Source organism: Tamandua tetradactyla, chromosome 9 (genome assembly GCF_023851605.1).
Source record: "Tamandua tetradactyla isolate mTamTet1 chromosome 9, mTamTet1.pri, whole genome shotgun sequence".
NCBI classification, from domain to species: domain Eukaryota; kingdom Metazoa; phylum Chordata; class Mammalia; order Pilosa; family Myrmecophagidae; genus Tamandua; species Tamandua tetradactyla.
In genome coordinates this window covers 69,830,005-69,902,093 of record NC_135335.1, presented here as the reverse complement: position 1 = coordinate 69,902,093, position 72,089 = coordinate 69,830,005, and the positions used below count along the sequence as shown (strand labels likewise).

Here is a 72,089-nt window from a genome sequence, read left to right as displayed (position 1 = left end):
CTACATAAAAATGAGCTTGACTTTATTTTCAATCACTAAAAAAAAAAATGTGAAAACCATAAAAAATTGAAATTGGCCAATAAGAACATCATAATATTCTCAAGGTAATTACTTGTCAAATGGCTAAAATAAAAAATGAGTGGCATAACCACATGTTAGCAAGGATGTGAAATGACTGAAACTCTCCTAAATTGCTAGTGGGAAGTTAATTAATAAGTCCATTTTGCAAAATTCTTTAGCAGTTTCTTGAAAAAAAAATCACACATACCCTACATAATTCAATCATTTCTTGCCTGAATATATACACAAGATAAATGGAAGCGCATGTCCATGCAAAATGTGCATGCAAATATTCATAATTAGAATACAAAAAATTACCCAAACTCATCTCTATGAGTTTCCTACCCAGGAAGTTGCAAACTTTTGGTATCATATACACACGATTGATAAAAAGGTGTATACAAGCAGGAAAAATATTTTTACATGGAGTCAGAGATAAGAGAAATTGGGGAATGTAGAGCTAAACAAAAAAGTACCTCTGAGAAAATAACAGTAAACAAATTATGAAATTTAATAGAAAAGTGTTTCCATTTCTGTTGGAACCATTTTATGATACATTTTATCACAGAACTGTATACTAAACTGCTCTTTTGAGCATATGAAAATTTTAATATTTGGAACCAGCACAAGACTACATAGTGCTGAAAATGTGTTCTTTGGGGTTATTAGAGATGGTAAACACTGGAGTGCAGTGAACATGTCACTGTGGAAATACCATATTGGACCACTGGACAACCGGCAGGTAGAAAGGGATGTGGGAAGCTCCACTGAGTGAAAAAAATGCCTCATTAATGAGGGGTCAAGAAAGCACCTTGGAGCCTGCTATAAATAAAGGGATAAATGGCTTGATCCAATCTCTTTTTCATTCCATGAAATGAAGAAAACAAACAAGGTATATGTCCAAGTACGTTATTTACCTCGTTTGTAATAGTAATCTTGGAAACCAAAACTGTCATCAAAAGAGGAGCAGGTAAGATAATGCAAACAATAAAAGAAATATTTTGCTATGTTTTATTGAAAGACATGCACCCCAATATGAACCTCTCTCTAATATGTATTTGCAAGTAAAAAAATGTACAAATCTATCTATCTATCTATCTACCTACCTATGCATGTTTATATATATATATGTATATATTTTATATGAACGGGATATGTAGCATATATAAACAATATTTTATAAGGTTTAAAATGCATATATATGTATATATATTTGTATGTATATGCATGCATACACATATATATATAATATCATTTTTAAAGATAACCCAATTAAAATTGGCCAAGACTTGAAAAAAATATTCTCTGAAGAAGATATACACATGGTCAAAAAACATGTAAAAAGATAATCAACATCCTTAGTCTTTAGGTAAATGCAAATGAAAACCTAATGGGATAATGCTAAAATGCAAAAAATCAACAAAGCCAAATGTTGGCAAGAATGTGGAAGTAATCTGTATTACCATATATTTCCTGTAAAACGAAAATTTATAGAATCTATTTGAGAAATAATTCATTTAGTTCTTACAAATTTACTTTTAAAAGTACCTTATGATCCAGAAATCCCACTCATGAGTATTTGCCTTAAAAAAATTATTTATATATATATAATAATTATATATATAACATTATATATATATATTATATAATATATATATCCACGGGCAGGAAAAAAATGTGCAAGAATATTCAAATTAATCTGATTCATAGTTTTACATATTGCAAAAAGTCTAAGGTTGTCCATCACAGTTGATTTAACAAATGGTAGTATATTCATATATTAGAATATTACTCAGCAATAAAAAGGGACAAACTTTACAAAAAAATATATAGTGAAAGATCCTGTATGCAAAAAGTCCATACTCCATTAATTTAAAGTTCTAGTACATGCAAGCATTTTATTTTGTTTGAAAAATCAAGAAAATACTTGACTGGTTGGGCAGAAGGAAGTGGGGATTGAGTTAAAAATGCATTAAAAATTTTCTGGTGAATAGAAATGAAATATCTCTCAACAGTTGTTTTGGGTTACATGGTGTTTAGATTTGACAAAACATATCAAATTCTAAATTTAATATTGCATATTTCAATGCATGTATATCATATCTGATATATTTGTGTGATGCTGTGTGTATATGAACTCATACATGCATGGTTTCATAACTATTATATATATATACATCTGCATAGCTATGTATCTAATTATCTATATCTATATTTCCAAGGGCATGGTAAATTCTTCTCTAAGGAAAATATTTAAGGATTCCAAACATGAAAAGGTGCCCTTACTATTAGCACATTTCCTTGTATATGCAAAAGGAAAAATAACTAACAAATTTGAACCCCAATTAATAATGTGCATTTACCAGGAAGTATATTGATGTCTCCAATTACTTTTACTTTCTATAGCAACAAAAACAAAAGGTGGATCGATGGAGTGATATATGATAAAGTATATGCTGGTGGTAGATCTACATGGCGAGAATATTAGTGTTCACTGTACAATTGTTTCAATTTTCCCTTATGCTTCAAAAATTTCATAATAAAATGTTTTGGAAATTAAAATATTTGGGGAACAAAAGCTTACCTTTAGCAGCGCTTAGACAGTGTGTTTCAGTTTTCCTGCCTTTCCCCCAGTGGCAGACAGCCATTCACTAGTACTCAGGGTAAGGCTTAGCATATCTGGCCGTTTTCTTTAATTTGTTCTCCCCTCTTTAGCAGTGAGCAGGACTCACCCATCTTCCCCTCAGGAAGTGTCATCATCCTCAGCTCCCCTTGCCACTCTCACTCAGAATCTGCCACTGGGATGCACTGGTGGCTCAGAGGTAAGACGCTCCCCTTCCATGTGGGAACCTGGGTCCGATTCCCTGGCCATGCACCCCCCCCCAAAAAAAAAAAAACAAACAAAAAAAACAACTCACCTGCCACTGCCTTGTGCTCATTGAGGACTTCTGTATCTGAGGATCTCTCTGAGCTTTCAGCAATAGAAAGAGAGGGTGTAGTGGAAATAAGCACCATAATAATTTATATCGGGCATGAGCCCCAGTCAAGATGAAGATGTGGGGAAGAGACAAAAATTATGGTTGAATTCTAACTTGTAACAAGGAGGTTAGAATTGAGAGTCATTGTAAGTTCTCTCTCTTTCTCCTTCTTTTTTCCCCTCTGGATAACCTTTTAAATAGTCCTTTCATGCCTCCTTTTCAAACACATGTTTTTTAAAGAAAGAATGCATTTGAAAGATGCCATTTAATTATATAAGCTTGAAATGGATTCTGTATTACTAACAAGAGAATTGAATTTCACTCCATATTTTCTCTTCGAATAAATAACTTAGAACTAAATTTTCCTTTTCTTTTTATTTTTTTTAATTGCATGCTGTATGGTGGGGTCACATTTCATTATTTTTCCCATGTGAGTATCCCATTAGTGCAGCATGTTTGCTGAATTTTTGTTTATTTTGTGGTTTTTTGTTTGTTTGTTTTGAATCTTTGTTGTTTTTTGGGAAGTGCATGGACCAGGAATTGAACCCAGGCCTTCCGCATGGCAGACAAGAACTACCCTTGCACCCCCTCCTTTTCTTTTGTTTTTGGAAAATGCATATATAAATAAAAGAGTTTGACATATTTTAAACTATAGACAGCTTTTAATTTATATGACAATGGTTTATTTATTTTTTCTTTGCAAATAATGTGACTCTTGAGAAAACGGATATTTTAATTATAATAACCAGTCCCTAATTATATTTCCCTTCCACTTCCTAAAAACAACTAAAATTTCCTTCAGGAGAAATGTATCTTTACTTCTCAAAACCATGGAATTTTCTCATTTTTAGCTATAATAAAATGGCTTTGTTAAATTGCTTTGAGCTTTATAAATTTCAAGAAAATATTGTTATTCATGTTGTACTCTTTCTCTTAAAATAATTCAAAATTGACTGAGTATTTTAGCAATCTATTCATTATATTGGACAATAAAGTGCATGGGTTAACATTTTAAAATGTCAAACACTATTGTTTAATTGAGCTGGTTTCTTCCAAGGTGTTATTATGCAGTATTAATAAATGGAAAATGCAATTTTGACCTTCCAAATGGTCGAATTAACATTTAAATAAATTTTTACATATTGAGACATGACTTTTTTAAGAAACATATTACTTATCAATTGATGGAAGATTAAATAATAATACTGAAAGGACAAAGTGAAATTAATACAAAGTACTCATTTTTGTTTTAATATTGAAATGTAAATTTATACATAACTTTTAACCATGCAATCATATTCTTCCAATGCAGTGAAAAATTTTTTGAGAAATATGTTATTTAAAATATCGGTGAGCCACAGTGGCTCAGTGGCAGAGTCCTCATCTGCCATGCCAGAGAGCTGGGTTCGATTCCCACTGCCTGCCCATGCAAAAAATAAATAAATAGAATAGTGACCTTTTTAAAATAATAACGGTCATATGACATTTATGACTGTCACTAAATGCTTTAGAAATACTAATTAATTTTCTTCTCGCAACAATTCTGACAGAATTGCTCTTTATTATTACTTTACTTTTAGATGAGGAAACTGAGGCAACCAAAATTTAAACAATGCATCCAAAAAGGTAGATAATGGTAAAGTTGAGTTTATGCTTAAGTATTAGCAATATATAATTGCTGCAAGTATATGCATTTTTAAAGAATTTATTTAATGCTCTCTAATCTCTAGCAGTGCAAATATTCTGTTTGTGACTCATTGCGCTCCTTCAGTGTATTCAGTAAGGTAATCCAAGTTACTTTTCTTCTTTGTCACTATCCTTGTTTCTCCTATGCAGAGTTAAGGCATCCTTTGGGTATTTGTGTATTTATTTTCACAATGCACAAAAAAAATCAAAGAATACATAAGAATTATGTATTACACATCCTAATTATACATTTGGCTATATTTTACTCTTTTATTTATGTTTTGCTTCTTCCCTTTTTTTACCTTTCCACAACTCTTTGCTTCTCTCTTTCCTAAAATTGCAGATATGAGGAATGAAGAAAAATTGGTTTGGGTCATATTGTTTGAGTCAATACATTGGGACTTATTTGAAGTCAGGGCTACTTCTGGATTTTTCAATCACATAAAAAAATCACATATAACTGTATTGTTGAATACAGGTATAATAGAATTTTCTGTTCTTTAAGCATGCACTTGTGAACTGAAATGTCTCCTTTATTACCATATGCAATCTATCATAGTGGGTGAAACCAGTGTACAATATGTTTTTCTATCCCCAATCCCTGAGACATCACAGTCCTTATAATATTTTGGTTACATAGATACAATTTACTAATATAAATTTGAAAAGTTTGTTTTATAAAACATGTTTTAAGAACCCATCAGAAGTGTGGTGCATCGTTGGCTCAGTGGCAGAATTCTCACCTGCTGAGCTGGTGACCCAGGTTCGATTCCCGGAGCTTGCCCACTTTAAAAAAAAAACAAACAAAAAACGCATCAGAATTAAGGAAAACACAATTCCATCACTTATGAAAAAAAGCTAATTGAGCTATATAACTATACTACTCTTTGTAATTTTGCCTCACATATTTGTCCTGAATCTATATAAAAATGTAATTTTCTACATTTTTTTTTTGTTTAACTAAACTAAAGTACAGTGAATTGGTTAGCTTAACGTGACAATGCAGCTAGACTATACCACTCAGTTATTTGATAAAACACTAATCGAGATGTAGCTGTGAGGTATTTTGCAGATGTGGTTAACATCTACAATCAGTTGAATGTAAAGGAGGTTAATCTCACAAAGTAGCTGGGCCTTAGCCAATCAACTGAAAGGTTTTAAGAGCAAAACCTGAGACTTGCCTGGAGAAGAATTCCACCTGTGCACTGCAGCATCCACTCTGGTTTCCACCATACTTGCCTGCCATATAAATGCTGGACATGCCAGCTTCCCTACTGAGCTAATTCTTTAAAATAAATCTGTTTGGATACCTTTATCTCTACCCATATCCATTCTGTCCATATCCATATACATGTTCATGTCGCTGTATCTGCATCTATTCAAATATCTATATCATCTGAGAACCCCGACTAATACGGCATCAACATATTTTTAAAAATTCATTGAAATGAAAAGTTTGTTATGTACCTAAACATTTCATAAAGCTTTTGGGATGGGGAGAGAGTAGAGGAATGTTCGAATATCTACACTTGGGTGAATACTCTCTCCTGTTCCATGGCTAGATCTTCCTGCTTCTCCCCACGGGGAAGCTGCTTTTGTTTATGTAAAGGGATTTAGTGCCCTGTCTCTTTTCTATGTCACATTTCTCTCAAGCAAATATAAGCATATTGGGCCCAAGTATAAGAAGAGTTTCAAAACAGCTATAAATAACTTGGCTCTCCTCTCTCTGCTCAGTAATATATACCACCCACGGTCAGGGTCGGAAGTCATAAAAATTAACAGCAATATGGACAAGGAGAAATAGAAAAATACTTATATAGCATTAATCATATTACAGAATCAGTTATAAAACACTAATAAAATACCTATGGTTGGAGCTGTCTCAAAGTCCAAGGATATAGCTTTGCTAGACATAAGTCTTTTGATTTTAATGAGAAATATTTACTCATATTTTATTCACAAGTGAAATCTAGCCATAGAGTCAGGATAATTTAGAGTTGTGTGGACACTGAGGAAAAATTTTTTTAAAAATGTATCTTTCTGATTCTATGAGGTCCATGTCATTTCTTGCATAAAGAATTGATAAATATTCTTTCACTATCATTGTAATCAAATATCCTTTCAACGACCTTCAACTAAATTGCATGCATAATTAAATATTACTTTTACAAAGGTTCCATTGAATATCATGTAAGGAAAAATAGATTTCCAATATCCACATATTTTAACATAATTTCTAATATTTTTAGAAATATTTTCTTAGCAACAATTCATATTTTCAAAGTGAAATATAATATTGACAGTTGGTATATCAGGCATACCAATTTATATGACTCTGATCATTATTTAGTATTTAGTTGCCTATGATTTGATTCTAAAACTGAACAGAAGTACTGATTTTGTAAAGTCTAAGATGTTTGGATATTTAATTCACCAAGATTACATTACAAAATAGCTAGTTACCTAAAATTACATAGTAACTCATCATACATTATCTATTTTGATCTCTAAATCATGCAGTAAATGTTGACAATGGTGCTAGGAAGTGTACCATAAGAAATCACAAACGAGAATTTGACAAGTAAATTCTCATTTCATACAAAGTGATCTGACATTCAAGTAAACAGACTTGTATGTGTTATGACAATGACATTGTTTAGAGAAAACATGTCATTTATAAACATTGAAAAAATTACTGTATCTTTTTAAGAATATTTTGACCTCTTCCCTGTTTCTAAAATTTTGCTGAATGGGTGTGTGCTAGATGCAGTGCAGCATTCACCATATAGAGGCAAGTTTATCCAGTTTATCTTCAACTCTGTATTTCCCAGACAGATAAAACAAGCTCATGTTAACTTCATGGGTTAGGAAATGGAATTACTCTATAAATATAGGCACAGTACTGTTTTAGAATGTTAAAAGTTCCATCTTAAAACCACAGAATATTAGCTAAAAGTTTAATGCTGCAGACAATAAAGGGAATTAATACCAGTTTTTAATGATTATGCAGGGCATTTTTATAGATGCCAAAACCTGCCCCAGAGTCCATAACTGCTATGCAACAATGACATAACATTTGAAAGCATGTTAATTGAAGGAATTTGTAGCAATAACAAGTTCTGTGGAATTTCCTTCCTTGCCAAATGTATGTCTTTTCTCTAGCAAACTAAAAGAGAGGTGGAAAGAGAAATACTAACAGAAATCGGGGTTGACCATAGAGAGGGAAGTGACATATCACTCTCCCGCTAGATAATTGCCAATCTGAAAAGGCTCAGAAGATGCCCTGTACTGATATTGTAATGGAAACCTGGATAATGATTTTGTTTGTTTTGTTTTTATGTTTATTCATGAGCTGCCCTGACTGACATATAAGACACGTTAGAAAGAAAAAAAGAAAAAAAAAAAAACTTCCAGTGTTAGTTGGAACGGTTCTAATATATTAACTGTAAAAGGCAGACTCTTAAGAAATTCTGTAAAATACCCATCCAGGGAACTGTTAAGACCTAGAAAAAAAAATACTTGATTTCTTTGAATTGGAATACTAAACAAGCATATCCTCTGAGATGCCATCTCAAACCTGCATAGGACGGGGAGGAAAAAAGAAACATCTTTTGTCATCCATAGTGGTTCTTCTAGCTCCAGGAATGTTTAAGATTTTAATCTTTGGTGCAATCCTTCTTGTTACACTAACTGGAGTGACTAAGGTTAGTGTACTGTTTACAAGATAAATCAAGGACCTTAAGAAATGGAAAGTCATTCCATATTAATCCATCTGAGACTTAATATTTTTAAGATGGTCAAACTCTTCAAACTTTTCTACAGATTCAATGAACTATCTATCAAAATTCCAGTTGACTTCTTTGCGGATCATAAAATCATAAAAGTTATAATGAAATTCAACAGAACCAGAATAACTGAAACAATTTTGGAAAACAAAACCAAAGTTGGAGACATGCACTTCCTGTTTTCAAAATGTACCACAAGCCCATAAAGGCCTTGTGATACCGGCATAAGGATGATGTATATATAGCTCAGTACAATAGAATTGAGAGTTCAAAAATAAACTCACACATGTGTGATCAATTGATTTTCCACAAGAATATCTAGATAATTCAATGGAGTAAGGATAGTATTTTAACAAATTATGCTGAGACAGTGTATATATTCACATGCACTTAATGAAGTTGGAAACTTTTAGCCTCATCCTATACAAAATTAATAGTGATCAGAGACCTTAATATATGGATTAAAGTTATAAAGCTATTAGAAAATACATAGGCATAAACTCATGGGTTTCATCAACATTAAAGACCTTTGTTTTTCAAAGGATACTCCTAAGAAAGTTAAAAGACAAGGTACAGAATAGGAAGACAATATTTGCAAATGATATAGCTGATAAGAAACTTGTTTCTAAACGTATAATGAACTCTAACAACTGAATAATAAAAGATAAATAATCCGATTAAAATTGGGAAGATAGTCTGAATAGACACTTCTCCAAAAATCATATACTAATAGCACATGAAAAAATATTCAACATATCTCATCCTCATGAAAATGCAAATCAAAATGCAATGTGATAGAATTTCAAACCTAGTGGGATTACTACAATCAAATGACAGAAAATAGCATGTGTTGGTGTTTTGGTTTGCTCAGGTTGATGAAATGCAACATACCAGAACTTTTACGAAGGAGATTTATTTACTTACAAGTTTATAATTCTAAGGTAGTGAAAATGTTCAAATCAAGGTATCAATAGGATGATACCTTCTTCCTGAAGGAAGGCTGCTGGCAATCCAGGACCCTTTCATGTGGGAAGGCACGTGATCCGTCTGCTCGTCTTTCCCTTCTCTCTTAGTTTTTGTAGCTTCCAGATTCTGGCTTCAGTGGCTTCCTCTCTGATCTCCTGCACGTTTCTCTTTCAGCTTCTGTCTCTCTTAGCTTCTGCATGTCCTTTTCTCTAAGCTTCTCTGGGATATTTTTCTGTGTACTTCTTTGAATTTCATCTCTTTACAAGGACTGTAGTAAGAGGATTAAGACCCACCAAAAACATGCCTCAACTGAAATAACCTCATCAGAAGATTTCACCCACAATAGCTCTGTACATGCAGGAACAGATAAAGGAATGTGATCTTTTCTGGAGTACATACAGCTTTAAACCTCTACAGAGTGGAGAAATTGGAACCCTTCTATATTTCTGATAGAACTGTAAAATTGCACAGCTACTTTTAACAACAGTCTGAAAGTTCTAAAATGGTTAAACGTAGTATTACCCTATGACCCAACAATTACACTCCTAGGCATATACCAAAGAAAAATGTAAATATATGAACCCAAAAACTTGTACATAAATGTTCATAGTAGCATTATTCGTCACAGTCAAAAAGTGGAAACAATCCAAGTGTCCATCAGTGTATAAGTAGATAAATAAAATATGGTGATCTAATAATAGAATATTATTTGTTCATAAAAAGGAATATTCATAAAATTCATAAAAGTTCATAAAAATACTGATATGGGTAAACTACTGGGAAAATGTTGCTAGTTGAAACAATCCAGTCACAAAAGAACACATATTGTATGATTCCGCTTATAATAAATGTGGAGCTTAATAAATCAATAGCTATGAAAAATAGATCAGTGTTTGCTTAGGACTAGGGAGCTTGGAGTAATTGGGGAGTGACTGCTAATTAGTATGAGATTTCTTTTTGTAGTGACGAAAGTATTATAAAATTGTATTAATATTTGCTTGCCTTTGTGAATATAATGAAAGCCATTTTACTGTACACTTAAAATGGGTGATTTCTATAGTATGCATTAATGATATCTCCATAAATGTATGGAATGATTTATGCTCAATAAAGCTGTTACATATTTAAATATTCACAATAACCATTTTTCACTAAGGACATAAACTCCTGCCTCCATTTGCCTTCTCTTGCTTATTTTATGATCTACATTTCACATGTACATGATGCTCTGATCTTACAGTTTCTTTATGCTATCATGTACAATGGTTTTAATTTCTTTATAATTCCGCCCCCCCCCCCCCCGGAAAACAACTGGTCTAGTGGCAACAATGACTTCCTCATCAATTCTATTGTCTAGATCTCAAAATTGATCCCTTCAAGACCTCAGTTTTTAAAATACATTCCAATATATATATATATATATATTATTCTGGAAGTACTTTTAACTTGAAACAGAGAAGAAGAGGGCTGGTATCTGAATAGGCTAAAAGAGGATATGATTTCCCATAATGGGAAAAGGTAGAAGGGGTGAAAAAAGAAGAGGAAATTGTAATCCTTTTAGATTTGAGAAAGGAGAAGAGAGACTGAAAAGGAAAATTTCTAAGATGTTGGAAATGTTGGTTCTGGTTTTCACCTGAAGTCAAAACATCTCAATTGAGGGAATAAGGAGTAGTTAATATACTGTTATTCGTAAGGCCTTCTGTCAATGGAAACAGAACATTGGGTTATTGCATACTCATTAATAACAGTCCTTAGTGGAGTTCTACGATGCTACGTAGCTGGTATTGGGAGATGATTGACCAAATTAATCTGGTCAACACCTTGACAGAAAAAAGATGAGACACATAAGGGGTATTTTATGGATGGGCTATATAAAGTTCAAGAAAGTGATAAAGAATGGTGGAGCACCAGAGACTAACCACAAAAGGGACCCCTTCCCAGCAATGAGCTTTATGGAAAAGAAAGAGAAACCTGGAATAGAAACCAGAAGATAGCTGGAACTCTAAAAATGGAGCCTCCCAAGAGGGGCTATTACTATAAAAGAATGTAGCCACTGTCCAAACTGGTGAGGCAAGGAGGGAGGGGTGGTGTAGTGGGAAATGAAATCCTTTACTTTATGTACTCTTTTTGATGGAAAATCTCACTGGCTAATTACAATTTGAATACAGAGGAAAGAAGAGCCTAAAAGATACAATTTCTAGAAGTCAGCCTCTACAAAAGTAGAACAAGGCAGATAGGTCAACAATCTAAAGATGGGTGAAATGGATATTAGCACAGCTAATGGACTGAAAGTAGTGTCTCAGATGGCCTATGAAATGTGTGCCTCGATGTGGAGATGTAGCAATATGGAAATGGACAGTTAACTAGAGAAGTCCTGTAGTAAAAATAAGGAAACCACAGTCAACTATTACATACAGATATAGATGTCAGACATCAACCAAAGGTATAGATAAAGGAAAATAAAAGGCAAGCTAGAACAGTAGCATATCAATGGACACTGACACTGGGTATTCAGGGACTATATCATAATATTGTAACAAGTGAAGCACCAGAGAGCAGCAGAGAATCCAAGGTCTTTCTTCCTATGTTAATGCAGTTAGTCAAGCCTGGGTCTGGACACTTTCTTGGGTAGGTGAATGAATGAGAAGAGCTAAGCTTGAATAAATGTTTACCCATCCAGAATTAAATGAGAAATGGCTTTAAATCAGACCAGATTACTGTCTAAAATATATGTTTATATTTCTCCTTCCTTCAAGGAAATAAGACCTAAAAGCAAGAAAAAGTCAGTTACAGACAATTAAGAACATTTTTGAAAATCTGAGTTTCTAAATTCAAATAACTTTATACTTAATATTCTCGACCCCCAATAACTGCCAGTTTATTTGCCCTTACAGAAACTTCTATTTCAGCAGCCTAGTACCATTTTCTAATTAATTACTCCAGACCTGTTTTCACTTAGTCTTGCTATCAAGTCCTATGTCACCACTGTACCCTCATTAACATTATCTAAAATTTCTTCATTTTTTTAGAGTCTTGCCTTCCCTCCCTCCCTTCTTTCCTCTTCACCCTTCCCTCCTTCTCCCTACCTTCATTTCTCTTCTTCTCTCAAAGAGCAGTCTAAATGACCTGTTTAACTCACACCCTGTTATGGGGCATTGCCAGCAATCCCCTCTGACCTGTACATGCCTGAGACAAGGCAAGTGTTCTATTAGGCAACCGATATATTTTTTTTGGTCAGGAGCAGAAACATTACGCATGTTACATATACATTTCAACTCGGTTATGTTCCTAATTAACTTTCTTCTTTTAGAAATAAAGATTATATCTTCTACTGTCTTCCATAATTTTCAATGCTGCATTTAAATGACATATATAATGATGTTCTATGGATCTATTACTCAAAATATTTTTATTGTCAGCAATATCTCATTTCCTTTTAATTTTAGAGAAAGACACATTACCGATGTTAAGCTTTTTATAAATCTAAGAATATAATGCGACTCTTAAATTTCTTTATTAATTAATGAGGTTGCTGAATATGTACTTTGTTTCTCAAACTGTTAATATTGTACTCTTTGAAATCAATGTGTTGATACAGATTGAATTTCTCTCTATAACAAAGAGTTTGATGTATTTTTTCTTTGGCATTGTATACCAATGGTTCTGAAAATATATTTGGCATCAGAAATACCAGATTGCTGGGCTCTAACTACAATTTCTGATTTAGTAGATTGGTTTGAAATTAAAAAAAAAAATTGCACTCCTAACAATTTCCAATTATATCTAACATCACGTAGATCAGCCAGCATCATGCTAGCACAGGACCATAATGACTGTTGCAGGGGGAGTCATAAATGGCAGGGTCATTCTCATAGGTAAAAATGCAAGTATACTAATTATGTCCATTCACTGCGCAACAGAGCAACTTCCTGTACTGATTCAAACAACTTTGGGAAATACTAGTTTGCAATTTTCCAGATTTTATTCTTGAATCAAATTTTCTCTGTAGATTAATTCATGATTAAAACTAAAAATATAGTTACATACATGGATAATATCCATATACATAAACTCATACAGACACATGTGCATTTGTGTATATGTGTAATACCCTTTAAAGAGCATCCTAGACACTTTCCAGGAATATTTTTTAATGCAATGATATAATTACAGGCAAAACACATAAATTAAAGAGAGATGCCTTGTATATGGTACCATATATCAGATTGATCGTGACCTTGGCCTCAGAGATGATACCTCTTTTGCTTCTTTTAATATCTAAGGGCTCAGCTTGTTGTTCTTATAGGAACAAGTTCCTTCATTCTTGTTATGGGACCGGTATCTCCTGTTTTCCTTTGGAACTTCATATCTCTCACTACGTTCAGACTTGTTGATACTGTGAATATGTGGAGTGAACAAAATAGATATGATTCCTTCAGTCAAATTCCTTATTTTCTAGACATATTGAGCAGTAAGATACATCATTGAGGCTGATATCTTTCACCAAAAACTCCCATTGAGTAACTTTACTTGTTGTACTATCCTTAAAAAAAAAGATTTGGAATGATGTGGTACAATAATGACAGCTCAGACATGGTTCCAATTCACAAACTCATTCTGTAGTACAAAATCATCTTTGCTCTCACAGGGCTTTATCTGGAACATGAAAAATGATTTTGCGAAGGACTCAATTATCTCTGCAGGATATGATCCCAAATAATTAACATGCCCTCTATCCAAAGATATTTGATCATTTTCCATAAAAATAATCAGATGCTTTTGGCAGGGAATGCAGCTCACAGTGCCCTTTAATATTCTTCTTACTTTATGGCTAAACTTTCATGTTGCCAGGAAGATTTATAGCCAAAACTTTGTAGTGAAAATTTCATAATAATCTTCATGTAGTGTGGCAAAAAAAAGGGACAACTTTCTTAGTATATCAATCTTTTTGTTCCACAAAACAATTCCATTTAAGAAAGCTCTGAGTACTGATAATTTACGAATAGTTTAAATGCATCAGAAGGTTTTTCTCCTGACAATAACCCCAAATAACCAGTTTGGGAACAAGTGTTTATCTGGATTATCTTTACTTAGTCATGGCATTGTATAATTGTGAGAAACAGGGCAAACATTTTTTGAGTCTGTTTTGCAGTGTGTCAGCACCAACATAACATTTTGTAGATCTTTTGGATTTTTGACAAAAAAAGTAACTAACAGCGTCATAAATCATAAGATATATATCATTCCCTTAACTTGATGTCAGGAGACTGGTTGCATTTTTAGTTCAGTCTCTCAACAATGGCAGGACACAATCACATCTCTGTGATTCATTTGACCCTTTCCTCAGAAGGGCTTAAGTCTTCAATTCAGTGTATACGTTTGTCATGAAAGGCAGAGCATGAAGACTGCTACTTTCAAAGCTCAGCTTTGCAAAGTATTTTTAAATAGTGATAAAGTTTCTACATCCGATTTCTCCTCATGACTTATTGCCTACCACTGAATTATAAGTAAGATTTTAGACTAAGTGCTGACAAAGTGCAAAGGGATTACTGCTACTGGCTTCAACTAAATATGATTCATCTCCTGGAACTCTGGTAGAAGTTTTTCTAAGCATATGTGGAATAGAATTCCATTTCCTGGGATAAAGGGAAGGGTGATAATGGATAATAGTTCAGTAATAATATTGAAGATCATCTTACACAAACATAAAACATAGGTCCTACTATAGCTTTGAATATTTCTCTCCAGATTAAGGAACATTAAGGATGTTCATAATGAAAGAAAAAAATCAAGACTTCTTAAGATAGGATATAATTCAGAGTACAGCTTCTTTTCTGATAAAGATGAATGAAATTTCTATAAATATTCAAATCACAAACTTAAAGACAGATGTGGGCATTTATTAATGCTAGAGAAAAATACCACTATGCAAACCTTTTCTTTATAGATTGTATAGTTCAACAATAGTAAACCGATGGCTTCTATTAGCACTTGGTATTTTGTGCCTCAGCACAGCTACAATGCTATAAGGAGAGGTATTACTTTTAATATGTAATGTTATGTGTTTCTTTTCATCTAACATCATTGATTCAATAGTTAGGGTGTTTACAATTTCAATCACCTACTTACTCCTGAGTTTTATACCTCCTTGAAATAATTTTCTTAAAGGTAATGAATGTGATATGTCCACATTTGAAGAAACGCTAAATAAGAATTTAGTTACTCTGTGAAATTGCTTGTTCTTAAGAAAAATATGCCTTATTTTGCTGGAATATTTTTCATTGCATTATGACATAGCCTGAGTATCACGAATTTTAATGTGCAAACTTAAATGGAAAGATGATAGAATTGCAATATCAGAGCATTCACATCAGAAATTATGATTCAGGAGATCCAGGATGAGGTTGTGGAATTTGAATTTTTAGGAAATGCTCCAGGTGATTCATGTCCTCCATGGAACTTTATATAAGAAAACTTGCAGCAGGCTTATTTGGTATTTTTAATCAACTGTACAATCAAAGCTGTGTAAGATCTTGTAAGCTCTTTCAGAGTTATTCTCTGTTACTCCTATTTACAGTATATCATTGAAATAGAACAGTAATTATTATGATTAGAGTTGCCACACATAGTTGGCTATCTAGCTAGTGCTGACACTCCTTCCCCTCGCCTACACAGGTTGACCCCTCACTGATAGAACCCATGCAAGACAAGAGGATGTTTCATATTATGGGCTCCACCATCTCCCTTGCCTATGTGAGCATTTTAAGATGATAGATAAACAAATCTGCAAAAGTTATATCACAGGGAGAAAGGGTTGATGCAAGAAAGGGTTGAAAATCTTCATTTAGATAGCAGAGAAAATTTCAGAGTGTCTTGGGTTGACAAGTGTGTCAACCTGAAAGGACTATGTGCCCTAGAAAAGCCATGCTTTAATCCTGATCCATTTTGGTGAGGCAGCCATTTCTTTTAATCCCCAATCAGCACTGTAGTTTGAAAACTTTATCACATTGTCTCCACAGACATGTGATACACCCAGTTGTGGATAGTAATCTTCCATTAGAGGGAGATGTGACTCCACCCATTCCAGATGGGTCTTGATTAGTTTACCGGAATCCTTTAAAAAGAGAGCAATGAGAGCCAGGAGAACCACGAGAGCCCATGCAGCCACAGACCTTTGGAGATGAAGAAGGAAAACACCCCGCGGAGCTTCATGAAACAAGAAGCTTGGAGAAAAAGCTAGTAGACATCGCCATGTTCACCATGTGCCTTTCCAGTTGAGAGAGAAACCCTGAATGCCATCAGCCTTTCTTGAGTGAAGGCAACCTCTTCTTGGTGCCTTAATTCGGACATTTCTATAGTCTTGCTTTAATTTGGACATTTGCACAGGTTATAACTGTAAACTTGCAACTTAATAAGTTCTCTTTTTTTAAAAACCATCCCATTTCTTATATATTGAATTCTGGCAGCTTGCAAACTATAGCAATACGTTTCTTCAATTTCTTAACAGAGAAATAAAAAACGATAGCTGGTCCATCTCATTTCCAGCCTAAGGATAAAGGAAGACAGACAGTACAGGATCACAGAACAGAGCTAAAACCCAAATTGAAGGACGCTAGATGCCATTGCAGCTCTGCACTTTTTCAATTACATGAGCTAATAAATGCCCTTAATGTTCAAATCATTTTGAATCAGGCCTTTGGTATATGCAGTTAAAAAATCTTCCTGATAGAAGATCTACAAGATGGTACACAGTGCACTCTGCAATTGCTCTTTTATGAGTTCAGACTTAGATGTCTAACTTGCTGCAAAGCGTATACATGCTGCACAGTTCCTAGGTACTTCAGAAAGAATAGGGCCAAAATGGTTCTTACCTTCCAAGACTACCCCGCCCCCCCCCATTCAATCTCTCTGTTAGCAAATGAGGCAAGAATCAATTTAGGATTCTTGATTATTCTGGTAAATGTTTAAGTTCTGCAGAAAAAAAAGAGAAGTCCTGATTTAGACCATTTTTCCAATTTCCATAATATAAATACTCCCACAATTGCAGATTGAAAGCTACTAAGATTGTAAATTTTCTCTCCATTTAAAACATTTGGAGCCTTAGGGCAGGGCTTCAAAGTAGGGTTCCTGGATCAGCAAAATCAGTATCACCTGTGAACTTGTTGTAACTGCAAATTCTTCATCCTCACCTCATCCACCAAATCACTCTGTTTTTCAGGTTTTGCAATCTGTGCTTTAAGAAGTCCTCGTGATTCTGCTTTATGAACCACTGCATAGGGGAAGGTAGAATCCCAAGTTTGACCTGTTATCTAAGAAATTTCTTTTTGTGTTTATCCACGGATGGTTTTGTTTGTTAAACCAGTTAACATTATTTAACTAATAACATAATTTTATTTTGTCACTCCTCAACATCCCATTCGGTCACAGAATAGTTAGAATGATATAAGATCTAAAATGGATGATTTCTTCTCTCTGCTTAAAAATCGCCAATGGCTTTACTTGCATTAAAATAAGTTCGTAACTCAGAGTTTCAAGTCCCAGGATCATCTGGCCCTTGTCTACTTTCCAGCATCATCCTACAGCATTATTTCCATGACTCTAAGTTTAGTTAGGCATTATGTTGTTTTAATGAATAGTACTTTAATTATGTATGTATATGGAACATAAATATATATGTGTGTGTGTGGTTTCTGTTACAACTACTCTCAAGGCTCAATGAGTACAGGAAATATTTTTCTTTTTACATATAACACTTATTATCATATTGAAATTATATACCCCTTATGCCTAACAAGAAGATATCATCCTCATATTCTAAATGAGGAAACTGATTTTCCTAGGGTTACACAGCCAAGAAATACAAATAGGTATTCATAAATGCTGCTTGTAACTGGCAATTTAGATGTGTCATTGATGATATGCATTTCATTGGGAAGAAGCCAGAATGACCTAACCAGATCCTCAAAGTTTTCTGGAACTTAAATTAAATCTAAGAATACAGACTAGAATGCCTCTCCATTTGCTAATCTATCAATTATATCAGTAAAATTTGAAGGCAATTATTCTTTACAAAAAAAAAAAAAAAACAAAACAGATTTAAATTGTGCTACATATTTTTTGTTCTTTTACTCAAAGGCATATTTCTAGTTTTCTACTGGAAAATTCAGGTGAAATTGCACAAGTCTTTCTTGTCTCCAGAGATTTTTCAGCTATGTGTTGCTATTTGCATGCAGTTTTGCTCCTTTTGAATATCATCTTTAATTATGATAAATAGCTTTATTTTTCCATTTTGGAGACTTTTTCAACAAAAATGTACAGATCAAGGGGGGTAGTTAGGCATAGAGATCTTCTGATGCCATTTCCTATCACTAAAATAAAAAGAGTGTCATTGCATGGGTGGCCATGAGTATTTATAGGGATATTATGCCTATAACGCCAAATACCTTGGTATCTCATGGCCTCGAAGAAATTTCATTCTAATTGTCCCTATCTCAGGAACTCTATCCTGCTGAGAAATATACCACTCTCACTAGAACTGGAGATACCTGTCTCTTTGGATGAACTATTTTAGAATACTGATGCCATGCCAGTAGCTATTATCTTCTCCTCATACTCAGACAAACTTGGAAATAAAATAGAACCTGACAGAGAATAATCTTAGTCAAACACATGTTTGGCTCCATGCATGGCTGATACCCATTATATTTCATTTCAGACACTGCTTTTGCATGTTCCAAGATAAGATGAGAAAGCCAACTGGCATACAGATTTCAAGAAGTACTTGACCATATTCAAATTTCCTTTTTGCAAAATGTTCCCAAATCATAAATAGCACCTTCTCAATCTTTAGGTAACAATAAAATTTAATAATCTAAAGAGCTTTTTTTTTTTTATTTCATGGTTGCTGTCCAGTTTTTCAAACTCAACTCATTGTTAGGGAATTTGCATTGCTGCAAGAGGTAACATTAAAGATTTAACAGGTAATGGGTTAGTCCTGATTCTGCTTTTGCATTTGTGTCATCCAGTCATTCTTCCATGCCAACCACAGGAGATAATCTCAACACTGCCTTCTCCTTCATTATCTCGAATCCATTCATCCTCTTCATTCATGCATGCACTACCTAGATTCAAATTATTACGAACAGCAGCTAACTCCCTACCATGTCTTGGTTCATGCCTACCCTCTCTAATCCATTCTCCAAATAAACTTGGTAAAAATGTGCTATGCCATACTTCTGTTAAAAACCCTATAATTGTTCATATTTTTCATGATGAGGTCAGTACATCTTAGCGTGGATTTCTTATAAATTCTTCATTTGTCCAACTACCCCCAATTAACATTTGTTCTAGATATATAACATAACATATTTTCCAAATGCCCTGCCATCTCCTAATACCATGACTTTATACTTAATGCTTTCTGCAACTTTTAATCCTACCTTCCTTTACCTTCTAAGTTTCATTCCCTATGTAAAGTTTTTTGAAATTTACCAGGTTGTGAATTTTATCTTTTTGTGTGTTTCTATAGCAACTTGTTTAAATTTTCATTTTACATACCCCTTTCTCCCATTAGATAGCTAACAGTGTCCATGCTCTAATCTACAATGTACCTACAAAATCTATCAAAGTTACTGGTATAAAAGTATAAAGCTCAACAAATGATTTATGAATGAAGTAAATGTGATAGCTTTCAGAGTAAACCAAGCATTTAATACAGATTATGATTATACTGTCTTTGTATTTAAATCATTTAGCTCAAACATCTATCAATCTAATAGCTAGAAAAGAGTTGCTTGCAAAATTTGATTGTGTATTTCTGAATGTTTCCCAAGATCTGCCTCAAGTACACTCCAGACAAAGTTTCAAGTTTGGTTTCTGTAAGCCACCTTCATCATGTTTTTTGCCCTCTCTGCTTCATCTGCTGATGGTCCTCCCAAGATCACTGATTTCCTTAGGTAATCTTATTAGCAACAGTGACCACCAGTCACAAATACTCTAGCTCTGAAAAAAGACATACCTCTTTGCCCATGGGAAAACAGGATATTCTTAAAAAGCCTCAGGCTCCAACTAGGCTTCCTGTACCTTTTTCCATAATTTGCTGAATAGCTCATACTTGATCCCCATAGAACTGGGCCCATTCCATTTGGCCCTGACCAACTTCTTCTGTATCAGAAACAAGGAGTTTATTTTCCCCTAAGAACCACCTCATCTCCCATTTCATTGGAGCCAATGCTCATAAAATTCCCTTCAGCTTAATATATACTTCACACAACAATAAGGACACCCAATGGTGATTCATAAAGCACATCTCCGGTGTATGCTCCATTTAAATTAAATGACAATTACATATAGGTAGTACTTTTCCAAGGTCAATATATAGCATGCCTTCATCATGATTTAAAAAGAATGAGACCAGTACATCCTTCAGCCATAATATGTTCTTGATTCTCTATGTCATGAAAATAAACATAAGAAAGAACTAACTCATATACTCACACAGTCTGATTTGTTTCCAGTTTACAAAATAATAATTTCCATGTACAGAGTGTTTGAAGTTTAGGTTTAGGGGGAAAATATCTAAATCTGCGTAATTAGAGTGTGGGTGAGTAGAATCCAATTCAGAGCCAATTATAGTATTGTCCATGGAAGTTAAGCATGTTGGTGAATCACTGATTTTAGAATATGTTTTTTAAATGTAATATAAAAGCTGCATAGGCAATTTATTAAAAGTACAAGACTGAGGGGGGTGCAAGGGTAGTTCAGCAGTAGAATTCTCGCCTGCCTTGCGGGAGACTTGGTTTTGATTCCTGGCTGATGCACTTCCCAAACAAACAAGCAAGCAAACAACAAACGAAAACAAAATAAACAAAAATTCAGGAAATGGTGCAGTAATAAGGGGATACTCATATGGAAAAAGAGTGAAATATGACCACTACTATACAGCATGCAAAAAAGTACAAGGGTGGGAAAAGAATGAAAGTGGAAGAGAAACAGATCAGTTTTATTTCTACATATCTAGTGCCTAAAATTACTACAAATGTTAATTGCAGCATCCCCAAACTCTAACATCTCTATCAGTAGGATACCAGAAAATGACATTCCTATCAACTCCATTTATTTCTTCAGAACATTTCTAAGGCACTATGTCATCAAAGGTAGAGCCTTCTAGCCCTCGCATTTCGGTTCTTTCAGCCCAGCTACTTCGAATTCTTCTTATATGGAACCACTTCATTTCTATCATACAGAAAATTTGTAATTTGATTTAGTAAATTTGTAATCTGATCTAGTAAAATCAGATATATGTGATTTTATTGTTTCATTGTCAAAACAAGAAGTTTAATAACTTTTTTGTCTTAAATTTTACTTGTGGGAAAATTTCTAAATTACAGGTATGTTTTTGCTCTTTGCATATCAGAAATAATGCATAAATGCAGCCAATAATAGAGACTTCTTGCCTATATAAGAAATAAATTGAAAAAGTGACAGTGTATTTCACTTTGTGTGCTAAGCAAAGCCTTTGTAAGAAATTCATCTTTCATATAACTAATTCAGACGAAAACACAATTTTACCAGTATCTTCATTACCCTTGCTCATTTTGACAAGCTATTATTCACCTCCAATAGTAATTCCTTTTCTTTTATCTTTTTTCACAAGGAATCTAAAAAAATATGACTACAGCATTATATTATTAAGTGTTTTCTTGAATAGAGTGTTTCATAATGTCAACAAAGTTCATATTTCTTCCAAAGACAAAGTTCAAAGTTTTTATTGAATTGAAAGTATGTGAAAAGGATAAAGTCAACTTTGGGATTACAAAAAACAAATGTAATAATTTACTAAAGTGTTTTGAGTTTTTGAGCCCATGAGTAAACACTTCTCTTGCCCAATATAAATACCAAATATGTAAGTGGTATTCTTATATAAATATCACTTCACTCAGAAGGTATTCTGTGACTAAATTTGTTAGTCACTCATTAATTCAGTGTTTTTTTCCTACATCTCTTTAATGAGATATTATAAAAGAAACATATGGGGCGGGCCGCGGTGGCTCAGCGGGCAAGAGTGCTTGCCTGCCGTGCCGGAGGACCTCGGTTCGATTCCCGGCCCCAGCCCATGTAAAAAACAAACAAACAAACAAAATATAATAAAACAAGAAAATGTTTAAAGATGTTTCCCTTTCTTCCTTCTCTGTCTTTCCTTCCCTTCCTCCCTCTCTCTTAAAAAAAAAAAAAAAAAAAAAAAAAAAAAGAAACATATGTGCACACATAAATATCTAAGATTTTAGACCCAACAAAATTGGCTTTTACTGTTCATGAAAAAAATATGACCTCATGGTTGAAAATATGAAAATGTGCCTTTCTGTCCTTTGTCTTGTTTTCATTTAGAAACATTTTTTTTCAAAATTCCAAAATTCAAAATATGGATTATGGCTATCAGAATAAACTTTATTAATTATTTTTATTAGGAAAGAATTCTTGTATATCATTAATTTATTTGGATTACAGAGTGATTACAATGTAAAAATTAATTATAAGAAACATTCCAAGGAGGGCTTTTAAAAATATTTACTTTCTTAAAATTTGTCCTCATTTATATACTATATAAATTTTACTTGCTGTATATTTACAGCAGGGAAAGTACTTTTTTAATTAAAGAAAACAACAAAGATCAAACTTTAGACATCTTTGAACAACACAAATTTTACCATACAGATTATTCAGATACAAACTGTATTAAATATAATTTTTGCTCTCCATCTCCTGATGCAGGACAGTGAATTAAAGTGTGTCATAGTTTGATAGCATGTGCTCGTTAAAAATAAAATCACAGTGTGAATTTTCCTGTAACTGCTAACTCAAGGGACCAAGCTAACTCAGAGTTCAATATCATATAGTGGAGACAAGAAATGCTGTATAAAAACAGTTATGTATTCAAAACATACTGTAGACTTTACAAATAATGTTTGGATTATACATTTATAATGTAAACACTCATCATAACAAGTAAATTGATTGGAGTAGTTCCACAAAATTAAAAAAAAAACAGAATTTCTCCAGAAAATACATCTTCCGAAATCTTGAGTACAACTAAAATATGAAGCAAATTAGTTTCTAGTATCAGATATTACAGAAAACAGACTGTTCTCAAAATTCTAGTTGAGAGCTTGTGACTCTTTCAATTAAATATACACACTGTTAGTTTATACTGTTAATAATTTCATGGTGCCTGATGGCCTTGCACCAAATGTCTAACTTGGAAGAACATTCAATGAAATATAATGAATCAACATGAGTCTGCAATTAAGTAGTATTTGAGATATTTTAATTCCAGGACATTATCTACAATGTGATTCATATACATGGTATTTTACATGGTCAGCAGTTGCAGAAAATATTAATCTATTTGGAATAGGGGGGATTAAGAAAATGTAAAACCTAAAAAAAGAATATTCTCCATGGTAAAATTTGTACGGTACTTACTAAGGAAGCCCCACTCAGATTTGAACAAAGTTATTTTCTTTATAATTCAAGCTGAGTTGGAGATGGCTTCTATTGGACATGTTGAATCATGGCTAGAGAAGCTTTTGTTTGGAAGCCACGTTTTCAACCATATTGGCCACCTTAGGAAGATGAGACTTGTCATCCCTGCTTTCCATTCTTAGATGTTCTGTTTTCTCACGGAAAGGCCCTGCACCTTCTAGAGGCAGGCGGGAGGTGAGAAAGGTGAACGCCCTCGGGTCTCGGGACATGGTCGACAGCCTCCTAGCTAGTGGCCTTGGTTAAGCGTAGCTCTGAAACTTTAAAAAGTCTTCGGGTTTTAAAAATGGCTCTTCTTTTTTCTTCTTTGTTTTTTATTTATTTATTTTTTATTTTTGTGTGTGCCTGTGGAAGTCAGCGTCAGAGTATGAGCCAGAAAGACTGCAGTTCTGCTGATGCCTGGAGTCCCTATCACGGTACGTGTCTTTGGATTTCTTTTTCTTTGATTTTTTGTACTTCACTTTCGGGTCTTCTAAATAATCCTTCTGCAAGCCTCTCCCGACTTTCTTTTTTACCTTGCTGTCATTATTTTCGATACTCCCCTATCTCCGTTTCGTCATGTTCATGAAACCGATCAGAGCGATTACAATTGTCTTATGCCAACATAATGCAATTTTCTCATGGGAATATTTCTCTGGGTACGGAGGGGGTGCGTGAGACAGGCCCGCTCTGGGGCTGAGACGGTGCGGCCCCTTCTCTTGCAGTGGGCTCAGAACCCTTCCTGCTCTCACGTGGGTCTTATCCTGCCGACCACCGCACTGGCCTTTATCAGGGTCTGGGTCAGGTGGACCAATCCCCGCCTCCCCGTCCCGTGTAAGGGGCGCACTTGGCGTGGCCCGGCGACATTGGTACCGTCTTGTCTATCCAGGTAGCATCTCCTCCTGTCCCCCGCGAGCTCCCTGGGAGATGGTGCCATTGCAGCCCGAGCCAGCACCTCCCCTGTCGCAGCTTCAGCCCCTGCGGGCTGGGGAATGAAAAGGCTCAGAGAGGGATTAAATAATTGACTTTTAAATCACTAAAATATAACTGCACTACAAAGAAAATTTCCCTAGAAAGTGCCGGACAATAAAGAAAACGACTTGATTATCCTTTTTTTCAGCAATAAGCATTTCCTCTAAAAGGATGCTAATAACTTTGATACTCTCTAAAGTAAACTATTCTTATTATACATTGCTACGTAAAATTTTTTGTTCTCTCAAATGTTAATCTAATTACATCAAAACAAAAATGCAAATCTAATCCAGAGATATCTTTTCTCAAAATACACTTCACATAAATATTATCTCATCAAATGTGAATACCATGAATTCAGGGTAATTTAAAAAAATCTTTCCTTAACCTCCCTTACTTACTTACTCTTTCCTTTATTTGGGGGAATATACTAAATTGGATAGAAGGCCTGTTTTCTCATAAAGAGTAATTTTCTTGAATCAATATTTAACTTTTTAAAACATAGTACATTTTATTTGCTTTCTATGGTGTGTGAATAAAGCATATACAGCATTATTCTTGAGTATTTCATTTCTTCACATGCCAGAATTCACCATAACCGTCAAGATATATGGCATATCCAACACTCAAGATTCTCTTCACGACCCTTCTGTGATATCTCCTACCAGAGGCAACTTCTTTCACCACCTGCCCATTTTGCTTGTCTTTGAATGTCATCCAAAGTGTTTCATGTAGTATTTCTTTTGTTTCTGATTCTTGTGCTCAACATAGGTCTATGGATTTTATAATTCATAATGCATTTCTTAAGTATTTAAGAAATACTCTAGTTTTTGTTTTTCTCATAATAATTTGTAGCACAATTTCTTTATCCGTATACTTACTGATTCACATTTGGCTTGTTTCCAGTTCGGGGTTATTGTGGATAAGGCTGATATAATGGAATCTGTGCATGCTTTCTGATTGACATGTGCATTTGTATCTTTTGAGAATAAACATGTCATTGGAGCTGCTGGATCATGAGTGATGTCATGTTTAGCTGTTTTTCTTAAGAAGATATTGGAAAAGAGTTTTCCAATGAGATGGTACAAAATTTTACTCTTACCAGAAATGTATGAGCCGTCCTGTTTTGTACATCATCCATAACACTAGCATAGTCTCTCTTTTTGATTTGAGACATTTTGATGAATGGGCAGTGGAATAATATTGTGGTTTTAATTTTATTTTCCATGATGACTAATGATGTTGAACATATTTCACTGATTGGACATTTTGTACATTTTTTTATTGATGCTACTTCATGTTAATTATTTATTAGGTAGATTATCTTTCTTTTTTGTTGATTCGTGTGGATGGTTTACCTGTTCTGGATACAATGTGTATTTTAGATATAGATGTTGAGAAATCTTCCAATCTTGCCTTATACAATTACTTCCTTAACAGCAGTTTTTGATTAACAGGGGTTTTTAAATTTAGTGTAGTCCAATTTATCATTAAAAAAAATAATCTTAAGACAGGCACAGTGGCTCAATGATAGAGTTCTCGCCTCCCATGCTAGAGACCCGGATTAGATTCCTGGTGCCTGCCCATGTAAAAAGAAAAAAAGAAAAAAAATGAAACAAAATATTTTAGCAAGTGACTTATCAAATAGTTTTTGATAGGTATACTTTCCAAAAAATAAAAATATATTTTTTTTAATTTCCAGATTTTTGAGTCTTATCCGGTTAATGAAGTCATATAAGCAAATTAATACTTAAGAAATACAGTATTTTTATCATCCTATGATGTCTTCTCTTTCTTCTTTGTAGACTGTACACTCCAAAGACCTATGATCCTTATTCTGATTTCTATCACTGTGGTTTTATTTTGTTTATAAAACTGACGTCAATAGAATTAAAGTATGTACTATTTTGTAAGCTCCTTTCATTTAAATGAGTAGAATCGGAGAGTAGGTTCTGTTTTGTAAGCTCCTTTCATTTAAAGCAATATTTTTGATATTCATCCATGTTATTGTGTGTATTAATAGTTTGTTCTTCATTATGGTGCAATAGTAATCTATTATATATCTATATCATGTTTTAATTAACCAGTCATCTGTTGATGGAGATTCATTTCCAGTTTGGGAATAGTGCGAATAATGCTACTAAGAAATATTTACCAAAAAAAGTAATTTTTTTCTTTTATTATGAAGATAGATCAAAAAATGCAATGGTTTTGTAATTGTAATGTATGTGTTGAGCTTTATGAGGAACTTTCAGACTTGTTTTCAATGTCTTTGTACTATTTTTTATTCTTGCTATACATATGAGAGATCCACACTCTTTTCAATAATGTCAGTTATTTTAATTTTAGTAATTCTTGTGACATGCAATGTAATTGCATTAAAGATTTATCTCCTATTTCCTGGAAGACTAGTATATTTAGCATCTTTTCTTGTTGTTTATTAGACTATTTGTGCTTTATAAAGCATGCTTCCAAAAAATTTATCACTCAATAAAAGTGTTGTTTTAATTATTTTATTGAAGGAGACATACTTTATTTATTTATATATTTAATGTTTTTCTGAATGTTATTTTCTTGTCAGATATAGGTTTTGAAAATATTACATTGTAGCCATTAACCTGTCTTTTTTATATCTTTAGTGATGCGATTTTTTGATGAGCAACTCTTTTTAATATGATGAAGTGGGATTTATTTTTTTCTTTTATTGCTGGTGTTATTTTTTTCTTATTTAATGTCACAAAGACTTTTTCTTATGTTTTCTTTCACTAGTTATATAATTGTATTTTTCCAGGTTTATGATCCATTAAAAAACATATGTATATAGTGAGTTTACATTGCTCAAATTCATTTTTTATGCTAGTAGTTAATTTTCTATCATTATTTGTCAAAAAGGCTATAATTTCCCCATGGAAATATCTTAGAATAGTGGAAAATTGGAATATTTGCTGAACGTCTATTTTCCATGTAAATAAGGTTATACTAGACTCCAACCTTTTACAATGTGAAATTGTGAAATTGTTAATTATTGTAAGATTCTAATTGCATACACCCAGTTCCACCATTCACAGATCTAGATTGCCTTTCCTGAGATTTCTCTAAAATGGATTCTACATAAATTTCAACCTAGAAACTCAATATATCTGAATAGACATCAATGAACGACTGCTTTAAAACTTAGATAGGAAGGACTTATCAAATCATTTTAGCCACCACTATGGCAATAAGGTTTCAGGGAATTGGCCCCTGGGTGCACATGTCACAACTGAAATATGCTCCAAGCCTTTGGGATGTTGCAACTATTTTGGACCTCAGACTAAAATTGATGTAGGAATTCCATCTGATGAAGACAGCTTCTGCCAAAATTGTCAAAGTAGATGACACCCATGACCAAGGATCAAGTGCAACTAAATTTCTTTGTCTTAGTCTGTCTCTTTAATTTCACCCACTGTCTAAACATTCTGCTTTTCATCCTGTAAGCCTTAAAATTTCCATTCTCCATCCCCAATAATGTCCTACCCTCACCATGATTTTTTTAACTCTCCTCTTTACCCTGTTCCTCCCTCGGTACTCCTACCTTGAACATAATTCCTTTGTTCTTTTAGCGTGCCATGTGACAAATGAAATATATCAAAATAAATGCAGGATTTGTGCCCATCTCCTACTTAGTTCCAAAACAGGTATTCCTCTAATAACCATCCCCCTTACACTTGAAGACCAGGCCCTGACAGGAAACAGTAGATACACCCAATCAAATGCATCTCCTTTGAAATAACTCTGGGCTGCACCTTAAGAGTCTACAAGACTAGACATATGATGAGTTCTCTCTAACCCAAGGAAAATGTTTTTTTCACTAGAAATAAGATAGATAAAAATGGCGACCGTGTAAGGCATAGTCAATGTTTAGTTTCTATATGGCAAGAAACCTTTTACATTCAGGAGATGAGAACATATTGTAGAAGACAATCTTCTTTAGAAACATTTTCTTCCAAATGCCCCCAAATTCTAATAAAATAAAAATGTATTACAATCAAGGGGCAAATTTCTGGTGGGCTGAAATGTCAGGCAAAGGCAACTGTTGGTTAAATATGGCCAAGATATCAGATAGCTATGAAGATAATGATGGTTACAGTCAGTAAGCTCTACATGTCATTATCTCATTCTTTAAGAAAGTGATAACCACCCTTATGCTCAAGGGTGCTAGCCTAGACATACAAAGCACTGTCTATACATTGGGTTAGTTTTTGTTACATAGCTTTACACTGTTCCCCAAAATGTCTATTCATTATAAACTGACAAAAGGAAAGTAAAAAACATAAGGGTCTTTATGACCTCTGTCAATATTATAGAAACTCATGAAAAAACTATTGGCAACAAGAGATGACTCTAAATGGATCATCGAAAAAACATAACTCAGCCTAAATCCATGGAGTGTTCTGTTCTTGATATTAATCCTCTTGTAATTGGGGGCAACTATCTTATGTGTTGGAAGATAAGCTCTAAGAATACAGGTGACATTAGAAAAAGTAGCTTTAGAGTTGGAGAAATCTATCTCCCAGCTAGGGCAAGCTATAAGCTCACTAGCCGATGAAGTATTGGATCTTTGCAAAATGGCTTTATAACATTGTTTAGTAATAAACTATACTTTTGGAGTCTCAAGGAGATAAATATGTACTGGAGGGTACCCAGTGCAGTGTATTTGTAAATGACAATTAAGACCAAGTTTTCCAACAAGGTGTGGCAGCAGAAACTTATGCTGGAGAAGCATCCAAATCAGTTCACATACCTCCTGAATCTTATGGAACTGAATCTCATTTTGTCTGGCTCATGGTTAAAGGGAATCTTGACTCAGAGGAGTCCTAATAGGGTCACTAGTTATCCTTTAACTCATATTCATAATATCCTTCACTCAGTATCTGATCTCTCTGCTCTTAAGTGCTACTATACAGCTACTAACTTGACAAACGATACAACCGAGGATACAGAGCCAGCATGAACGGGGTGATGAAAATCTTGAACATCAGCTAATTTGTGAAAGAAGTGACGAAACATGAGAGACTTTTGGTGATGAATGAAAGACTTATAACATCTTCAGTCAAGATTTTTTAGCTCAAGGAATGATCAAAAGTTGGCAAATTGATAAAATTATATAAAGAAAGCTCTGGGAACACTCAGAGCCAAAAAAGGGGGTGGGTAGAGAAAGCCATTTTCTACTTCCTCTTTAAAATCCCTCTTGAGTTACCTGCTGATATTTATGAAACTTGAAACCCTCACCAAGACAGCAAGCCCAGGTAGACAATCAAGCCCCAAGTTCATTGCATTTAAGACAATACAAACTAAAGCCTCCCTGCCCTAAACCTGCCCAATAAGACAAGTCCTCAGCCAATCGATAGTGGTGAAACTAACTTCCTTTTTACGTATACAAAATATTTTTTGCCATTTTTTAGAAGCCTGAAGCTACTTCCAGTCATGCAAGCGATCTGGTATTTCCTTTGCTGCAGAAAAACTTTGATGTCCTGAATAAATGCTGTAATTTGTAAACTCTGATTTGTCTTTCCACCTATGCAATGATTTGCTGCTCTGCATGCTATAAACTGTACCCCTCAGTTAAAAAGGCGGTGAGGTGAGCTGAGAGGTTTTCAACTGGTGGTGGTGGGGACGGTAGATAAAATATAAAAACCTACCAACTTGGAATATTAGCCTCAATGGAGTAGTCTCTTTTTAGGAGAACATTTTCTCAAACTTCAATCTGTTTTGGCTATTTTCATGTGCTCCTAAATATTTGTTTTCAATTTTTTTTTGTCAAGTATCTTGTTCTCTGCTAAAGAAACTGCCCAATATATTCAAACCAAACATTGCTGAATGTCTCAAACTAAATTGCATTTTACTTTGTCCTTTTGTCTCGTCTCCCCAAGTATGAAATTGTAGGGTAACAAAAATTAGAAGTAACTCTCAAGAAGCAATAGAATTTGAATTTTATTTGAAATAATCATTTGAATTATAATTGTATCAAAATTTCTGACAAATGAAGCACTGGGAAATGCATCTTGGTTTATGGAATTCATTTCACCTACTACTTATTTATAATTAGGTGAAACAGGAAGGCAAGAACAAAGAGAACTGATAGAAATTTCTGTTGCATGAAATTTCTACTATGATGAGATGATGAGAATTATCTTGACTTTATTCATATACAATGCATGGTTTATAGCTTTCAAATATTTTTTACTTCTCAGAGTAATACATCAGATCTTTCAAATGGTGATTAAAATTGTATGTCACATGAGTAGCATTAAGCAATTAATTCCTTTGGTGGAAGGAGTGACTTTGGTAATTAAATAAGATGATAATACTTGCTAACTTAAGAGTGAATAAATGGAAGTTTTAGAATTTGAACTGCTACAATTTGACAAGATTGACTGAAAATCAATATAAGTAAAAGAGTTCTGGTAATAAAATCGAAAATAGTTGCTCAAGGACATAAGAGAGGATAGCAATGAAGCAAGTGAGAAGAAAAGGTAAACATATAGCTAGTTTCCAAGTTACTAGCCATGAAGTGGCTCTTGGCTGCCTTGCTAAAAAGATGTTATCGGGGCTCTGCCAGCATCAGAGCTGAGCCCCTTTTACAGGTTTCACCACCAGAAGGAATTTGAGAATGAGAAAATATAGTGAAGGCAAACAGCAAGATTTATTAAAGTGAAAATGCACATTAAGGAACTAGCGTGGGTGCGCATGAGATTAAAAATAGAAAAGTCGTTAAAATAGAACAGCCAGTACTTAAGAGGTGTTTGAGGCCCTGAGGAAATCTTTTGCAACTCCCCCCTCATGTCTGAGTTTGACTGTCTTATAAAGTAGGATTTAACATTCTGTTCTTTCAAATGGAAAAACTTTCAAGTTCCCCTTATGGTCCTCGTTCATGAATTTTAAGCCATCTCCTTTCCCTTTTGCATGAAAGATCTAATTGAAGAAAAGTAGTAAAACTAAGAGTGCCACCTGGAGGCCATTGCTCTCCACCTTCTAATGTATTTTGAGGCTGAGCAACATTACAATAAGAGACCAGGTCTTTCTTTTTTTAATTTGGTAGATGATAGTTTATTGCAATTTTTCAGGATGCAGCCTAGAGAGCTGTCAATTGGGATATTGGATTCACTGTGCATGCTGTGGAAGAAAAGAGACATAAGGATATTCATTCATTGCAGCCTGGTGTCCCATATCCTATAGTTGAGGATATCTCTTTGTAATACCTTCTCACCCCTGGGCACTGCTGTGAGGAGAAAACCTGAGACTTGGGAAACAAATGATCTGGGCTCCTTGGCTCCCAAGGCAGATTCAGAGGCCTGGTGAGCCAGACTTCTCATACCTTTGGCTCTGAGCCAAACCTCTGTTCCCTTTCCAAAATAGGGAAAGTGCATTTCCTGATAACTATAGACCATGACCTGATTCAAAAAAAAAAAAACTACTACAGACAGAGAACCTGAAGGGAACAAGGTTATCCAGCAAGGAGAACAGGATGAAAAACAGTGAAGACACAGAAAGAACTACCTGGACTTTGTAGTTAGAAGCAAAGTGAGGAGAAAGGGGTAGAGAATAGAGAGAATGCTCCCAAACTGGGGAAGGAAGGGGAAGGATCTAGATGAGGAATGCCTATCCAATCAGGAGGAAGACAGAGGCCAATGCAAGTGAGGAGAATAAGGACAATGGTGGCCAGGAAAAGATAGATAAGGAGAAAAGGGCAAGCAGAATAGTAAAAATAGGTGTCAAGCGGCTTGAATTATAAAGTGCAGGTTCTGTTGACTGTTGCCTTACTTTGAAAATGATACTGCTGGAAGCTTCTCCTGGCTGGCTCTCCAGAAAATGTTACTGGATTTTAGTTTTGAGGTTTTTGCACATGCCACAAGAAAGATTTCAAGGGCACAAGCAAAGATTTATTGCTCAGAGAACTGAGAGCAAAAAGAGAGGAAATAGAGGGATTTGATTTGGCTTTCAGTCCCGCAGACCAGAGCTCCCAGATTCCTAAAGACATAGAAGCTAAGTGAATGCAAGTAGTCTCAAAGAGCTTAGGAAAAAGAGGTAGACAATAGATGGGGGGGGAGGGGGGGCGGAGAGAGAGAGAGAGAGAGAATATTGCCTGAGAACATAGGAGAGGAGAGCAATGAGCCAAGTGAAAAGAGAAAGTGAAGGCACATAGCTAAGTTTTTTGGTCACTAGCCATGTCTTTACCAGTTCAGAAGTGTCCCTTGGCTGCCTTGCTAAAAGGGGGTTAGGATCTTACCAGGGCTCTGCCAGCACCAGAGCCGAGCCTTTTTTCAAGTTTAGAGTTTCACTGTCATTATGAATTCAAGAATGAGAAAATGCAGTGAAGGCAAGCAGCAAGATGTATTAAACTAAAAGTACACATTAAAAGAGATAACCTAGGTGTGTTCAAGAGGGAGTCACATGCCAGGAAAGGTAGGTTTGGCTAAATTTATAAGGGTTTTACCTTACAGTAATTATTTTTATTTTTGTCTATGACTATGAGTGGTTTGTGTTGTTCCAAAAAGAGTTGCAAGCTTGTTGTCTTCTTGTTTCACACTGATTATGTTATTTTGAACAGTTGCCTTCAAATTTGTATGTTGGCCCTGGGAGATTAGTTTTGCCTACTTTGCAGCCTTGTTCTGGTGGTGATGTTATTGTTTCACTTTCTGGGGCTCCAGCAGTGAAACTATTAACTCTCATGTCCAGGTGGAAGATAAGGGACCGTAGTCCAGAGGCCCTAATCTGTTCTGCTCACTTTTGGCATTTTCCTCTGCATCTCCATATATCTGTGTCTTTCTTGGTTCTCCAAGCATCTCCAAATATCTGCATCTGAGCATGTTCTAGTTTGCTAGCTGCCAAAATGCAACACACCAGAGATGGATTGGCTTTTAATAAAAGGGGATTTATTTTGTTGGTTCTTCAGAGGAAAGGCAGCTAACTTTCCACTGAGGCTCTTTCTTACGTGGAAGGCACAGGATGGTCTCTGCTGGTCTTCTCTCCAGGCCCCTGGGTTCCAACAACTTTCCCCGGGGTGATTTCTTTCTCCATCTCCAAGGGCCTGGGCTGAGCTGCAAGTGCTGAGATGAGGAATGCCAAGCTGCTTAGCAGTGCTACGTTGCAATCTCTCATTTAAGCACCAGCCAATTAAGTCAAACATCACTCATTGCAGCAGGCACGCCTCCTAGCTGACTGCAGATGTAATTGGCAACAGATGAGGTTCACGTACCACTGGCTTATGTCCGCAGCAACAAGACTAGCAATGCTCACCTGGCCAAGTTGACAACTGAATCTAACTAACACATGTCCACCCCTTGTCAACTTGGCAACTTCAAGCATCACCTTACACAGATGTAAAAAATTCTCTTGCTGTGGACCTGTGAATCTCAAAACAAGTCTGGTCTTTCCAAATCAACCTCGGGGAACATCAAGGAGACCACTTCTGGGCTCCACTCTCTCCAGACTTGTTTTGAGATTCACAGGTCCACAGCAAGAGAATTTTTTACATCTGTGTAAGGTGATGCTTGAAGTTGCCAAGTTGACAAGGGGTGGACATGTGTTAGTTAGATTCAGTTGTCAACTTGGCCAGGTGAGCATTGCTAGTCTTGTTGCTGCGGACATAAGCCAGTGGTACGTGAACCTCATCTGTTGCCAATTACATCTGCAGTCAGCTAGGAGGCGTGCCTGCTGCAATGAGTGATGTTTGACTTAATTGGCTGGTGCTTAAATGAGAGATTGCAACGTAGCACTGCTAAGCAGCTTGGCATTCCTCATCTCAGCACTTGCAGCTCAGCCCAGGCCCTTGGAGATGGAGAAAGAAATCACCCCGGGGAAAGTTGTTGGAACCCAGGGGCCTGGAGAGAAGACCAGCAGAGACCATCCTGTGCCTTCCACGTAAGAAAGAGCCTCAGTGGAAAGTTAGCTGCCTTTCCTCTGAAGAACCAACAAAATAAATCCCCTTTTATTAAAAGCCAATCCATCTCTGGTGTGTTGCATTTTGGCAGCTAGCAAACTAGAACAGAGCATTTTCCAAAATGTTTGCTATGTTAAAGGACTCCAGTAAACTAATTGAGACCCACATTAAATGGATTGGGTATCATCCCCATATAATCAAAGGTGATACCCACAACTGGATGGGTCATATCTCCATGGAAACAAACTAATCAAGAAGTCTCAGCCTACAATACTGGAACAAGATGAAAACAGCATAGCTGCTCCCATAAGACTGGATTAGGATTAAAAGAACATGGCTTTTCTGGGGTACATAACAGTTCCAAACAAGCACAGATGTACTGTTAGGCAGAACAGTGAATAGTGTATTTAAGAATAAGCAAAGGAATATGCACACATACAGAAACACATATATGCACACATTCAAAGATCAATAGAAATGCCCTAGTCTTTGCTTTAATGTACTTAATTGATTCATTTGAATAACGGAATTTGAACATTTCAGAAAACAAAATAGAAAACAAAATGAAGAAATGAATTTTGTTTTCTTTACAGTATTAATTTTGCACATGCAAAATTAGTTTTTCTGCTACTGAGGCTTATTGTTTCTTATGTCAGAGAAAATTAAATAACATCATCTTGACAAATGCTGGACTGGCCCTGCTCAGTCTAATTGACCTTGATATTCCTTTCAGGAGAGAGATAGATGTCACATAATGCATGTCATTTAGTGAGAGAGAGAAAATTGATAATTTATTTTGCACATTCCTGATTCTGACATCATTAAAGATTGGCTGGAGCCAATAAGAGCTTGTGAAACAGTCAGAATTAGCAATGGTAGAACCCTTATGATCACAGGTCTATGGCAGAAAGGGGAGAAAACTACTGATGATACCTATAGAGAATGTAGTTGAGGAAGGGGGCATCAGAAAGGAGGTGGAGAAATTCTGCCACTATAAATTTTTACTCTTCAGGAAGAACACAAGTAGAATATGTACGCCAACTGCCTCTTCTCCCAACACCACTGAAAGCCAGAGGGTAGAGGGTTATTTAGTACCCAGACAAGGTCAAGGTGAAGAAATAAACTGATAAATGGAAAACAGCCAACACAGATATCCTGGGTAGACCTTTAAAAATGTAAGATTTAGAAAACTTTGCATGTTATCATTTTTTGTTACTGTCACAGTCAAGTTCATGTGTCAGTTTAGCCAGGCGGTGGTGCTTGGTCATCTGGTCAGGCAAGTGCTGGCCTGTCTGCTGCTATGAGGACATTTCATGGACTTAAATCATGATTATGTCAGCTGGATCCACAGCTGATTGCACTTGTAATCAGCTAAGGGGACTGTCTTCTGTAATGAGTGACGCTTAATCTAATCACCAGAAAGCTTTTAAGGAAGATTTAGAAGAGACAGTCCTTCCTTCCTGCTTCAGCTGGTAAGCCTCTCCTGTGCAGTTCCTCCAGACCCTTCCTCAGAGTCGTAGCTTCACAAACTGCCCTATGGATTTTAGATTCTTCCATTCCCAATGTTGTCTAGTGAGCCTCTTCTGAGAGTTTCTTGAGAACTTCTTTGGAGTTAACAGTTCGTGGCATACCTTACAGACCTTGGATCCTTACAATCCCACAGTTGCCCAGCCAGTCTTTCCTGAGAATTTGTTGTGAACCATTAATAGAGTCACTAGCTTGTGGTCTGTCCTACAGACCTTAGACTCTACATTCCCACAGTTACGTGAGACACTTTTATAAATTTTGTATCTATGGATATCTCCCACTGGTTCTGTTTCTCTAGAGAACTCTAGCTAATACATTTACCGTGTGGCAAATATATAAATGATCTTTTCTAAGGAGCAGCAGAACTTTTCAACACCAACAGAAGAAAATCATTAAAGTTCATCAGTCCCATCTTTTCAAATGAAAGGGAAGATTGTTACCATGGACACAATCTAAAGACCCCTTGACTTCAAGAAAAGTTGTAAAGCAATTGTTGTTGCTGTTTTGTTGAATGAAACTAGATTCATTCTAGAAGAATTCTGAGTTTCTGAATACCTAGCAGTAATCATGTAATTTTTTTTATTACTGACTTTAAATATTTTATAGCAATGTGTATGTTTAATTTAGGTGCTTTAGTAAACAGAGGCCCATTTTCACACTTCCACAATTGTATAGATATATTTTATTTTTCCTTTCAGAGATAAATGGCAAAACAATAAGATTTTGATCATGAATCAGAATACATTTCAGCGTCTTTATTTGAAACATATGGTGTGGTATTATTGAGTCACAATTATATATAAAAGATAAGAATATTTGAAGTTATATCCAGGGGATATAGCAGAGAAAGGTCTCATTTGCATAAAGAGATTTCTTTAGGGAATGGATGAAACAGAATGAGTTACAATAAACACGATGCATAAGCCCTGTGACACAATGACTGTTCTAGTTTGCAAGCTGCCAGAATGCTATATACCTGAAACAGAATGGCTGGAATTTATTCTGTTCCAAAGGAGGAATTTATTCCAAGGAAGGAACTTATTAAGTTGCAAGTTTATAGTTCTAAGGCTGTGAAAATGTCCAAATTAAGGCATCCAAGGAATGATACCTTGGTTCAAGAAGGCCATTGTTCTTCAGGGTATCTTCATAATCTGGAAAGGCACGTGGAAATGTCTGCCAGCTTTCTCTGCAGGAATCTTCAATGGCTTTTCCAGGGCTGTGTCTGCTCTGTTAGCTCTGTCAGTTCTGGTGGCTTTAAAGATTTTTCCAAAATGGTTCTCTCTTAAATGGCTACAATAAGCAACCCCACCTTAAATGGGTGGTGACACATCTCCAAGGAAACCATCAAATCAAAAGTTACCACCCACAGTTGGGTGGGTTACATCTTCCTGGAAACAATATAAAAAAACTCCCACCCAGCAATATTGAATGAGGATTAAAGAACCTGGCTTTTCCGGGGTGCATAACAGATTTAAACTGGCAGAATGATTAATCAGACAAGTTTAGTAAAATGAGGCAGTGAATTGTTTTGCATATAGTCTAATATGTGAAAATGGATATGTAAAATATATGATTTTCAATTTTTCTTTTTACATAAGTTTATCAATTCCAATTAGTTTTGACATATTCTACAAGAAAGACAAATAGTATGAAATTAAAAATCTCTCTCTACCCATACACACACACAACTTACACACACACACCCACACAAACACACGCACACACACATGCAGAAATGAATACCTGCATATAATTCATTTATATCTGTGCTGGTTTGAAACTGTTATGTACCCCATAAAATCTATGTTCTCCTAATCTATTCTTGTGGGTGCAGACCTACTCTTGGATGGGACTTTTTGATTAGGCTGTTTCCCTGGAGATGTGACAGACCTAATTTAAGGTGGGTCTTAATCCTTTCCTAGAGACCCTTTAGGAGCGAGAGCCTGAATCATTTAGAGAGAGACAAAATAAATGCCTAGAGACATTTTGGTGAGAGCCAATACAGAGACCAGAGAGATGAAATCAATCAAGAGTGGGAGAGTGACACCCTGGAGAAGCTGAGAGGAGAGCCACAGTACACAAAGAGCTCAGAGCAGTGTCCCTGGAGAAGTAAGTAAAGATCTACAGGTGCTTAGAGAGAAAGATACTGGAAACAGAGGCTCAAAGTGATGGAGCCCAGGAACAAGGGACCTGGGGATGTTCACCATGTGCCCTCCCATGTGACAGAGGAACCCCAGACACCAGGGACCTTTCTTTAGAATCAAGTATCTTACTCTTGATACCTTAATTTGGACTTTTCATGGACTTAGAACTATATACTTGTAAGCTAATAAATCCCCTTTTAAAAGCTATCTATTGCTGGTATAATGGCTTCCAGGAGCTCTAGCAAACTGAAACAATATCTACACCCAATATAGGGAAGGTAAAGAATTTACCAATGCTTAATTATTTTACAAGTATCTAAATCTTATTGCCAGTCTCTTTTCTACCTAAAATCAATCAAATATTTATAAATAAAATCCCAGTCAGCAATAATGTCAGTGCCATTAGATAGCACAACCCAGAAATTTATTTAAATTAGCCATAGAAGCATATTGTTTCAATGAAACATATTGCTGTTGAAAGAAACATTCTTCATGAAGAATTTCAATCTGTACAAAATAGGCATCTATGAAAAAGAACAAGAAAATAATGTATCTTTTAATGTAAATATTTCCAAAACTGAAGAATAAAGCTAAACAGTTGGAAATCAAATCACACAAACATTCCATAAAGCAGAGAGAATAGAAATGGGTGTCAAGTTCCCACCAGTAACACTGAATGTTGGAAAAATGTGTTCTTGTTCTTAGGTAAATGTATTTTAAAACAGACATTTGCATCCAACCAAATGACAAATCAAATGTGAAAGTGGAATAAAGATATTTTTAGACATGAAGGCATTAAAAGCTATATCTACCAGATATTGTTTTAAGGAAGTTAATTGGAATGGACTGCAATAAAATAAGAGTGAACTAAGAACCAGGAATGTAGGAGGCCCAAGGAAACCCCATTCAAAATGGCGAGCTAATTTTATATTAGAGAGTCTTAATTGCCAATATATGAAGGAAATAATTCATTAGAATCCTTGAATGTCACATAGAAAAACTTGGATTGCCATTTAAAACGCAAAGAAAGTGTACCCAGACAAGACATCACAGAAGTCATGATCTAACACTGGTGGTAGATGTTCAGGACAAGTAGAGGATTCCAAACTCCAGGAAGAGAGTTTCAAATGTGGACAGAACATAGACTCACATTAGGGATGAAGTTTACATCCTAGTACATGTAAATTAGCAGTAGGAAATTTAAATTGCATCTATTATTAATGGACGGAATTAATTCTCTGAATAAGAAACTGCCCTCAAAGCCCCGAAGAAGTTCATAATAGAAGAGATAAATAGAATATATATATATTTTTTAATCCAATGAGAATTTGTGCAAAACATTGAAGGGAATTTTTCATATATTGTTGGTCTTACTCTATGTGTTCATGTTTCATTAATTTGTTGCAAATAATGTATGCACTACAGCTAAATCTGCATTTAAATCTTGGCAGTAGACTGGTAGAGATGCAAATATCACATCAGTCTTGCTTCAGCTGCAGCATTTTGGGAGCGCCTTTCAGGAATGTAGCATTACTCTAATCCTCCTTCTGCAGTTCAATAATCACAGCCTATGCAGCTTTCTTTCTCTGTGTGATAACTGATACCTATGATGCTGCCACAGATTGAATCATTTTAACAGTCATATCTGAAATCATACAGTGAAAACTTCCATTGTTGTTCCCTGTCTTTTTCTATCTTTTAATTTCAGAGCCTCAAAAAATTATTGGCGAAATTCATGGACACATGATTTGCTCATGTTTTCTAATCTCAACTGGCCCTGCTTTGTTGCTCAGCAACAATTAATTCATGTCATATAATTTGGAGCAATATTACTCTCTATCTAAATCAAGTAGTTTCTCCATGTTCTGTTATGACTCAGGAGGACGGTTCTACTTTGCTATTGCCAGAACGCAACATACCAGAAACAGAACAACATTTTAAAATGGGGAGTTTAATAAGGACTTATAATAGATTCTGGTTCATATAAAAACTTCATTCCAAGTGACAGAAGCCAACAAAAAGACTTCATGTTGTTTGATTATACCTCAGGAGTATATCAGCTCTCCAGCCCTGTGTCATAATCTTGTCTGCAGGGATCATGATCATTTTTCCTTCCCACAAGACATCACACTGGTCCATTACATTGATGATATCATGTTGATTGGACCTAGTGGGCCAGAAGTAGCAACTACTCTAGACTTATCAGTAAGGCATTTGTGTGTCAGAGGATGGGAGATAAATCCAACAAAAATGCAGGGGCCTTCCACCTCAGTGAAATTTGTAGGTGTCCAGTGGTGTGGAGCATGCTGAGATATCCCTTCTAAGTTAAAGGATAAGTTTTTCATCTGACACCTCCTATGACTAAAAAAGAGGTGCAATGCTTAATTGGTCTCTTTGGATTTTGGTGACAACATATTCATCATTTGGGTGTGCTACTCCAGCCCGTTTATCAAGTGACCAGAAAAGCTACTAATTTTGATGGGGACTTGAACAGGAGGAAGCTCTGTGACATGTACAGACTGCTATACCAGCTGCTCTTTCCTGGCCCAGAGCTATGGTTTCTTGGGGAGTTCCTTACAGAGTGAATTGACTGAGGAAGAGAAAACTTGGTCCTGGTTTACAGATAGTTTAGCATGATATGCAGGATCTACTTGAAAGTGGACAGCTGCAGCACTACAACCCCTCTCAGGGGTGTCCTTGAAGGACAGTGGTGAGGGGAAATCTTCCCAGTGGGCAGAATTTCGAGCAGTGAACCTGGTTGTTCATTTTGCTTGGAAGGAGGACTGACCAGAGTTGTGTTTGTATGCTGGCTAATGGCAGTATGACTAATGGTTTGGTTGGATGGTCAGGGACTTGGAAAGACCATAATTGGAAAATCGATGACAAAGAGGTCTGGAGAAGAGGTATGTGAATAGACCTTTCTGATTGGGCTAAAAACATGAACATATTTGTGTCCCACATGAAAGCACACCAGACAGGAAGGTTTTAATAATCACTGGATGAGATGACCTGCTCTGTGGATACCAATCAGACTCTTTCCCCAACAACTCCTGTCATTGCCCAATGGGTTCATAAACAAAGTGGTCATCTTGGTAGGGATGCATGGGCTTAGAAACATGGACTTCCACTCACCAAAGCTGACCTGGCTACAGCCACTTCTGAGTGCCCAATCTGCCAGCAGCAGAGACCCACACTCAACCTCCAATATGGCACCATTCTGCAAGGTGACCAACCAGCGACATGGTGGCAGGTTGATTACATTGGATCACTCCCTTCATGGAAGAGGCAGCAATTTGTTCTAATTGGAATAGACACATACTCTGAATAGGGGTTTGTTTTCTCTGCATGCAATGCTTCCGCCAAAACTATCATCTGTGGGCTTACAGAAAGCTTTATCTATTGTCATGGTATTCTACACAACATTGCTTCTGATCAAGGAGCACACTTCACAGCAAGTGATGTGTGGGAATGGGCACATGTTCATGGAATTCTTTGGTTTAACCATGTTCCCCATCATCTAGAAGCAACTGGACTGATAGAATGGTGGAATGGCCTTTTGAAAACTAAATTACAGTGCCAACTAGGTGACAATACCTTGAGGGACTGGAGTAATGTTCTCCAGAAGCTCATCCACTCTATGGTGCTATTTCTCCCATAGCCAGGATCCACAGGTCCAGAAACCAAGGGATGGAAATAGGAGTGGTACCACTCACTATTACCCCTAGTGATCCTCTAGGAAAATTTTTGCTTCCTGCCCCTGTGGCTCTGAGCTCTGCTGGTCTACAGGTTTTAGTTCTAAAAGGGGTAGTGCTTCCACCAGGAGAAACAACAATGATTTCACTGAACTGGAATCTAAGACTGCCACCTGGTCCCTTTGGGCTACTCATGCACCTGGATCAATAAGCCAAGAAGGGGATTACATACTGACTGGGGTGATTGGCCCTGGCTATCAGGGGGAAATAGGACTGCAACTAAGCAATGGAGGTAAAGAAGAGTTTTCCTGGAATATAGGAGATCCCCTAGGGCGTCTTTTAGTGCTACCATGCCCTGTGATTAAAATCAATGGAAAACTGCAACAACCCAATCCAGGAAGTACTACCAATGGCTCTGAAACTTCAGGAATGAAGGTTTGGGTCACCCCACCAGGCAAAGAACCACAGCTGGCTGAAGTGCTTGATGAGAGAAAAGGGAACATGGAATGGGTAGTGGAAGAAGGTAGTGATAAATATGAACTACGGCCACGTGATCAGTTACAGAAATGAGGACTGTAATGCTGCTTTGTTCCTGTTATACTGTTTAAGTTGTAAGATATCAAGTTTAAAAATGAATATTATCCAAGAACTTGCACCCTATTCTGGGGAGATTTAATGTGGTTTCTGTTATATGCAGGACAGATGAGTATTGATAGGTGAGGGGGAAAAATGTATCTTTTATTGTTTTCTATTTAGAAATTAGCTATGGATTAAGGTGATGAATATAGCTGCCAAGTTGACAAGTAGTAAACTGTCATGGTCAGGTTTATGTGTCAAATTGACTAGGTAGTGGTACCTGTTTGTCTGGTTGGACAAGTGCTGGTCTGTTTGTTGCTATGAGGATATTTCATAGAATTAAATGTGATCAAGTTGGCTGCATCCACAGCTGATTCCATTTGTAATCAACCAAGGAGAGTGTCTTCTGCAGTGAGTGATGCTTAATCTAATCACTGTAAGCCTTTTAAGGAGGATTCAGGAGTGACAAACTCTCTTCCTGCTTTGGCCGTCGAGCCTCTCATTGGAGTTCATCCAGACCCTCCTTCATAGCCATCAGCTTCACAGCCTGCCCTGCAGATTTTGGACTCTACATTCTCATGGTTACATGAGACACTTTTGTAAATTTTGTATTTGTGGATATTACGTGTTGATTCTGTTTCTCTAGAGCACCCTAACTAATACAGAAGTTTAGTAGTTAGACAAGCTTTGCTATAATGGTGTTCAGGGAAAACTTTGCTAAAATGTGATATTCATGTAGACACTCAAAGATAAGCAAGTAAACCATGCATGTAGGAATTGGAAGGGTATTTCAGGCAGAAGGACAAGCAACGGTAAGGCCGCTGCATTAGGAGCAGGTTTAGCGTATTCCAAGAAGAATGTGGAGGTCTGCATGTCTGAAGAAAAACAACACAAAAAGAAGAAAGAAAGGGATTTTGTAACAGTAGCAAGACTGAGAAGTGGTCAGATATGAAATATATTCTGAAGGAAGAGTAAAAAGCATGAGCTTACAGAATGAATATGCTATGTGATAGAAGACAAGAACTTTTCATCCAAGATCATGGTCTGAAAAACAAGAAGGGTAGTATAGTCAATAACTTAAGTTAGAGAGGCTTCAAGAATAGCAGGTTCTTATCAGGTGAATCCGATTAGGAGATACTAATTTTGTAAAACCTGTTTGATATTTAAATATAGAAGACAAATAGGTTAAAAGATATTTGTTGAGTTTAGACTGGAGATAAAAATGTAGGACTTACCAGTCTATACAAGTCGTTTAGGGAAAAGATGGTTCAAGAAATCAGTAGAATATTGATGTACAAGAACTGAGGCCAGGATCTCTCCAACCTTTTTGTCAAGGAATCAGCACTGGAAACTGAGGGGTGTGTGTTTCTATCAGCTATGCTAAATGTTACTAACAAATCAAGTAATATCAGAATGAAAACTTATCATTAAATTTAGCAATATGGATATCATTAACAAATTTCAAAAGAACACATTTGCTGAAGTGAAGGTAAACTCCTGATTGTAAGTACTCAGCATGTCACTGAGGAAATACCTTATCCTCCCCATAAGTTATGTCCCCATTTACTTTCAGACAGCAATAATTATATCCTTGACATTTGCCTCTGTTTTTCAACCATAAGCCTTTCCAACTTCAGATAAAAATCATCTACTATTGAAATTGATTATATTTTCACAAATAGCACATCAGTTCCCTTATTTTTCTATTTCCATCTTTCTGCCATCAATACATATCAGTCCACACATAAATACAACTGCAACAGTCTTTGCATTTATCTTACCTTCTCAATAGCAGCTTAATTCCATGTCATCATTTTTTTCTATGCTGTATTTATTTTCAAAATGAGGTTTTCTATACTGTCCTCTTCCCATTAGAAAAGCTTAATGGCTTACACCATGTTGCAAATTGAATATAACCCCACTTCTATTTAACTGTATTTTCCATTGAATTTATTCAATATTCCAATTTTTAAAAACCCTCCACTAATAATATGCCTCTCTGAATGCCACCACCACCACCTTGTACAGCTCCTCTCTTTTGATCATTTCTTGAAATAGTTACTTAAACCACTGGCTCCATTTCCTCACCAACTTATCTTTTCTTAACACAGTACAATCTGTTTTCTATCCCATCACTACTCTGAAGTAGCATTGCTAATGCCTTCATTGATTTCCTCATTTCAAAAACCAGTGGTCAATATCCTCTTAGTTCACCTCTCAGCATTTACTGACCTTGTTGACTCTCTTTCTTGAAACAATTTTGCGACATCACATTCTCTTGGCTTTCTCTTAAAATTCTGACTTATCCTTTCTGGATTTCCTTTTGGCTTTATCCTACTCTACATAGCCAAACTTTTGGAGTTCTTCTTTACACTCTATACTGCTCCCTAAAAAAGCTTCTTTACTGCCAACTCCAATAACTGTCTATGTACGAATCATGCACAAAGTTTTATGTCCTATCCAGGCTCACACTTCTGATATTGCAGATTCACATCTTTGCTCAGTTATCTACCCCAGAGGAAACTTATAGGTTCCTAAAGCTGAATTTGTGGTCTTTCTTCTATAAAAGATTTTCTTTCCAGGATTACCTGGATTCAATATACAATAAATGGAACTATCATTCTCCCAAATACCACAATCCAGGTGCCACAGAGTAACTTGGAAAACTCTTATGTCTCTGATCTCTAATTCTTCAACATGTACTTTTGATGTTAAATCTTAAATACTATTTGAATTAGCACATAGCTATTTTCAAACTGTACACTTGGATATGTCATTGGCCCTCAAGTGGCCCAATGGAAGGGGATATTCATTTTTCTTTTCATTCAAACTTCTTTTCTCTTGCAACTCTGCTTCACTCAACAGCAATTGTTTTATTTTTAAAATGAAGTTATGATGGCAATATGTTTACTGTTATTCACTTCAATAAGTCACCATTACTTTTAGGATGAAGAAAATATCATTTTAAAACTCTATGGGACTAGGGGAAGAGCCCATGACATCAGGGTCTCATCTATCATTCCTTCTCCCTTGCAAGTAGACAATATTTTCTTATCTGTGAATCAGCTATCCTGGCCTTTCATTTTATACATACACCCCACTATATGTAATATGTTTTGTCTTCTCACCTCCATCCTTAGATTTTTTTTTAGGGCATTCTTCACCAATCTATCCAACTAGGATAGGTTTATTAACATAGATTCTCTAGCACTAGGCACCTTATATCACAGCCTTCTCGGGATCATATAGCTGTCGTTTTAGATATAGTCAAGTAATTACACCATTCATGTCTTACTCTCTTTTAGACTGTAATGCCCCAAGAGATGGAGTTTCTTGTAATGTGAATTATGGATTATTAGTATATGGCATGTTATCTGCAATTATGCTCTATAAATTATTCATTGAATTAATTAATTCCTGGTAATGAAATTTCTATTCAATATGATGTTAAACTTCTTATATAGCTTTATATGGCATCATTCCCCAATAATTGCTTGTGTAGAATAGAAGTTTACAACTTACTCTTTTTGAACATGAGTCCTGCTTTTCCACATTTTTTCCCACATTCCATACTGTTTTTTCTGACTGCAATTCCCTCCCACCCACTTTTCATTGCTGTCTTTTAAAATTTTACTTGATTTTGAAAACTCACCTTGAAGGTGGTGCAATTGCAGAATTATTATTTTTTAGTTGTTAAAGTTAATATTCATTTAAGTGAAATAAAATTCTAAATACCTTGTCATCTATTAGACTTTGATTTAGCCGGTTGCCTGATACTGCTCTAAATGGTTGTAATCTCGGGGCATTACATAGCACACATTTTGTTAAACTAAATAATTTTACTCTTTGGAATCCTGAAAACATCAAAGCAATTTATAAATGGTAGCATTAATGGTTTTTGCATTTTATTTACAGATCCTAGCAATGCATAAGGATGCATTTCTTGATTTAAATTTTCAATGAATATCAAGATTAACTATTTCTCAAGTTTCCTGGATAAAGACAAATACTCTTGTCAACAAATGTTGATGATCATTTTTAAAAGTTGATACCAATTTATACATGATGCAATTTTCATGATATCTTATAACTAAGAATGTAATTCATTATTCATACTGAAAATACATTTTAAAGAGTCCTTTTCTTGGAAATAAAACATTTAGAAAAGAGAGCTATAATTTGTTGAAATGAATATAAGCTGATCATATCAATATTATTGACTCTAGCTGTAGAACTCTTTTAGAGTCAGTTAAATTTTTATCATTAGGTAAATATTTCAGTATGGTTAGAAATGTTTCTATATTTGTATATGGGTTTTAAAAAGTGCAATATCCAGTAAGATTATATATAAAAATATTCTCAACATATTGCCAGGCAATCAAAGGGGTGCCGAAAAGTCGGCAAAGTAAGACCCTATAATTCATGGGAAATTTGTTTCCTTCATAATACTATATACCCAGTTTCCCCAGTAGATTGCAAGACACTCCCATCCTTATATAGATAGATAGATAAATATTTCCAAGAATGTGAAGAAAGATTCTCTGAAGCAAAAATAAAAGTGATAATGTATGAAATATAAATATAAAATGATTAGGAGGGACACTATCAAGTACCGTATATAAAAATCCATCATTGCTTTATTTTTATAATGTAGGTTTTGAATTTGGGTACTGCTGGGATTTGGTAATAAAGGATACCTATTCCTGGACAAATAATTTACATTACATATTCAATATTATCAGTAAATTTATGTTTTTTTTTAAACCAGCGTTAGAAACATGGGAGAATTAATAATGCATATAGAAGGCACTAAGGGTTAGAAAGATCATCAGAAAGATAATAAAAACAATAATATCAATGATAATGGTAATGGTTTAAGTTATGAAACAATTAGTTTAAAAAGAATCATCAACAACTTTGGGTTGTAAAATTTTGATTTTGAAATTATAAAAATGTGAATTGACTGATGAGCTTGTTTGCTGATTGAACACAGCTCCACAGTGGATTATTGAACTGGAAGAACGGAAAACACATTGAAGTATTTTTCCCAGAAAGTAGTACCAAAAAAAAACCCACACAAATTTTGGAAGTAAAAAATAAGTAGTTTAAAAACCAATACATGGATTTTAGTTCCTTAAGAAAAAAAGAGGTAGAGGTGTCATTAAGAGACAATGAAAGAAGAATTTATTTCATTTTTAATTACTGTTAAAACAATGGCCCATTTGTTTATCCACTTTATAGCTATTATTATAATGATTAATATAAATATATTAATTTATGCTTACATGAATAATTTTTTAAATAAATAAAAATATTTTTCTTACACAGACTTTTTAAAAGTGACAATGCTATGGAATTTTTAAAAGCATTATTAAAATATAAATGAAAACATAAAAAAATAGATACAAGCACACGTGCATTTTTCCTTTTATTTCAGGTGGCATCTGGAAGCCGAAAGAAGCATACAATTTAGGAAAAGAAACTCAACAATTGCCCTCACATTCAGAAGTGTCGATTGTCTTCTGTTTTTTGGAGATTATGTGGCCACATCTGGATTTGTGTATGTTCTGTCATCCTGAAAAAAATACCCATTACCTTTCCTGATGTGTATGAGACTCTAGGAAGTTACAGGCCCATCCACTGAATTGTCACATTCAGCCATTTCTAATCCCCCTCTTAGAGTGCAGATTCTCCGACACGTTGATAAATTGAGAATTTCTCTAAGAATGGGCAACACTTTGGATTTGTGTTAATAACCACAGTGCAAGGTCCGTGCTCTGAATTCCAATAGACTGCTGAGGGATCAAAATAAATGTGTACATTTCCTCCAAATTCCTCTATGTTTACCTAGTTACTCCTCCTTAGTGAACAGAAAGTCTTTGAACGTTGTACTTTCGTGAGAAATTTCACATACAATTTTTCTTTCATCCTTTTAATTTGTTGGATATATATTTACCTTTTCTTTGATAAACCTTGTTTGCAATTCATAAAAAAAAAACAATTGTCTCTCTTAAAACCCATTTAAATTAAATTACTTTTATTTTATGTACCTGTAATTTAGTAACAATTTTTCAACCACAAGTTCACCATTTAAACCTGTATTTTGTGATTTGTAAGGTTTGAAGTCTGGAAACTACATTTCATTTTCCTGATTCACTTGTAAGTTGGTTTCTTATTAGGTTTTAAGAAGGAAATAGCAGGGGATTAGAAGATGAAAATAGATGAAAAGAAAACTCTTCTTGCTTCTTGTTCCTATCAACGTACACACAATAGAATTAGACAATTCAAATTCCAGTGTCCCAGCTTTTTCTGTACTCTCAAGATCACCCACTTTCAGCTACCCAGAAAAAACAGTCACAGCCATAATGAATACTGTATCCTCAAGTTCAAGTCAACAATGCCCTCCCTCAAGAGATCTTAGCAACGACCAAAGTGCACACCCCAGTGATCCATGCATCCACTCTGTGTCACTCTGCTAAAAACCTGGGCATCAGTCATTAACTCTCCCTTCAGTGTCCAAGCAAAAGCTAGGAATCCCTCATCGCAGGGTTGAAGAATTACTGGCAGGGTGGTCTCTTATAGGCCCAATTATCTATTATGTTGCCCCAGATGTCAGAACACCAGCTTTTCATGGACACCTCCTAAAAGCTCCAATATTCTCATAACAACATATTTTTCTGTGTATTCTTCCTGACCCACCAGAGGTAAGAGAATTATTTCCTTTAACTACTATCTCAAAATAGTTTTTCTAGCCTATTAAAACCAGTCATCATTTTTCAATGTAAAATAACCTCTATTTGGTGTAGGGTGTTTTTATTATCCTGACTGACATAAGAATTGGTACACGGAATGTTCCCAGGAAAAAGGTTCTTGTGCATGGGATTCTGGGATAAATTTGATAACATAATTGTTTGGCAGTGAAAAGTGCCATCTTCTCAAGAAACTTGTATAGGTGAGAGTATCAATGTGTGGTGGACAGCATTGCTGGATTATACACTGGTAATGAGAATGTGCTGTGAATTCCAGTAAACTGCATTGGATTGGAGTTTAATATAATTGAAGCAGTATTTGCTACAACTGTCTCCAAATATGCCCAATCATAATGCATAACAAATCATGAAATTTTATGACAATACACCTCTAAATAATTGCACTTACAAAATATTCTCACCCTTCCTGGAGCAGTGATCTTCCAAGAAAAGACTTTTAAATTAAAACTCAAACCAATTTTCTTTAACTTCAATAATGAAAATAAGTTCTCTCTTATGATATTATCCAGTTTCTGAGTATCTTAAAGGGAATATCCTGAAAGTTAAATTTATTCTGTGTCATTTTATTCCTTGCAATATCCTCCCCCCCCCCCCCCTTTCTTTTGGTTGCATGGACTGGGAATATCTTTTTAAAAAAAATGGAGCAATAGGTTTTACTCTTATGGTAGAATTTCTTTGAGGGAAGAAGACTAACTTGGCAGAGAAATTGCATAGGTGATATTTGAAAATGTTAACTCAGATTGAAGCACATAAGACTGTATAGCTGGAAGAGATTACTCCATTCTTTTACATTATATTTTACCGATGAGGAAACTGTAGTTTGAAATTTAGTTAGTAGTTAATAAATTTACTTGTAGATCCAAGACAGGTAACCAGAGATTCTGACTTTCCATCAAGTGTCCTTGTAATATTCTATGAATTATTTTGTATTTTTTTCCTACTCCTGAGTCATTGTTAACTTATGGCAAATGTCAATAGGAAAGAGTTGCATATTGTTTTTGTGTAATAAAAAATTAAATCTATTCATTTAAATGTAAAAATGTGGATGTTCTTTTTTAAAAAATTATTAGTGTGCACTCACCAGTGTGCAAGCTATATCATTTGGACCAGACATTTGTTGATTATCTGACAAGTGACAAAATTACAATTTGAAGATGTTTTCAAGTTTAGTTGAAGCCTCCATAAAAATGATCAACATGTCTCAACTCTCTGGTGATTTGAATTATATATAATATATAGCCTGGCATTTAACAATGCAATCAACTCATAAAATGTAGGTGTTTGGAACATAGGAGGGTCACATGTGTATCTTGAATAAGTAATAAAATAGTCAGTGAAATATTTCATCATCTGTAAAAGCAATTTTGCATTTACTAACAAAATCATGTTATTAATATGTGTGCTAGTTTAAGTAATGTAGGTTTCTAAGTAATTGATATCAGTAATTATTAATTAAAGCTTTTACTTTTCCATGGGCAACAAATAATGGATTGGCCAGTTGAAAGTAAAATCTTAGGAGAATAGGCACAATTATGTCCACAATAAATGTAAAACAAACTAAGATAATACATATGTACTTTTGAAATGGGAAATATTTATTCTGGTAAATCAAATTATTTTTACCCAGAATCTTTTCTCTGTTTCTTGATATGATACTTTGAAAAATGCTTCCCTTTGCATGTATTAATTCTGATGCAAAGCTCCGAATACAGTATCTATTTCTGAATGTAATTTTGTTACTTCTTTTTTTTTGTTCCTTTTTAAAAATTTTTTTTTATTAATTAACGGAAAAAAAGAAATCAACCCAACATTTAGAAATCATACCATTCTACATATGCAATCAGTAATTCTTAACATCATCACATAGATGCATGATCATCATTTCTTAGTACATTTGCATCGGTTTAGAAGAAATAGCAACAAAACAGAAAAAGATATAGAATGTTAATATAGAGAAAAGAAATAAAAGTAATAATAATAGTAAAAAAAAAAAAAACAAACCTATAGCTCAGATGCAGCTTCATTCAGTGTTTTAACATGATTACGTTACAATTAGGTATTATTGTGCTGTCCATTTTTGAGTTTTTGTATCTAGTCCTGTTGCACAGTCTGTATCCCTTCAGCTCCAATTACCCATTATCTTACCCTGTTTTTAACTCCTGCTGGACTCCGTTACCAATGACATATTTCAAGTTTATTCTCAAATGTCCGTTCACATCAGTGGGACCATACAGTATTTGTCCTTTAGTTTTTGGCTAGTCTCACTCAGCGTAATGTTCTCTAGGTCCATCCATGTTATTACATACTTCATAAGTTCATCCTGTCTTAAAGCTGCATAATATTCCATCATATGTATATACCACAGTTTGTTTAGCCACTCTTCTGTTGATGGAGATTTTGGCTGTTTCCATCTCTTTGCAATTGTAAATAATGCTGCTATAAACATTGGTGTGCAAATGTCCGTTTGTGTCTTTGCCCTTAAGTCCTTTGAGTAGATACCCAGCAATGGTATTGCTGGGTCGTATGGCAATTCTATATTCAGCTTTTTGAGGAACCGCCAAACTGCCTTCCACAGTGGTTGCACCATTTGCCATTCACACCAACAGTGGATAAGTGTGCCTCTTTCTCCGCATCTTCTCCAGCACTTGTCATTTTCTGTTTTGTTGATAATGGCCATTCTGGTGGGTGTGAGATGATATCTCATTGTGGTTTTGATTTGCATTTCTCTAATGGCCAGGGCACATTGAGCATCTCTTCATGTGCCTTTTGGACATTTGTATTTCCTCTTCTGGTAGGTGTCCGGAAAAATCCACAACAAAACTACTAGAGCTAATAAATGAGTACAGCAAAGTAGCAGGTTACAAGATCAGCATTCAAAAATCTGTAGCATTTCTACACACTAGTAATGAACAAGCTGAGGGGGAAATCAAGAAACGAATCCCATTTACAATTGCAACTAAAAGACAAAAATCTGTAGCATTTCTACACACTAGTAATGAACAAGCTGAGGGGGAAATCAAGAAACGAATCCCATTTACAATTGCAACTAAAAGAATAAAATACCTAGGAATAAACTTAACTAAAGAGACAAAAAACCTATATAAAGAAAACTACAAAAAAACTGTTAAAAGAAATCACAGAAGACCTAAATAGATGGAAGGGCATACCGTGTTCATGGATTGGAAGTCTGAATGTAATTTTAACACTCTGTAGTTATTATATCAATTTGAGATGGACAAATAGTTCCAACAAATAAATTTAAATACTCATATGTTCCCCATTTACACATTCATAAAAATACTGTTTTATAATGAAAGATAAACATAAATCCTGCTTTCAAATTCCTGTTCTACCAAGAATTAGCTTTTTTATTCTAAACAATGTGATAATTTTTCTATTTCATATTTTATTCACTTAACCATAACATCTACTTTATTAGCAAAGGCCAAATAATGGAATTGGAACTGTGGTGAATTATGAGATAAGGGACTTAATATAAGAAATAGACCTTTTAAAATTTTGGTAGGAAAGGGAACAATCACAGACAGAACAGGGGAGTGAGAAGATCAGCTGAGTTAATAACTTTCCAATTAGTTACTAATTTGTGCAGCACATACTCATTTGCAGAAAGAGTAATATCAAGAGGGAGATAGTAGAGGAGGGCATGTGAGCCTGTTGCCTTTGTAGGTACACATCCAAAAACTCCGTGATGAACCAGGATTTATGAGACAGCAAGGCTAGTAGGCAATAAGAATTAGAGACTGAATTGGGGATGAGGCAGAGAGGACTATCTAGAAAAGTCTGGATGACTCACCATCTGTCATCATATCTAACTACAGCAGTGTTCAGACAGTAATGGCCAAATCCACACTCCTTAATTTCACATATTGTGAAAATTGATGATTTGCTCAATTTTAAGGTGAGATCACAGAGGGAAGTGGAACTGGAAAACATAGTTCCCGGATTACCCAAATTAGCAATAGAATGATCTTGTACGACACCCTCGTTGGAGGAGTACAGAAGTTAACATGTAAAGAAATTAAAATGATTTTGGCTCCGTGTCATGGATTTTTAACTACTATGGGAGTTACCCTTTTTCCCCTACCCCTGATCACCACCTACATCTAGGAAGCTAAGTACAATGAATGAGATAGCGTTATCAGATATTGGAAAAGAGGTAGTACAAGACCGCAACAACTGAACTAAATGAAACAAATGGAATTTTAGGATTGTGCCATCTTACTGTCAGCACTCAGTTTCCAGAACTCAGCAAAGCAATGTTGAACTCAAACAGAGTCAGGAGCCTAATGAGTAGAGAGGCAAAGATCAGAATTTGAGGAGGTTGAGGTGCATAGAATCTGAATATATCCGGTGAAGGACTTTGATCTACACTATATAAAAAATTCTTACAAATCAATGATAAGCATACAAAAACTTGATAACATTTATGGACAACAGTTATAAACACTTCACTAAAGGAGACACTCATTGCAAAAAGTACCTGAAAAGATCTTTAACATAATTTTCATCAGAAAAATGGAAATTACAACAATAATAAGAATTTTAGTAGAATCACCAACCTTAAAAAGACTGACAATACCAAGATCTGAGACTTTACAGAACAGCTGGATCATTTATTATTGTTAGTGGAAATGCATAATAGTATAGCCTTTTTTGATAACCATTTGTAGTTATATACAGAGTTAAAAGATTTATTTTCTATGCAATTTGCTAAATATAATAGAAGATATGAAAACATGGATCTGCATAAAGGTATATGCATGGATATGTATGGATGACTTATGTGCTGGTTTGCAAAGATGTATGCCCCCTAGAAAAGCCATGTTTTAATTAAAATCCCATTTCATAAAGGTAGAATAATCACTATTCAACACTGTATGTTTGAAACTGTATCAGATCATCTCCCTGGATGATGTGATTTAGTCAAGAGAGGTTGTTAAACTGGATTAGGTGACGACATGTCTCCACCCATTTCGGTGGGTCTTGATTGGTTTATTGCAGTCCTATAAAAGAGGAAATATTTTGGAGGATGGGCAATTCAGAGAGAGCAGAGCAGAATGACACAGCCACGAGAAGCAGAGTCCACCAGTCAGCAAGCTTTGGAGATGAAGAAGGAAAATGCCTCCTGGGGAGCTTCATGAAGCAGGAGGCCAGGAGGCAAAGCTAGCAGATGACACTGTGTTTGCCATTAGTCCTTCCAGATGAGAGAGGAATCCTGACATTGTTCACCATGTGCCTTTCCAGATGAGAGGGAAACTCTGACTGTGCTCGCCCTGTAAGCTTCCACTTGAAATAGAAACCCTGAACTTCATCAGCCTACTTGAACCAAGGCATCTTTCCCTGGATGCCTTAGATTGGACAATTTCTATAGACTTGTTTTAATTGGGACATTTTCTTGGCCTTAGAACTGTAAACTAGCAACTCATTAAATTCTCCCCTTTAAAAGCCATTCTGCTTCTGGTATATGGCATTCCAGCAGCTAGCAAACTAGAACACCTTATTCATAACAGCCCCAAACAGGAAACAACCCACATGTCTATTAACAGAACAATGGATAAAGCCAGTTATCCATTGCAGCCATACAATTGACTATTAATTAGAAATTAAAAATAATGGGCTAATTATGTACACAACAAATCGTGACCCTTAAAATCATCATAAGTGAAAGAAGCCAACAAAAAGGCTTCATTTTGTATGATTATGCTTAGGAGAAACTCTACATAGTGGAAAATTATGGAAACAGAAGGCAAATTAGTGGTTAGTGAAGGAGGGGCATTGGTAAGGAAATTTCCAAATTGGCCTTAGTGACTCTGGATATTGGCAGAAACATTATATATCTTGAATTTGGTAATGGCTACATCAAATTTTATATCACAATCAAGTTCTTTGTTATAATGCATTTCATTTTCCTTGAAAAATATTTTTTAGAAATTTCGAGTTTGCCAAATATCACTTGGGACTAGTGAGGGAGAAATTTGTTAGAATGGCAACAGTGATTTTTATTTCTGTATTGATCCTTGACAAAATCCTGCTTAAATTCCCATGTGATCCTACTGCATTGCTTGTGTTGGTACCCACAAGGTTAGTATTGAATGCCACTCTTGATAAGACCCCAAGAGATTTAAGAACATCTTAGAGTTATTTTTCTCTGACTTCTTTTGTGCAATTTGTGGAACATGAAATAGAAAAGGTAACTATTGTCTTCCAAAGGAAACCATTTTTAAACAAAATGTCAGTTAAGAACTTTTCACTCTATTTTTTCCCTTAGAATGAAGTTTCTACATGAACCAGAATCTATTTGAAGTCCTCTTTTTAATTATAAAGAATATTATGCATACAAACATTTTAATGTTAGTTTCCTCCATTTTACTCCCTGCTATCGTCCCTGAAAGTTTAGCTGTCATAGAGAAGATATTAAAGAAATATTGCTTAAATAAAATCAGCATGTTTGATGCATATCAACTGTATAACTACTGGGCAGAATACCTAGCCTCTAAATTTCTTGGCCCTTATTTGTAAAATGGAAATAATGAAGGATTTCCTAAAAGTTAAATGAGATATTGGACATAAAACAATATGGAGTGCTCAGCACATTATAAATTCTCATGTGTTAGCTTTCTTTACTTTCTTATTAAAACATATTTTTTCAGAACTTTCTTGACAAAAAGTCTTAAGTAATACTGTTTTGGCTATTTAACACATCAAATCCACCAAGAAAACTCAGAGATTTTCCTACCTTAGAAAATAATACTGACAACCTAATGCTGCCCAGAACAATTTCTATGGAAAGTCCCAAATTCCTTTGAAAAATGACAGTAGCATTATAATATGTGTATAAACTCCTTTTAAGATGCAGAACTCAGTTAAGCTTTCAAAGACCTGGCAGTTTTTTGAGGACATGCCTTTAAATCATCATCATTTATAATTAATTGGTTTACAGGCCTATATATTAATAATTGTTATAATATTTTGAGCACAAACGCTTAGTGGCATGTCCAGGTCTCATTGTTGTACAAAACTTGATGCATACATTTTGAGCATCTTAATAATAACCTTAGTACTTCTTGATTCTGTATGCATATTTTCTCATAAAGGTCTGGTCGAATTGCGTACAGGCTCTGTAGTCTTAGGAACAGCTCCTGCATTTATTCTGAAAATTAAATATTATTAGAATTTATATTGCTTTTTATCTACTCAGTGGAATGTGAATATATAAGTGAGCTTTATAAGTGTTGGTAAAGAGATTAGAAACTTACTTAGAGACTTCTGGTTTAAAAATATGATGCAAAATTATGCACATACATTAAAAACAAACGAGAATAAAAATGTTTGCATTAAATCAAGAAACTTTCATTAGTTCAGTAGCGAGACCTTTTGTTTATATGAGACTATGATTTTAAGGATTCAACTTTGAAGATAAACATATATATTTGATTCATGTGGGCCTTTAACCCAGTATGTCTTGTCTCAAAGCAGAGGGGATTTTGACAGAGAGAGAAAGAGAGAGACAGACAGACAGACAGAGAGACAGAAAACAGCTGTGTGATAGACACAGAGATTGAATTATGCCACAAACCACTAATAGAACCTTACAGACTTCAGAGAGTACAAGAACCTGCTGACACTTTGATTCAGTCTTCTAGCCTCCAGAACTGTGAGACAAAGCATTTTTGTTGTTGTAAGTCACCAGTTTTTTTGTACTTTATTAGGGAAGCCCTGGGGAGCTAAGTCATCTGATTTTCTGGGATCATATAAAATTTACTGCACCTAAATATTTGTAAGCAAGCATTTGCAAAGAGCTTAATATTATACTGTAGAGCAGAGAGTTTTGAGACAGATTCTGTAGCTAAACTAGGTTTGCATCATAGTACCGCTCCTTTCTAGTTATATGACCTAAGGTATGTCATATGAACTCTCTGTGTTTCAGTGTCCTCACTTTTAAATTAGGGAAAATGATAGTGTCTGCTCAAATTAAATAATTAATGTGGTGCTGGTTCATGAAATTTTTTAGAAGGAGATAGGTACTAGAAATTTACTGATTGATTAATTCCCCAAGAAACTAAAACCATTCAAAATCTGTATGAATTAAAAAAAAAGAGATTTAAATACATAAAAATTATAAAAGATACAAAAAAGTAACAGACAAGTCTACAATCCTAGTGGGAGATTTTAAGAAACCTTTTAAAGTACTGATCGAACAAGCAGATATATTTGATAAGAATATAGGAAACCATAAGTTCATAAAATTGACCTCCATGATACACACTCAAGGAAACAGAACATACATTTCTGTCAGGTAAATGTTTGATATTTACTTAAATTGACTAGCTGCTGAATTTGCAAAGCAAGTTTTAACAAATTGATGCTGAAATAATGCTTTATGATAAAAAATTATGCTTGGCTAGCAAAACAGTTTTTAGTTAATTCCTGGAAATTAACCCATAAAATCACAAGAGAAACTAATTTGGCCTGATTAGGAATTTGACACAGCAAGACATTCTTCAGGAAATGAATACAAGCTGGTCGATTTACTGCACAGATAACAAGAATTATTATAGAACCCTAGCAATTATGCATTGTGGTGCAGTACAAAGATAGACAAGTGACCAGGGGACAATAAACCCATGAGGCCCTCGCGCTCTGCCACGGGTGCTGACCAGACTGAGTTCTCCCACCTACGAGAAGGAGCTGAGGATCAATGCATTCCATAATCGATTCCAGTGGTTCATGAACCATTGGGCCCCAGCCAACGGCTGTTAGAAACCAACTTGCTATGAACATGCTGCCAACTGTTACCCACAGGCATTCCTCATTGTTCCAACGTTGTGGGCAGTGCCCTCCTCCATCGGCTGTCTGATGGCCGCTGGGAAAAGATAAGAGCGTGGATTTAAGGAATGTGCCTCTGTGCCCTGGTCATCATATCCACCGCATTTCACATTGCTTCGTGGAAAAGGAGCCACTTAAGTACAGTGGAGTCTTATTATCACGTATGTAATAGAATGGTTATCTCCTTCTTCATTGCTGCTTCCGAAGCTCCATGGTTAAATCTCCATGAACTTGGAACCCTGGCATGTCATATGTGTTAATTTATCTGGCTCATGGAAGCTGGGAGAACCATTTATGTAATTTCACTACCATGAAAAACATAAGGTAACTGAACTCTTTTTCTATCTCATGAAGGGATTTTCTCCAGCTTTGGTGATAACATCATTGAATAAAACCAACGGACTTCACGAAATTGCTTGGGGCATGGGGGGTTGTGTGGAGTCATTGGGTGCATTAATTTATTGCTTGGGAGTTGTGTTCTTGAGGGTGCTGGCATCATTCCATTCACCCATGCCATCTGGCACCTCGCTGTGGCCACAGCAGCTTCATTGCATTATTATGTCATTTGGAAATATCTTTGAAGTCCTATAGAGTTTATGTAACATTTATGATCAAACTGTTCTTGGTCGCCAAACCAGTATTGTTTCGATTATGGCACTTGGGAGTAGGGTAGAGCTGAAAATTGCACAGAAAAAAAACAAAAAAAAGACAATCGATTCTTGAATGCATTTATCTCCGCTCCTTCTCAGAAGCAGGTTGCTGGGTCTGGTCAGCACTGGCGGCCTAACTCTCGTGGGTTTATTGTCGTCTATTTTTCTATCTTTGTACTATACCACAATGCCTAATTGCTAAGGGCCTACAATAATTCTTGATATCTGTACAGTTATCAAAGACAACTGTCTTTGTAATATGATTACTGTGAAAATATTAAAAAAAGAGAGTGATGAAAATATACTGTGCTATGATTTTTGATAAAGATCACTAAGCATTTTTAAAAATTAAGGCTGGGTTTTTAGGTATCTTTTTGGGGAAAAAAAATGGTTTATCTTGATCACTACCTCTCACCATATGAAAAAACAATAAAACTTTGAGAAGAAAATGTAAGTGAATAAATTATGTAATTACCCGGGGTAGATGAAGATTACATAAAAGCAATAAACATAAGAAAACTGAAAATTTGTCATCAAATGTAAAACTATATATTATCAAAGGATAATATAAGAAGTGAAAAAGTAGAATGCAAGGGGATTATATATTGGTATACATATTTTCTTTATTTATCAAAGGATATGTGTAGAACAAATGTGTAGAACAGTCAATCAAAAGCAAGCACCTTACCCAGGGATGAGTTCGGCTCTGACACTGTGGGATCAACAATGCCATCCTGACCAAAAGGGGGAAAAGAAGTGAAACAAATAAGGTATCAGTGGCTGAGAGAGTTCAAATAGAGTACAGAGGTTACTTTGTAGTTTACTCTTATGCAAGCTTCAGTTAGGCCTTGCTACCTATCGTAATTTGCCAAACCTCAACGAATATCAATCTTGCTAATCCTAAAGAATATCTAGGGCATCATGTAGGATTCTACAAAGGTTCCACGCACTAGGGTAACTTTCCAGAAACGTACAACCTCCAGGTGGGTGCCTGGATCATATAAGTCCTGGAATGCTGAGGGGCCAGCCTGTCTAGGACATCAACTAGTTCCATCCTCATCACATATTATCAACAGCTTCTTCAAACATCGAAAAGTTAGAAAGGGCAAAGCCCAAATACCCCTAAAGAGTGGAAGAAAGATCAGAGGTGATATTGGAGTTACACAGAGAAGGTAGAGTTTAACAAGTGAGTATGATTATTTGATCATTATATTATTTCTTTTAGTCTCCAGTACCTCAGAGCAGTTAGAAGTAGAAACCCAAAATGGTGGAATTGCAACCCACACCAAACTCATACTAATTGTTGCACTCTGTTTTGAAAGTTATTGCTTTTTAGTATATATGTTATTTTTCATAAAAAAAGAAGAAACAATATTTCTTCTAGCCTCCAGTGTTTTTGGAGGAGCTAAAAGACTGAAATTATGAAATGTTGACCCATAACAAACTCTGAAATCTGTTCGGCATCTATTTATTGATGTGTACATTGAAAATCATTGTTTTTTCTTTTATTTGTGTATATGTTATAGTTAATAATAAAAAACATTTAAAAATAACAATTTATAAAACATATGACCACTAAATATGTAAAATGTTCTATGTCATAGATTATTAAATGCAAAACAAAGTCAAAATGGGCAAATGAAATGACAGACAATTCCATGTTTTGTGAGAATATAGAATAAAAAGGATTCTCATGTCCTGCTGCAGAAATGTGGATGGGTAAGTCATTTTTGGAAAAGTAGCAGCAGCATAAACTAGAGCTAACTCACTCATGTATATGCCTCTGTATCTCCACTTCTTTCTATATGCCTAACATATATATTCATAAAAATATATTAACAAGACCCTTCATAGCAGAAATACTTGTAAAAGCTAAATTTGGAAAAAAAGAAAAAAAAAACCAGTGTCCAGTGACAGTCAAACCAAGTAATAAAATATAATATATTCATGCAGTGGGATCTTAGTCAACATTGAGGATGAACTAAGTACTACCAAAATTCAAGGGACTTCCAGTTTCTGACTCAACATATAATGAACTTTGAAGTCTTTATTCCCATCTTAATGAGAAATAAGCTAAAATACTGAAAATCAACAACTCTTCTTACACCTGAGAATTGAAGCCAATGTGCACAGCACAGTGCTGAAAACTGGAGACAAGCAGAGGGCGTGGATCAGAGCTGACCAGGAGCAGAAATCTCCATTGTAGCCAGCTCCAGGTAGGAATGCTTGGAGTGTAACTGAATTGTTAAAGGCCAAGCACGGACTGACTTGAGAGAGGAAAATTCCTGGATGCTCAGTTGTAAGGGGTTCCTCACGCTTTTGTGGGCTTTGAACCCAGGATCTCTATTACGATTTCACTATGAATATAGAGAAAAACCTTCATGCTTCTATCGAGGGAAAGAAAAAGTAACCATATTGAAATATGCCCAGTGTGTTTTGTCCTCCTTAATAAAGACTTCCCCTCAAGGGAAACAATTTGCCAGAGCTTAACCAATATGAGTTTTACCAGAACCTAACACCTCTTAAGTAAGAGAAATGCCAAACTCCAGGTCTCTCTAGCTTTCCTTTCTCAACTAATGGGGGGAAATATATATATGTTAAGAGGCAATTGTAAAGGTCGCATCCCAGGAGCATAGACTCACTAAAAACGTGAGACCTAATCATTGGAATATAGAACGCCTCCCCTTCCCACATCTCACCATCACCTCAATAGGACATCTATTGATAGCAAGGGATCATAGCTGAAAAGAATAGCAAGGTCCAGATAGTATTTATGAAGGTGTCTTTAGGGAAACTCAAAGACAATACAGGAGACCAAAACAAGGACATCAGAGGAAATTTTAGCCTCTGACACCAAAAGCTTCAACAAAGAGCAAACACAGCGTACCTAAATCCTAGACAGATAAACATCAACCCTCACACTGAAGTCTTATTTACCTCAATTCAGTTTAACTGATATTTGAGATCATGTCCAGCTCTCAACTGGAAAATTATCAGAAAAAACATACAGTCTGAAAATACAGGGCAAATATCAAAACAAGATTCAAATATGGGAGAGAATTTGCAGTTTTCAGCCAGAATTTAAGATAATTATGATTAATATGCTAAGGACCATAAAGGAAAAAGTGGAAAATATGCACAAACAGAAGGGTAATATAAACAGAGAGGTGGAGACTCTAAACAGAATCAACATTAAATGCTAGAAATAAATTTTTAGAAAATCCTGTAAGAGAAATGAAAAGAAAAAGGCTTCAATGGGCTCATCAGTTGACAATCAAATGCAACAATATGGATGAATGTCACACACACAATTTTGAAGAAAATAAGGAAGAAACAGATTGTATTTATTGCTTCACATGACTTATATGAAATTAAACAGGCAAAACGACATATAATGTTAGATGTCAGCATTGTAGCTACTCTTTTTGTGGGGGTGTGGAGACTGTTGTAAGCTACCAATTAAAAGATATATAAAGGAGGCTTCGAGGAACTTTGCAATATTCTTTCTCTTACTGTGGGCATCAGTCACATGGGTGAATTATTTATGTAAAAACACGTCATCTGCAATTGCGATTGTGTACTTCTCTGTATTTAGTTTAAAAAATCAATAAATATTATGTTATTAAAGTAATTTGATAAATAAATGGAGAAGCCCATGACATAGATTCATACATCAAGAACTGCTAAGCATGGGTTGTCTTATTAAAAAACATGAATTAACTTGCTATTACTTCTGCATATCAAAGAAAGGAAAATATAATTATTAATTCTCCTTGAAAGAGCACTTACAAAGTACTATTATTTGAGATAAGTCTGTAGCTGAATAGATTGTCATTTTCATTGTTACCAGTAGGCATGACTACTTTGGACTTTTTTTTTTTTTTTTTTTTTTTTTTTTTTTTTAAAGGAAAGACAGAGAGAAGGAAGGAAGGATAGAAGGAAGGAAGGAAGGAGGAAAGGGAAACATTTTTAAACATTTTCTTGTTTTATTGTATTCTGTTTCTCCGTTTTTGTTACATGGGGTGGGGCCGGGAATCGAACCGAGGTCCTCCGGCATAGCAGGCAAGCACTTTGCCCGCTGAGCCACCGCGGCCCGCCCTACTTTGGACTTTTTTGAAAAATTTTTATAAGTATTCAGAGTCATCTGTTTATCATCAATTTAGTCAAACATTTTAGCTACGCAAAGTCAAAAGGGAATCTCTTCTCCTTATTACTCTAGAACTCTTTCTACCTTAATAGTTAAGTTATTCTTTGTCATATTATTTGCATGTTTATACTTATATTATTTGAAAGTTCAATAAATGACACACTCAAAGCCTCTTTTTTCATATAAAAAAAAACACTGTCTGGCTTAGGACAAAAGTAGGTAGAAGGCCTTTAATAAATAAATAAATAAATAAGTCCTTAAATAAATAAGGATTTATTTCAATTCCAACAGCCACTTCTCTCCCCCCGTCCCTTACCAAATAACTTCTAGGAACAATTTTGATGTTTTTTTATGTACTCTCTTTCCTAGCTTTGAGTACACTTAATTATACTTATTTATTGTTTGGATAGTGCTGAGAAATGATCCAAGATTCCAGATGTGCCTCTCTGTGAATAGATTATGACTCTGAAGGTGTAGACATGGAGAAACTCAGGAGAAGATGGAGTTATACAATGAAATAATGCTGAAAAGAGAGTTTGGTGATGAATAAAACTGCACATGTCTGGGTGCATGCCTGAGTGTGTGCCTGCATGTTTGTACAGAAATGTGTAATCAGGAAATTAATTATTCAGTTTGTTCTCTCTATATTGTAGTTCTTTGTGAAATACACATCCTGACGGGCTTAATAAAAATAGTAATCTACTTGGGAAAAGCAAGCTGCTAAAGTTATCAACATATGAATGCTTTCATAGAACTGGAAATATTTTTGTTTACCTTGGAATTAAGACAAATACCTGTATTTTCATGTGATTATGGTGGTAGAATGAAAAGGAAAACGTGGTTAGAGAAAGTACCCATTATTAAAGGTGTGAAGTGCACAAATTTAATCAATTGGGAAAAACCTACATCTTTCTAAAATTGTTTTTAAATTTTAAAATGAGATCTTTTTGTTTATTTGTTTTTGCTTAGGATATAATAAGCAGAAAGAAAATTTTAACACTTTGAAAATGAGAACAGCCTATTTGCCAACAAAAGAGTCATTTGTTGAGCCCACCAGAGCCCTACGATAATAAGGAAACCTGGTGAAATAAAATCTGAAGGGTGGCATGCCTTTCTAAGGAGAGATGGGACCCAAAAAGTATTTGACCTAAGGCAGAACAATAAGATATAAACTTAATGATTATGAGTTGAATTGGACAAGAACTGCTGAAATTTTAATGAATTATTAAGTTATGATTAAGGTTAGATTCCTTGAAAGCCTCAGACACAAGGGGAGTCTTCCATCCACTTGCCAACACTTAGGGGTGTTTGAGGATTGGGCAGAAATACCAACTGAAGAGGCATTATGGTAAGTCAATAATTCAGAAGGAATGAGAACCTAAGCAACTTGCCGGTTTCCTTAATCCGCTATGACTACAAGGTAGAGGCTGGCTTTTCTGAAGACGGGGTAAGAAAACCACTCCTGCACACCATGGATCTTACTGTGATGAGAAGCAAAAGAAATCTGCTGCTGAAGGAGGAACTAGAAATCTTAACTGGCATAAGGCAAAAAGCATCTGTAATCAGAAGAGATACACAAAAAAGACTGCACCCCAAACCTTACACTGGATAATAGCCTGAGGTTGGATACCATTAGCAGAGGGAAAGAAAAGCTTCTTGCACCAGATTCTGCCCTGACCTAAGGCTTTCTGTCCTATGGAAAAGATAGAATATATACCAATCACAAACACAAGTCCATGGCATAAAGTTGTCTGCCACCAAAGGCCAGGCTGGAAACACTCATTTCTGACCCCTGCATTAATATGACACAAATGCATAGTACAACGGGTGGAGTGTCAGGAAACTATTTATGCTCAGGCTTTTGCACTGGATAGATGATGGGGGTTGTTTGCCATGGAATGGTAGGAATGTTGTGAGATCCTAGTAAAAAGGATCAAATAAATAGATTCTGCTTCAAACTGAGGTGGAAGCATGAGAACAGATAAATCTTCCCCTACACGCTATCAATCTTGAATTTAGTAATATGCATGTATACCCTACCACTGAGAGAGGGGCAAAGTAGAGGGAGAAGCCCTTCAATAGTAAAATCTTGCTGGACCTGCTGAAACTGGAAGATGGAGCAAAAACATAAAGAAAACGCTCCAGCATCCCAGGCCTCATGGTGAGCGCAGGGCAGCAGCGCTCTATCACTAGAGAAATTTCAAACTGGTGATGCACTGAATATATATCTAAGGCAACCGTAAAGTCCAAATTGAGCTCAGCTCATCTATGAAGTAGATCGCAATAGAAATTATCCTAAGTGGAGCACATAGGTAAGAGTGTAAAAAGAAATCATTGGAAACCTGAGTCACAATATTGAAACAGTTGAAAATGCATGTTTGAAGAAATAAGGGATAAGAATTTTGCAAATTTTGAACTAAAACAAACTACAGAGCCAAGGAGATCAGAGAGCCTGAAATGTAACAAGTATAAGTAAAAATGCACCCGGATATATCATAACCAAAATAATGAAAATTAATTTAAAAGAAAATCTAAGGCAGCCAGAAGGTGAGAACAAAAAAATAAAAAGAAATGTTACGTAGAATTTCTGGTAAGAAATGATAAGTAAGAATGATAGATCATGGAAAACTGAAAGGCAGAGAATTAAATCTTTAAAGAGAGCAGTGAAAACATTAGTCAACCAAAAGGTCTATTTCCTATGAAAATGTTCTACAAAAAGAAGACAAATTAAAGGATTTATCATCAGCAAAAAATTCATTGTAAAACTAATGTTAAAAGAAGTTTCACAGTAGTTTGAAACAGAGAGGTATAAAGAGTAAATAGGTAAGGAAATACAAATACCTTACTCCTTTTAGAAAAATATATAATTAAATTTTCTATATTAAAAAAACACAGAAATATGCTGTTTACAATACATGCAGGAGTTAAAATATAAAGAAAACACATTGAGAGGCAATTTGGGGGAGGATCATAGCATAAGCACTTAATTTTTATGAAACTCAAGTATTTTTAAATGTGAAAAGTAATCATTTTAAAGTGAATATAATAATCTCTAAGGCAAACATAAATCACAAGCATACACCTACATATACACAAAAAGACAACGAAAAAGCATAAGAGGAGACAAAATGTAATTTTAAAAATATATTTAATTCATCCAGAAAATATTGGAAGCAAAAAGCTGAATGAATAAAGATAGGACAAGTTAAAATTAAATCTAGTCAATAAATAAAGGCAGGGCAAATCAAAATCAAATAATAATGTATGGCACTTGATTCCACACTTATCAATAACTTAGATTAAATGTACTAATAAAAAATTTTCAAACCGAATTTTTTTAAAAATACAACATAGAGAAAAAATCAGGTTGAAAGTACAATGATGAAAATAGATTTGTCATGTAACCATTAAGCAAAACAGAGCTGCAATTAAATCAGAAAAAGTAGAGTTCAAGAATAAAGAGAAGTGACATCACCCTTTTAGGGACATAAGACATGTCCTGGAAATGTTGCCCCTCAGTAACAACTAATAAAAGGGCAAATACCACTTGCATGGAACTCTGGAGCCCAATACAGATTGGGGAAGGATTCCACAAATGCAGAATCAAAGAAAAAGGAAAAAAAAAAAAAAACACCATAGAAAAGATAACAGATCTGTAACCCATACACAACAGTCCAGAGCCTCCACCCCTCATTCAGTCCCACCCAGATAAAGAGTTACACAAAGGCAATGTGACATAGATGTAGACCTACTGCAAGACATATACTAATCAAAATGTCAAATGCCAAAGATAAAGACAGAATCCTGAAAGAAGTAAGAGAAAAGTGGTTTGTCACATACAAGGGATCCTCAATAAAACCAAGTGCTGATTTGTCATGAGACACCATGGAGGTAAGAAGGCAGTGGTATAACATATTGAAGATGCCGAAAGAGAAAATCTGCCACCCCTATTTTCTTTATCCAGTAAAACTCTACTTCAAAAAAGGAGGAAGTTTTAAAATAGTTACAGATAAACAGAAACTGAAAGAGTTTGTCAACAAAGGGCCTGGCTTATAAGAATTACTAAAGGGAGTCTTCTTGTTGAAAGGAAAAGTCAGGAGAGTGTGACCTGGAGTCCCACGAAGAAATGAAAATTGAGAATATAGGTGTGTTATTGAAGTTAATTTGGTATCTTTTCAAATTAGTAGTTTATAGATAGTAGGCTGTGCAATAAAAACCCCAGGGTAACCATGAAGAAAGTATTGCAAATATACAGAACCAAATGAGAAAGAGATTTCTCAGATATATCAAAAAAAAAAAACAAAAAACACTCAACTATACAGAAACAGAGGTTGCACAAAATAGATATGGCATATAAACATTAAATGACAAAATGGCAGAAGTAAGTACTGGCTTTACGGTATTAACACTGAATGTTAATGGACTAATCATCTCAACTAAAAGACACGGATTGGTAGAATGTATAACAGCATGATCCAACTATTTGTTGCCTACAGGAGACTCACCTTAGACCCAAATACAAAAACAGATCGAAAGAAAAGCTGGAAAAAAATATTGATTTGAAATAGTAAACAAAAAAGAGCTGGGATAGCTATATTAATGTTGGGAAAATAGAATTTAAGTCACACAGTACAAGAGACAAAGAAGTAAACTATATATAAATAAACAGGTCATTCCACTAAGAAGAAATAACGATCATAAGTTTTTATACACTTAACCATATGTTGCCACAGAATATATGAGGTAAACATTTGCAAAACTTAAGGGACAAATAGACACATCTACAATAATAGTTGGAGACTTCAACACACTCCTTTCATTAATGGAAAAAAGAACATTTTTAAATAAAAGAAAATTTATTATCTGGGCACAGATAAATATATGAAAGAAAGCTGGAGGTCTCTCCCTGGACAGATGATCAAAAAGGAAAGAAAGAACTCAAATAATATGATAAATAAACCAGACCTAACAGATCTATACAGAACATTGCATACGAAAGCAGCAGGATATGCATTCTTCTCAAGTACACATGGATCGTTCTCCAGGATAGACCATATCCTGTATCATAAAACAAGACAAAAGTCAATAAATTTTAAACTATTGAAATTACACAAAGCATCTTCTCTGAACATGATGAAATGAAACTGGAAATCACAAGGGATAGTAAATATCTTAAGACAAACGAAACTAAGAATACAGCATATCAAAAAAATTGATAAACAGCAAATGCTGTGCTCAGAGGGAAATTTGTAGTCCTAAATGCTTACATTAAAAAATGATGACTAGGCAGGATGGTGGTGTATCACCCCACTGACATGGCAGGCTGTTTTGGAGTCTCCCCCCCCCCACCCCCGTGGGAAAAGAAGCAGACTCCAGTAGCAGCAAGGGATTTAAAAATCAATGAAGTTCCAGTTGCATATTTGCTTAACACATTTGAACTGTGAGTACAAGCTCTGGGCACAGATAAATATATGAAAGAAGGCTGGAGGTCTCTCCCTGGCAGAGAGAAGATAGGACTGACTAAGAAAAAACAAAACAAAAAAAAAAAAACAGAGGCTTTTGGATTTGGCTGAGTTCAAATACTGGAAAAGTGGTGTGCCCAAGAAAAGGGGTGCATTGAGGTGGGTATCAACTCTGGTTTTTGGTTGATGAATCCAGGAAGCTGGGGATTAGCTCTGAAGAGGATTACCTTTAAGAAAAATATATTTCAGTAACCCATTAAAAAAGAGCAGGCATACCATTTTGGCAGTTTTGCACCAGGCATGAACAGAGTTAAGGTATATTTGAAAGAAAAATAACTAGTCAACTGAAGGGAATAATTCCCTAAAGGGTGTGTCTTCTCCAAGAAAAAGGGGTGGAAAGGTCCAGTATAAGCTATGGGTCCCATTCAGAGAATTCAGACCCTAAGGGCTGGGGTATCAGCAGCAATCTCAACCTTCAAAAAGTGGAACCCAACCTGTTTCTAACACTTTGCAGTAAGAGGAAATGAGGAGTTGTTTGAGGGGTTCTACCTTTTCCATTTTGCAGGGAACAGGGGACTGAAGGGCAGCTTCCACCCCTCCAAAAAGGAAGGGTAAGGCCCACCACAGGTGGTAATGGTTATTTTGACGAGGAAACAGAAACTGTTTAAGCCCACCTTCTGCAACAGTCTCTGTCTCAACCATGTCCCTGGCATGGACAGGATCTGCTAAAACTTAAAGCCACTATACAACTTTCTGGTGCTGGAGAGAAACACGGTGACAGGTGCTGTCTGCTAGGCAGAGTAGAGAAAGCACAGAATCAAGAAGCCTCACAGGAAAAGTTGGCACCCTGCTTGGCCTCATCTCCTGGGGACCTTGATACTGATTGCATCCAATGCCTGAGTCCTGGGCCTGCCTTGTCTGGAAAAATCTGATTGGGGTGGGATTGACCCTATGTTGGGGAACCCCTGAAAGAAAAATTTTTCCATATAGGCAGCAGGGCAAGAACCAGAAAAACAAGAGCTGCAAAATTCTGACCAGTAGAATGGAAGTTATGCTAGAGGTCTAGAATAAGTTGAACTGAAAGTCAAAGAACAGATAGAGAACAAAGTCATCCAACAAGAAAACCTTAGGTAAAAGAGAGTAAATGACATCCATAATAAGTTCATCAAGGAAATCAGACACTTAGACACCAGCAAAAAGTCATGAGCTATACTTGGAAGTACAAAGATTTGGTCCAGGCAAAGGAACAATCTAACACTAGAAATCAGACACAGGAGATGAAACAATTAATTAAAGATGTTCAAACAAATCTTCTAAATCAATTCAATGATATGAAGGAAAATGTGGCAAACAGAGAAAGAATATAAAGAAGACTCTAAGTGACTCTACAGAAGAACTTAAAAGTTTGAAAAAATGAATGATAGTACTTATGGGAAGAAAAGGCACAGAAGAGATGACAAAAGACAGTGGAGACATGCAACAGCAGTTATGAAGAGGCAGGAAAGGATTAATGAACTAGAGGACAGTACATCTAAAATTCTGCACACAAAGGGAATGGAAAAATATGAGAAGGGACCCAGGGAACTGAATTTGCATCATGAAGGATGCAAATATATGTTTTATGAGTGTCCCAAAGGAGAAAAGAAGAGCAAAGGGGTGGAAAGAATAAAATGGCGAAAATAATCACTAAAAGTTTACCAAGTTTTATGAAAGGCAGGTAATTATAGGACCAAGAAGTGCAGCAACCCCTAACAGAATAGATCTAAATATACCTACTCCAAGATGCAAGATGCCAATTAATTGGACTGTTAAACATCAAAGACAAAGAGAGAATTCTGAAAGTAGCAAGAGAAAAGCAATCCATCATATACAAGGGAAGCTTGAAAAGGCTATGCATAGATCTCTCAGAAGAAACCATGGAGATGAGAAGGCAGTGGCATGATCCATCTAAAATATTGAAAAAGAAAACTGCCAACCAAAATTCTGTATCTGGCAAAACTGTCCTTGAGAAATGGAAGATAGTTTAAAATATTTACCTACAAATATACTGAGACACTTTGTGAACAAGACACCTGCTCATAAAATAGTAAATGGAGCACTTCAGGCCAATATGATGAGAAAAGAGAGAGAGGTTTAGAGAAAGAGGGTAGAAATGAAGATTATCAGTAATGATAAAAAGAGAGAAAACATAAGAAATGACATATAAAATCAAAAGACAAAATAGTAGAAGAAATCACCACCTTTACAATAATAACATTAAATGTTAATGGATTAAAGTCCCCCAATCAAAAGACCTAAACAGGCAGAAAGGATTAAAAAAACAAAACCATCTATATGCTGTCTTCAAGAGATTCACTTTAGACCCAATGGCAAAAATAGGTTGAAAATAAAAAGTTGGAAATAGATATTTAATGCAGGCAGCAATCAGAAAAGTGTGAGAATAACTATGCTAATATGAGATAAATTAGACTACAGATGTAAAATAATTAAAAGAGATAAAGAAGGACATTGTGTATATAAAAAGGGACAATTCACCAAGAAAACAAGACAATCACAAATATTTATGCACCTAGACGGGGTGCCCTAAAATACATGGGCAGACACTAACAACACTGTAGGGAGAGGTAGACTCCTCTACAATAAGAATTAGAGACGTCAATATACCACTCTCATTTAGACAGAGGATCAATAAGGAAGCAGAGATCATTAACAGCATGATAAATGAACTAGGCTTAACAGACATTATAGAGCACCACACCCCATAACTGCCCAATAAGAAAAGTCTAGGACCAGATGGCTTTACATGTGACTACAATGAAGCATTCAAAAAAGAATTAGTACCAATTATGCTCAAATTCTTCAAAAAATATTGTAGAGGAACAAAAGCTACTTAACTTGTTCTATGAAGTTACCATCATCCTAATACAATAGCCAAGAAAAAAATATTACAAACCGATCTCTTTAATAGAGTTGCACAAATCCTCAGCAAAATATTTGCATATTAACTCCAGAAGCACATTAGAAGAATGATACACTATGATCAACTAATTGGGTTTATTCCAGGTATGCAAAGGTGCTTCAAGACAAGAATATCAATTAATGTAATACAGTACATCAATAAATCAAAGGGTAAAAACACATCACCTTGATTGATGAAGAAAAGGAACTTGAAAAAAATTCATCACCCTTTTTTGATGTAAACATTTCAGAGGATAGGAATAGAAGGGCACTTCATTAACATGATAAAGGGAATATATGAAAAACCCACAGCTAATAATGTAATGGGGAAAGACTGAAATATTTTCCTCTAAGATCAGGAAAAAGACAAGGACGCCCACTGTCACCATTATTATTCAAAAGTACACTTGAAGTTCTAGCTAGAGCAATT

General features: G+C 35.3%; 1 pseudogene; it reads left to right on the top strand.

Annotated features, from left to right (window-relative positions):
• The first annotated feature begins 24,380 nt into the window (after positions 1–24,380).
• Positions 24,381–59,023, top strand: LOC143645723 (monocyte to macrophage differentiation factor pseudogene; annotated as a pseudogene).
• The last annotated feature ends 13,066 nt before the right edge of the window (positions 59,024–72,089 follow it).